At 36.1% G+C, this 72089-nt stretch overlaps 1 pseudogene; it reads right to left on the reverse strand.

The window, feature by feature from the left end:
- Window positions 1-30160: 30160 nt before the first annotated feature.
- On the reverse strand, window positions 30161-31728 carry LOC149226712 (aspartate aminotransferase, chloroplastic-like; annotated as a pseudogene).
- Between the last annotated feature and the right edge of the window lie 40361 nt (window positions 31729-72089).

The raw sequence follows: 72089 nt of genomic DNA on the forward strand, positions 1-72089 counted from the left end.
GCCCTCTTCAACTCCTCACCTATCTAAAATATTTCCATTTCATTTCAATTTGAAGTACCAAATCAGTTGCATACCTTGTCCCATAGAGATCTCTGCAAAACTGAGCCTCATTCCCCAGACCCAAATTTGCCTTTCCATTTGAGCCAACAAAACATCATCAAATTCAATCAAAATCTTCTGAACACATACCTATTCTAAAATTAGTCTTCACATCAGTAATCTCAAGCCTCATTGATCATATTTTGCTGAGATTGACAAGGAGAGAGCCCTCTACCGACCTGGGAGGGCTAGCTACCAGGTTAAGCATGGTTTGATGTTATCCTAGATCCTACCTTTCTTAGCCTGAGGTAGATTTAGGCTCTAACATAGTGGCGACCATACTGGGGAAAACTAAAATTGTTTGTTTGTTAGTGTTATTTATTTTATAAACTACAGACAGAGTCTGAAGATTAGCCAGGTATCCTTTGAAATGCTTTTGCTTTGCATTAGCGCAAGTAGATAAAATCTACTTTAGTCAATCTCCGGTCTAGTCTTATAAATGGAATATCTAACTTGCAAATTTCCCCAGTACATCTGATAATTCTAAGCTTTTGGATGATAAGTTTAGAATTTGATAGGTTGAACAAGTTGGTAATGTCCATTTGATTTCTTGAAACTAATAACACACTGGCTTCTAGAAGACACACCAGAGCAAATCCAGATCCTGATCCACCTCTTGTGTATGAAAATCCCAATCTTATACCGAGAATTCTTCGCCGAGAAAGTTTTGTGATTCCTGTGTTCAAATCTCGTTCATGTCCTGTTGTTTTTTAGTATCTTGAAGATCTTGAGTTTGACGAACAGTTTGAGTTGTCTTTGTTTGAGACCAAATCTGAAAGTGTTGTTGGTTCTACTACCTTAAATCCAGAGTTTGTTAAAGATCTTGAAACTGAAAAGGCCAATAGATCAATTGACGATTATATTTTGAGACTTCAAACAACCATTACGGCTACAAACATTCCCGAATTTTTAGAGTCTGCATCTACAACTCTTGGGTCATCTGCAATTGCATCCAGTTCAAAAATTCCTACCGAACCTCCCTTCATTCCCACCATTCTCGTGCAGCCTTCCATCTCTGATCAGAAATCTGTAGTGGTGTCACCTCTGTCCACTCCTTCCACCCCTCAAAGATCCAAAATTTCTTCACCACCATCCCCACCGCATACACCCGATACATCAGCTGCACCCACTCCCCCAACATCCCCAACATTGATTGCAAATCCACCTAGAGCAATGGCTACCCGATTTACACCCCTTGTGCTGCCTCAAAATTTGGATGATATGCCCGTTGATTATCAAAGAAAAATTCCATTGTTTGATGGCACTCCTCACGGTGTTACAACTTAGCAACATGTGGATAGGATAACAAATTTCTTCGATCTTCATGAGATTGATGCAGAAAATGTGACAATGAGACTGTTTGCACAAACCTTTGGTGGTGAAGTGAGGAAGTGGTTCAGAGCTTTTCCAGCTACAAGTATCACTACATTGACTAATTTTTAGAGACAATTCTTGGATCGCTGGGAAGTGAAGAAAAATCCTCTTCAAATCCTTTCCGAATATGAGAACATTAAGCGGAATGTTGGTGAGTTTGTTCAAGATTATTGTATTAGATTCAATTCTATTTACAATGCAATTCCTGATCATATAAAGCCACCTATGGGACTTGCTTTGATTAAATTTCCAGATGGTTTTGATCTTGATATGGCCTATCAATTAAGAGAAAGAGATCCGGCCACTTTGGAAGACATGCAGAAAATTGCAGTTAGCGTTGAAGCTAACATGATTGCCAAGAGAGCTAGAACAAAGGCTGAAAAGAAAGTAACAATAAAGGAAGAGGTTTCCACTTCAAATCAAGTGCTCTGAAAGATGGAGAAGATGTTTTACAGATTGAAAGTTGATAAGTCTGAACCACAAGTCAGAAATCCCAATTTCGGTGGTCAGCAGCAACCACAATTTAGAATCAAGCAAAGAGAGCAGCAAGCACAAGACCAAGCAGCACAGTAGTAGGTAAAGACACCCTTACAGCAGAATTTTGTGCATGGTCCGGAATTAGATGATGAGGAGAACGTAATTGGAGAAGAGAATCATTTCTTTACACCTGATGATATGCGAATTTTTATCACTGAAGATGAGGAGTATTTCGAGAATTCAGCTGTACAACGGGACGAAAATTTAATCTTGGCAAATGAAACAGTTCTTGAGGAGGAGTCTGATGAATATCAAAGAGGGTACATGAATGCTTTGTCAGCCCAGCAGCGACAATATTCACTCAGAAGTAGAGATGTGCCCATAAATCCAATTCAGAAAAGGAAGGAGACAACAACGCCAAAGAATGATCCTCCCATTGTGCAGAAAAAGGGAAAAGAGACAGCTGATCCTACCACCAACAAAACGCCATCAGCAAATGAAAGATCCAATCAACCAAGTGTATCAAAGGAGAAAACTGAAAAGAAGGATGTTTCAGCGAAAGAGGTAGAGAAAATTTCAGTTTTTAACTTAGAAAATGAAATTGCTAAGTTAAAAGTATCTATTCCTTTGACTGAGTTGATGAAGAACAACAGCTACAAAGGTCAGGTGTCTAAGATTTTGAATTTAGATCCATCATCTGATATGGTGAACATGGAGGATGATAGACCTGAGTTGATTTTTGGTCCAGCATTGGAAGGTCAGTCTCAAGATAGTGATGTAGCTCCTTTTTACATTAGTCTCAGGGTGCATGACTATGTATTACATAATTCTATGTTTGATTCTGGAGCCTCACATAATCTCATGTCTAAGGCCATCATGGAGAAATTGGGATTGGATATCACGAGAAAGTATCATGACCTCTACTCTTTTGATTCTGATAGAGTGAGATGCATTGGTCTAATCAAAGATTTGGTAGTCAGTTTGGATCAAATTCCAGCTAAAAATGTTTTGATGGATGTGGTTGTGGCAGATATACCTCCTGGATTTGGCATGCTTCTTTCCAAATCTTGGGGAGCAAAGATTAAAGGGACAATGCAGCATGATTTCTCCTATGCTACTATTCTCGTGTTCGGTCAAATGAGGAAATTGTACCAGGAGAAAAATATGAAGTACATGATTACTAGTGAGGAGAAACCAGTAAATCATCCAATCAAATATGTACATAATGATTTAGAATCATTTGTTTTGTATTCAGATAGCTTTAATGATGTAAATAGCCAAGTAGTTGAAGTAGAAGACATTTCAGAGATCACTGAAAATTTCAGAGAGGTATTGAAGCAAGAAAGACAAAGACTTGATAGTACTGCTGAGCAATTAGCCTTTTGACAACAGCAACATATTGATGGACATCAAGGAAGAGTAACAGAGCAAATAGAATTTTAGCATTTGGAAGAGGACGAAGTAGGCCTGTGGAGCATGGATTTTGATGGCGCGGTAGGAAGGGAAGGTGCTGGAATTGGCATTTGGATATGCAGCCCTGTTTTTGCCCCAAACTAAGTGCCAAGTAACATAAGGGTCTGTTCTTATAAACTAGCTTTCGACTGTTCAAATAATGAGGTTGAATATGAGGCTTTAATTGCTGGTTTGAAAATTCTTAGAAAGTTAAATGCTAAAAGGATTTCAGTGTATGGCGACTCCGTGTTAGTTATCAAGCAAGTGAAAGGAGAATACCAAGCTAAGCATCCTCAAATGCGGGCCTATCGCAATGCTGTATTAGATATCTTGAGAGTATTTTCATATTACACTTTGACATGTGTCCCTCATGTTCAGAATGTCATTGTAGATTCACTTGCAACAACAACAAGTAATTTGAAAATTCTAATGAATTCAAACAATAAGTTTGAGATTCATGTGAAACATCGCCCAACTGTCCTTGACAATCAAAGGTATTGGCAAGTGTTTCAAGATGACGAAGAGATTGATGAATTTCTGCAAAATGAAGGTAAATTCAAAGACACTTCTATTGATGTGGAGTATGATGATGGTGAGGCGGATATAGAAATCAATCCAATGGAAGTGTTTTAGCTAAAGGACAACATAATTCCTAAAGGTTTAATACCTTTGGAGGAGCTGTTCGATCAGGATGATGTGGCCCGAAAACCGAGCTTTCTTCCAACTGAGAAAGGAGTTGAGGATGTGAACATTGGATCAGCTGAAAATCCTAAAATGGTGAAGTTATCAAAGGCATTGTCTCCACAGGTAAAAGCAAAGTATATCAGTTTATTATCTTCTTTTACTGATGTATTTGCTTGGGATTATTTAGATTTGAAGGCATATGACAAGAATAATTCAGCATATCATCCCGATCAAGCCAAATCAAAAGCCTTTTCGTCAGAAGCTAAGAAGAATAAATCCAAAGCTGATGCCCTTAATTGAGAAGGAAGTGAATCGGTTGTACAAAGCCGGTATCATCGTTCCAATAAGATTTTCAGATTGGATTTCAAATTTGGTGCCCATGCGTAAGAAAACAGGTGAGATTCGGTTATGTATTGATTTTAGAAATCTGAATAAAGTATCTTTGAAGGACAACTATCCATTGCCTAAGATGGATCACACACTTCAAAGAGTAGTTGGAGCATCCCGCATGTTGCTATTTGATGGGTATTTGGGTTATAACCAAATTCTGATCCATGAGGATGATAGAGACAAAACAACGTTCACCACTTCGTGGGGAACATTTCACTATGAAAAAATGCCTTTCGGATTGAAAAATGTTGGGGCAACCTTTCAGCGGGTGATGGATATCACATTTGCTAATGAAAAATATTTTTTTTCTAGTTGTTTATCTTGATGATTCGACAGTTTTTTCTCATTCAGATGAAGAGCACCTTTATCATTTGAAGATTGTATTTTAGCGGTGTAGGAAGTATGGTATATCTCTCAATCCAAAGGAAAGTCTGTTTGCCATGGATGAAGGCAAGCTTCTCGGTCATATTATATCAAAGGAGGGCATCTGCATCGATCCAGCTCGAGTGGAAGCCATTCAAAAAATCGATTTTCCACGAAGTAAGAAGGAAATCCAATCATTCAATGGTAAGATGAATTTCTTATGTCGCTTTGTGCCCAATCTTGCAGAACATTTAAGGGAAATCACAAACATGCTAAAAAAAGATAGTGTAGTGAAGTGGACCGAAGAAGCAATTAATGTTGGCATTATGATACATATGTTGTACTTGATGGAAACCTACTCATCTCAGATAATAAATTATAATGTAGAGAAAAGTTCACGCACTTATATGCAGAGAAAAGTTTATTTCATGTAGAGAAAAGTTCACGCACTTTTATGCAGAGAAAAGTTTATTTCATGTAGAGAAAAGTTCACGCACTTTTATGCAGAGAAAAGTTTATTTCATGTAGAGAAAAAGTTCATGCACTTTCATGCAAGGAAAAGCACGTATATGTTGGAGAACTTACCTTTGGTCCATGGTAGTTAGTCCTTGGTATTTGAACCTATGGTTTTGGACCATGGTGTTGGAAATAATACTGAGAGGGGGGGGTGAATCAGTATTATCAGATCAATAAAACTTTTCAAATACTATATACGCGACTTCAGTTAAGTGAACCAGCGTGTACATGCTACTGTGTCTAAAGAAACTAGCGTATAACCAGAAAACTTATGATTCAGTTAGTTTATCTTCAGTAAATGCATCAGGACATTATTAACCATATTAAAAGTAAACAGATGCAGTATAACAGATCATCACACAAAAAGCCACACACATGAACACCATGATATAAGGTGGAAACCCATTGTGGGTGAAAACCACCTGCTGCAAGTCGTCTCTATCTTTCTTTAATAAGAACTTCAGTTTACAATCTTTTGTACTGGTGCAGCCTTATACCAGTACGCAGGCTACAACCTGTAGAGGGCTACAACCCTCTCTCGTTCTCCAAACTTCCTTGGAAGGGAGCTCCAACCCCCTTTGCTCTTGTACTAGCTAAGATACTAGTACGTAGGTGCAGGCCTACAATCTTCTTTTCTTCAGGTACCACTTTTCATACATTTTCAGACTGGATATTCCTGAATCACAACATTACAATCTGAAGACCACAATTCATTCAACTTTCATAGCAGATTACAAAACAACCAATACTTGCATCAACAATCTCTGAATCACTGAACCACTGATACCCTGTCAAACCCAGTCACCAGAACACAGAGCAGACTACAAAACTCTGCAATAACAGTTAGACCCAACTGCAAACCCAAAAATCAAGCTTCAAAAGATATACGCTACTTCAATGAGAGAAACCGGCGTATACACGCACTTTTAACGAAGACAACCTGCGTACAGATCTAAAAATAAATTCTCTCAACTTGCAGCTGTACCAGACATCAGTTAGATCCAGAACATAACATTGCGTCAGTATGCAGATCTAGAAATATGCATAATCAACCATATCATAATAGAGCATTTCAAACCATTAGATCCCGATCTGTCCTTAGATCTAGTCTTCCATCAACCGATGTGATCTCTCCTTAGCTTAGATCAAGCAACCCAGAACCTGCATACGAGATCTCTTTCTTTATCAGATATTCAAGACGTTTTCAGTGTATATGCCTAATGATCTTCTTCTCCTTATATAGCCTTAGGCCTTGCTCAATACCAAGGGCCAAAACCATAGAAATCCAATACCATCAGCTTCAAAACTAGAGATCAACACGTCTGTCGAGATACTTTGGTCCAAAGACATAGGCTCAAGTACCGAGGACTAACTACCACGGACCAAAGGGAAGCTTCCCGACATATACGCCCTTTTAAGTTCATGCATCTGCGTGTATACGCGACTTCGTATGTAGCTCACCTGCGTATACGCGACTTAGACTGTAGATCACCAGCGTGTATACGCAACTTGGACATAATTAACCTGCGTATATGAGATTTCTCTTCATACTTGTAGTCTGGACTGAGATCTGTCATCAAAGAGAGTTGCCATCAAGGACAACACCTGTATCGTAGCGCCACACCTGTGCCAAAATGCCAACAATCTCCCCCTTTGGACTTGATGGCAACCCTACGATCCTTAGAATCATTCTCCCCCTTTGTCATCAAGGGCAAAGGGCTGTGCTCCCCCTGAGTACATGCTGATATCTCTGCTTGGCTGTGCTGAAATATGCTCCCCCTGACTGTAGGCAAGATCTGCAAAAGATGTGCTTCAAAAAGAACCAAGACTTATACATCATAAGAGACCTTCCTATCACCAAAAGACTCAAGACATACATCCATACTCCCTACCAAGAGGGGATACATCAGAACCAACCAATTATATTACATCATTCATCCCAGGCATAGTGGGGAAACCAACAAAGGCCGTTACATGACCTTGACACCATAAAAGAGATATCACAGAAGAGATACATGACATAGAGACAACAAATCTAGACCAAGACTTATGAAAGTCACAAGCAGCATCTGATACACATCATTTAGATCAGCAACCAAGATTTCCTTCTGAGCTCCTTCTCCTGAAACCAACAACTAGAACCAAAAGCATCTAAATGCCAACAATGCTTTATGAGACTTTAAGCTGCTCCCCCTGAACCTGTGCCTGCTGCACCCCCTGAAACTATGCCTGAAGAATTCTGGCATACCCATTTCAGACCTTCTCCAACCGGAGTCTGCCCTTGCTGTTCAGAACTCCATATACGCGACTTCTCCTGCATAAAACAGCGTATGTCCGCGGATATAATTTCTGCAACACGCGTACACCATACACGCGACTTTCCCTGCACAAATCGGCGTATATACGCGGATATCCCTTACGTAACTCGCGTATACCAACTTTTCTGTAGAACAGACAAGCTTCAACAGCAGGATGAAGCATCAATTACTCCCAGCTTTTGTCTGAGATACTCAAAAGTTTCCCTGGGCAGTGGTTTTGTGAGAATATCAGCAACTTGTTCCTTAGAAGGAACATACTCCAACTTGACCTTTTGCTCAAGCACTTGTTCCCGAAGAAAATGGTACTTGATTGGTATGTGCTTGGTCTTTGAGTGCATGACTGGATTCTTTGAAATGCTGATTGCACTTGTATTATCACATAAGATAGAGACTGGTGGAGTGCAAGTGATTTGAAAATCCTGCAAGGTCTGCATCATCCAAAGAAGTTGTGTGCAACAAGATGCCGCAGCCACATATTCTGCTTCAGCTGTAGATAAGGCAATCGAACTCTGTTTCTTGCTGAACCAAGATACTAATCTGGAACCCATGAAGAAAGCACCACCACTTGTGCTTTTCCTATCATCCACACTTCCGGCCCAATCTGCATCTGTGTAAGCATGAAGTGTGAGATCTGTATCTCTAGGATACCATAAGCCATAGTTTTGGGTCCCTTGAAGATACTTGAAGATTCTTTTGACTGCCTGAAGATGAGTTTCCTTTGGGTTGGCTTGAAATCTTCCAACAATTCCTACTGCATGCATAATATCTGGTCGGGTACCTGTCAAATAAAGCAAACTCCCAATCATGGATCTATAAGTTGGTTGGTGAACTGCTGCTGATTCATCATTTGCACTGAGGCTGCATCCTGTAACCATGGGGGTACAAACTGGCTTTGAATCTTCCATGCCATACTTCTTCAAGATCTGCTTGAGGTACTTGGTTTGAGACAAGAAAATACCTCCTTCATTTTGTTGGATTTGCAATCCAAGAAAGTATGTCAATTCTCCAAGTAATGACATTTCAAATTCTTTCTGCATAACCGAGGCAAAGTTTTGACTCATAGCCTCTTCATTGCTGCCAAAGATAATATCATCTACATACACAACAAGTATTAGCAATTTGTTATTTTCAACTTTCATATAGAGATTGCTATCTGCTGATCCTTTTGAAAAACCTTGTTGGTGAAGATATTTGTCCAAACGATAGTACCAAGCCCTTGGAGCTTGTTTGAGACCATAGAGAGCCTTTTTCAATCTGCATACAAGGTTTGGATCATTCCCAAGAATGAAACCATCTGGCTGCTCAATATATACTTCTTCTTCTAAGTCTCCATTTAGAAAGGCAGATTTCACGTCCATTTGAAATACCTTGAAGTTTTGAAAGCTTGAGAGAGCAAGGAACATTCGGATGGCCTCAAGTCTTGCAACAGGAGCAAAGGTCTCTTCAAAATCTATTCCTTCTTGCTGCGCATACCCTTTACAAACAAGTCTGGCCTTGTTTCTAATTACTTCTCCATTTTCATTCAATTTATTTTTGAAGACCCATTTAGTCCCTATGACATTTTTATCTTTTGGTCTAGGAACCAATTCCCAAGTATTGTTCTTTTCGATCTGCTCAAGTTCTTCATCCATTGCTTTGACCCAACATTCATCTTTGCATGCCTCTTTCACATTTTGTGGTTCAGTGGAAGAGAGTAATGCCAAATAGCTTGAAGCTTCTGCAATTCTTCTTCTTGTTTGTATTCCTGCTTCTTTCTGCCCCACAATCTGAGATTCTGGATGATTCTTTTGAACATATCTGGATGGAGTCTTCTCTTCTATTCTTGTCTGCTCCTCTGGTTCTTCTTGAGGTTCTTCTTCTTCATCATTCTGCCTTTGAGGGTAGCCTTCATCTTCTTCAATGTCTTCATGATGAACTTGCCTAGGAATATATCCCTTCTCATCGACCACTACATCAATGCTATCAACAATTCTGCCAAGTCTTTTGTTGTAGCACTTGTATGCTTTACTATGTGGAGAATAACCAAGAAGAATGCCTTCATCTGCTCTTGGTTCAAGTTTTCCAAGTTTCTCATCAGTATTCTTAATATAACATTTGCTCCCAAAGATTTTGAAATGCTTCACCGAAGGAGTCTCACCACTCCAGAGCTCATGAGGTGTTTGAGTGCTGTTTACTCGGACATTTGTTTTGTTAAGAATAATAACCGCAGCATGTGCAGCCTCACCCCAGAAAGTTGCAGGAGTACCTGATTCATCAAGCATAGCACGAGCCATTTGTTGGATTGTTCTGTTCATTCTTTCCACAACCCCATTTTGCTGAGGAGTTCTAGCTGTAGAGAATTCTCTTCTTATCCCATGTTCTTCACAGAAATCGAAGAATTCGTTTGAGGTAAACTCCCCACCTCTGTCAGATCTGAGGCACTTAATTTTGTGTCCTGATTCATTTTCAACCAAAGCTTTGAAGGATTTGAATTTTTCGAATGCTTCATCTTTGTGCTTCATAAGCCCTAACCAGACAAACCTGGAGAAATCGTCAATGAATAATATCAAGTATTCTTCTCCTCGAGGTGTCCTTTTCCTGAATGGACCACATGTATCTGTATGTACTAGCTCAAGAGGCATGCTAGCTGATCCTTCCTTCTCTGGAAAGTTAGTTCTGGTTTGCTTTCCAAACTGACATGATTTGCATATGGTGTTGTCTGGAATTTTGATATCTGGAAGATCGCGAACTGCTTGATATTTGCATGCTTTCCTTATTTGTGAAAAGCTTAGATGCCCCAACCTCCGATGCCATAACCAGTGTTCATCATCCTTGCTCAAATAGCATTGTTGTGGTCCTTCTTCAAATATGTACAGATTATTTGGAGTCCTTCTTCCTTTGATCACTGTTTTACCTGTATCAAGGTCACGAACACAACATCCATTTGATCTAAATATTACCTCTGTTCCTTGATCGCACATCTGACTGACACTCAGAAGATTATGCTTCAAGCCATCAACATACAAAACATTTCCAGCTTTGACCTTCTCTTTCAATGGAGCAACACCTTTTCCTTTTATGGCTGCAGAGATGTCGTTTCCAAAAGAGACTTTCTTCCCCTTTTCTAATGCGGTATATGACTCAAGTTTTTCTTTGTCCCCTGTCATATGCTTCGAACATACGCTGTCAATGTACCATAGACTTTCTTGACCTTCTGCATAAAAGGCTATCCCACATCTTTCTGGTTGCGGTTCCTTTATTCTCCATGTTCTGACATTTGAGGTTTGTTCCTTCTGAGTTGTCTTCCGGAAACTGCTCCTGCATTCAGAGTCTTCATGCCCAAAGTTATTACAAATAGAGCATTCAACTTCATTTTGAAGAACTGAAAAGTTGTTATAAGTCCTTTTCATGGTTCCAGTCATTCTCCCTTGCTTTTGAGCTTCTCTAGTCATGATTGTCTTGTAGGCAACACATTGAGCTGCTTTGTGACCGAAGTTATGGCAAGAAAAGCATTGGCCATTAAAGAAACTTCTGCGATAATCAGATCTATCATCCAACCGATTGTAGCTTCTATTCACATTCATTCTTGGAGAAAATTGGGAAGATTTTACCTGAGGCTGATTGTAGCTTTTGTTTGTCCTTAAGGCAGTTGGTCCCCTAGTTTCTTGATGGTCTTTATTTGTTCTTGAGGTAAACTGTCCCTGATTCACCTGATGACTTTTATTTGGCCTTTGCTCGCTTCTCCTTGCTGCATCAAGATAGCTTTTAGAGGTGGATACTTGAGATGTTTCTCCATTATATCCAAGACCTGTCTTGATCAGAGGAGATCGCTGCACATTGATAATCTCATCCAAGGTTTCAGATCCTTTAACAAATTTAAGATTAATCGCTTTTGTTTTCTCAATCTCCTTTCTAAGACAAACAATCTCACATTCCAATTTTTCAAGATGTTTTTCCTTTTCATCAATTTGAAATTGTAGAGTATCAATGATCATATTCTTTTCTTCTATACATCTCTTGAGTCCAGTAATTTCATCATAAAGGTTATCCATATCTACAGCATCCATATAATCATCATCTTCAAATGCCATTAACAACTTATATTCATTACCTCGTTCATCTTCATCACTATTTGATAGACCATCACTATCTTCATGAGTGTAGTAGCTTTTCTTATTTGCACTCTGTTTCTTGTTCCATCTAGCAGGTTCCTTTCCCTTGTCATTCTTATCTTTGTGAGGACATTTGGCAGCATAATGACCTACTCTTCCACAAGCAAAACATTTAAAAGGTAACTTACCTCTGAACCTTCCAGAACCTCTTTGAATATTTCTGACGAAATTTGATTCTTCTTCTTCATCTTCTGGCATGTGACTTGTCTCATAATAATCTTCTTTGCCTGAAGCCTTGAAAGCAGCCTCTCTTCAGTCTAATGGACCTCCTTTTCTCATTTCATAAGCAGTTAGAATTCCGTGAAGCTGAGACATAGTAAGAATTCGTAGATTTTCCTTTTCTTCTATTGCAGACACTTTAGATTCAAATTTGGGGGACAATGATCTTAGAACCTTTTCAACCACAATAGCCTCTCTTATTTCTTCACCCAATTTTTTCATGCAATTAACAATCTCATCTACCCTAAGGAAATAGTTAGCCACACTTTCATCATTATACATTCTGAGAGTCTCATACTTAATCCTGAGAGTTTGAAGTTTAGCACGCTTTACCTGTTCGTCTCCTTCATAGCTCATGACAATTTTGTCCCATATTTCTTTTGCGGATTTATAGTGCATTACCTTCATGAATTCTGATTGGGATATACATCCTAATAGAGTACTGACTGCTTTCGCATTTGTTTCATACCTCTTTTTCTCGGCTGGATCTGTAGGAGTAGCTGAAGGAAAAGTGTAGCCTGACTCTACGATGTCCCAAACTTCTGTACCAAGAGATTGAAGATAGGCAGTAACTCTTACCTTCCAATAATTGAAGTTTGTCCCATCAAAAACCGGTGGCCTGATTGATGCTTCTTTCTCGTAGTTGCTCATGATGAATGATCTACCTTCAAGCGATCAAGCTTCTCTGAAGGACCTGCTCTGATACCAATTGTTGGAAATAATACTGAGAGGGGGGGGGGGGTGAATCAGTATTATCAGATCAATAAAACTTTTCAAATACTATATACGCGACTTCAGTTAAGTGAACCAGCGTGTACATGCTACTGTGTCTAAAGAAACCAGCGTATAACCAGAAAACTTATGATTCAGTTAGTTTATCTTCAGTAAATGCATCAGGACATTATTAACCATATTAAAAGTAAACAGATGCAGTATAACAGATCATCACACAAAAAGCCACACACATGAACACCATGATATAAGGTGGAAACCCAATGTGGGTGAAAACCACCTGCTGCAAGTCGTCTCTATCTTTCTTTAATAAGAACTTCAGTTTACAATCTTTTGTACTAGTGCAGCCTTATACCAGTACGTAGGCTACAACCTGCAGAGGGCTACAACCCTCTCTCGTTCTCCAAACTTCCTTGGAAGGGAGCTCCAACCCCCTTTGCTCTTGTACTAGCTAAGATACTAGTACGTAGGTGCAGGCCTACAATCTTCTTTCCTTCAGGTACCACTTTTCATACATTTTCAGACTGGATATTCCTGAATCACAACATTACAATCTGAAGACCACAATTCATTCAACTTTCATAGCAGATTACAAAACAACCAATACTTGCATCAACAATCTCTGAATCACTGAACCACTGATACCCTGTCAAACCCAGTCACCAGAACACAGAGCAGACTACAAAACTCTGCAATAACAGTCAGACCCAACTGTAAACCCAAAAATCAAGCTTGAAAAGATATACGCTACTTCAATGAGAGAAACCCGCATATACACGCACTTTTAACGAAGACAACCTACGTACAGATCTAAAAATAAATTCTCTCAACTTGCAGCTGTACCAGCCATCAGTTAGATCCAGAACATAACATTGCGTCAGTATGCAGATCTAGAAATACGCATAATCAACCATATCATAATAGAGCATTTCAAACCATTAGATCCCGATCTATCCTTAGATCTAGTCTTCCATCAACCGATGTGATCTCTCCTTAGCTTAGATCAAGCAACCCAGAACCTGCATACGAGATCTCTTTCTTTATCAGATATTCAAGACGTTTTCAGTGTATATGCCTAATGATCTTCTTCTCCTTATATAGCCTTAGGCCTTGCTCAATACCAAGGGCCAAAACCATAGAAATCCAATACCATCAACTTCAAAACTAGAGATCAACACGTCTGTCGAGATACTTTGGTCCAAAGACATAGGCTCAAGTACCGAGGACTAACTACCACGGACCAAAGGGAAGCTTCCCGACATATACGCCCTTTTAAGTCATGCATCTGCGTGTATACGCGACTTCGTATGTAGCTCACCTGCGTATACGCGACTTAGACTGTAGATCACCAGCGTGTATACGCAACTTGGACATAATTAACCTGCTTATATGAGATTTCTCTTCATACTTGTAGTCTTTACTGAGATCTGTCATCAAAGAGAGTTGCCATCAAGGACAACACCTGTATCGTAGCACCACACCTGTGCCAAAATGCCAACACATGGTACCTCGTCAGAAGTGTTGATCCCAAGTATTGGGTTCGTGGTATTGGTTTATTATGGTTTTGGTCCGTGGTATTGCATGTAGAGAAAAAGTTCACGCACTTTCATGCAAGGAAAAGCGCGTATATGTTGGAGAACTTACCTTTGGTCCATGGTAGTTAGTCCTTGGTATTTGAACCTATGGTTTTGGACCATGGTACCTCATCAGAAGTGTTGATCCCAAGTATTGGGTTCGTGGTATTGGTTTATTATGGTTTTGGTCCATGGTATTGCATCCAAAAGTGTTGATCTCACGCACTTTCATGGTTGGTTCATGGTATTAGTCCAACAGTTTTTTGATCCTATGGTTTTGGACCATGGTATTGTGGAAGGCCTAAGACTATAAAAGAGGAAGGAGATCATTTGGCAAAGTATCATCGAATGAATTGAATATCTAATAAGTGCTAGATCTGAAATATTTGTGATTGGGTTATGGTGCAGATCTGGATCTGAATGGAGGAACCTTAGAGCATAAAGAAGGATAAGTTCTATTGATGGGTCATAATCTTTATGCTTGAATAATAGTATCTTTGTATGATTTTGATCTGTTATATGAGGCACATGCTTGATATATAAATCTGACAATCTGGGTAAATTAGTGTCTGAATATTTGAAAGAAGGAATTATCCTTTATAGATCTGCACGCAGGTTTCAGGTTGTTGAAGTAGCGTATATCTTTAAATTATGATCTAGCTGCCTCTGTCTATTGCTGCAGTATTTTGGGTTCAGAATTTGGTGTGTGGTTACTGTTACTGTGTTCTGGGTACAACTGTCAGAGAAGTGTTTACTTGATTCAGTGCTAATTGGGAAAAGGAGATTGTTTGATGCAGATATACTTGATGATTGATTGATGTTCATGGATCCATTTTGAAAATTTATGAAAAGTGGTCCTTGAAAGAAAAGAAGAAGGGGGTTGTAACTCCCTTCCAGGAGAGAGAGTTGTAGCTCTCTGCAGGTTGCAGCCTACGTACTGGTAAAGGACTGCACCAGTACAAAATCATTGTAAAAGGAATTTCTAATTGAAAGAAGATAGAGACATATTGCAGCAGGTGGTTTTCACCCACATTGGGTTTCCACCTTATATCTAGTGTTCTTTGGTGTGACTATCTGTTTTTCTTGTTCATGCTCATTATTTTATGGTACTGACATACAATAATTCAAAGTATATATATATTGAAAAAGAATTAGATAATACTGATTCACCCCCCCTCTCAGTATTATTTCCAACAATTGGTATCAGAGCAGGTCCTTCTGAAGAAGCTTGATCGCTTGAAGGAAGATCTAACATCATGAGCAACTACGAGAGGGAAGCATCAATCAGGCCACCGATTTTTGATGGAACAAACTTCGTATATTGGAAGGTAAGAGTTACTGCCTATCTTCAATCTTTGGGTATAGAAGTATGGGACATTATAGAAACAGGGTATACTTTTCCATCAGCTACTCCTACAGATTCAGCTGAGAAGAAGAAATATGAAACAAATGCAAAGGCGGTTAATACTCTTCTGGGATGTCTATCTCAATCTGAATTCGTGAAGGTTATGCAATATAAATCCGCAAAAGAAATATGGGACAAGATTGTTTTGAGCTATGAAGGAGATGAACAGGTAAAACGTGCAAAACTTCAAACCCTCAGGATTCAGTATGAGAATCTCAGAATGTATAATGATGAAAGTGTGGCTAACTATTTCCTTCGGGTAGATGAGATTGTTAATTATATGAAAAAATTGGGTGAAGAAATAAAAGAGGCTGTTGTGGTTGAAAAAGTCCTAAGATCATTGTCCCCCAAGTTTGAATCTAAAGTGTCTGCAATAGAAGAAAAGGAAAATCTACAAACTCTTACTATGTCTCAGCTACACGGAATTCTAACTGATTATGAAATGAGAAAAGGAGGTCCATCAGACAGGAGAGAAGCTGTTTTTAAGGCTTCAGGCAAAGGAGACTACTATGAATCAAGTCACGTGCCAGAAGAAGAAGAAGAATCAAATTTTGTCAGAAATCTTCAACGGGGTACTGGAAGGTTCAGAGGTAAGCTACCTTTTAAATGCTTTGCTTGTGGAAGAGTAGGTCATTATGTTGCCAAATGTCCTCATAAGGATAAGATTGACAAAGGAAAGGAACCTGCCAGATGGAACAATAAACAGAATGCAAATAAGAAAAGCTACTACACTCATGAAGACAGTGATGGTCTATCAAATAGTGATGAAGATGAACGAGGTAATGACTATAAACTTTTAATGGCATTTGAAGATGATGATTACATGGATGCTATAGATGTGGATAGTTTTTATGAAGAGATTTCTAGACTTAAGACATGTATAGAAGAAAAGAATATGATCATTGATACTCTACAATTTCAAATTGATGAAAAAGAAAAATATCTTGAAAAGTTAGAAGGTGAAATTGTTGGCCTTAGAAAAGAAATTGAGAAAACAAAGGCTATTAATCTTAAGTTTGTCAAAGGATCTGAAACTCTGGATGAGATCATCAGTGTACAACATTCTCCGTTAAACAAGACAGGTCTGGGGTATAATGGAGAAACATCTCAAGCATCCACCTCAAAGAGTTATCTTGATGCAACAAGAAGGAATGAGCAAAAGCACAATGGAGATCACCAGGTAAAGCAGGGACGAATTACATCAAGAACTAACAAATACTACCAGGTAAACCAGGGGCAATCTGTCTTAAGGGTGAACAAAAGATACAACCAGCCACAGGTAAAATCTTCTCAATTTGCTTCAAGAATGGATGACAATAAGAATTACAATCATTTGGGTGGTAGATTTGATAACCGCAGAAGTTTCTTCAATGGCCAATGTTTCTCTTGCCATAACTTTGGTCACAAAGCAGTTCAATGTGTTGCATATAAAACAATCATGACTAGAGAAGCTCAAAAACAAAGAAGTATGACTGGGATTACAAAAAGGACCTATAACAACTTTTCGGCTCTTGAAAATGAAATTGAATGTTCTATTTGTAATAACTTCGGTCATGAAGATTCTGAATGCAGGAGCAGATTTCAGCAGACAAAGGAACAAGCCTCAAGCACCAGAACATGGAGAATAAAGGAACCACAATCAGAAAGATGTGGGATAGCATTTTATGCAGAGGGACAGGAAAATCTATGGTACATCGAGAGTGGATGTTCGAAGCATATGACAGGTGATAAAGAAAAACTTGAATCATATTCTGCTTTAGAAAAGGGAAAGAAAGTTTCTTTTGGAAATGATACTCCAGTAGCTATAAAAGGAAAAGGCACAACTCAGTTAAAAGAAAAGGTCAAAGCTGGAAATGTTTTGTATGTTGATGGCTTGAAGCATAACCTTCTGAGTGTCAATCAGATGTGCGATCAAGGAACCGAGTTAATATTTCGATCAAATGGATGTAGCATTCGTGATCTTGATACAGGGAAAACAGTGATCAAAGGTAGAAGAACTCCAAATAATCTATACATATTTGAAGAAGGACAACAACAATGCTATTTGAGCAAGGATGATGAACATTGGTTATGGCACGAGAGGTTGGGGCATCTAAGCTTTTCACAAATAAGGAAGGCATGCAAATATCAGGCAGTTCGTGGTCTTCCAGATATCAAAGTTCCAGACAACACTATATGCAAATCATGTCAATTTGGTAAGCAAACTAGAACCAGCTTCCCGGAGAAGGAAGGATCAACCAGCAGGCCTCTTGAACTAGTCCATACAGATGTATGTGGTCCTTTCAGGACGAGGTCACCTCGAGGAGAAGAATACTTGATATTATTCATTGACGATTTCTCCAGGTTTGTTTGGTTAGGACTTTTGAAGCACAAAGACGAAGCATTAGAAAAATTCAAATCCTTCAAAGCCTTGGTTGAAAATGAATCAGGTTACAAAATTAAGTGCCTCAGGTCCGACAGAGGTGGGGAGTTTACCTCAAATGAATTTTTCGATTTCTGTGAAGAACATGGGATAAGAAGGGAATTCTCTACAGCTAGAACTCCTCAGCAAAATGGAGTGGTGGAAAGGATGAACAGAACAGTCCAACAAATGGCCCGTGCTATGCTTGATGAGTCCGGAACTCCCGCAACTTTCTGGGGTGAAGCTGCATATGCTGCGGTTGTTATTCTCAATAAAACAAATGTACGAGTGAACAGCACTCAAACTCCTCATGAACTCTGGTATGGTGAGACTCCTTTGGTAAAACACTTCAAAATCTTTGGGATCAAATGCTATATTAAGAATACTGATGAGCAACTTGGAAAACTTGAACCTAGAGCAGATGAAGGCATTCTTCTTGGTTATTCTCCACACAACAAAGCATATAAGTGCTACAATAAAAGACTTGGAAGAATTGTTGACAGCATTGATGTAGTGGTTGATGAAAAAGGATACATTCCTAGGCAAGTAAATCATGAAAATATCGAAGAAGATGAAGACTACCCTCAAAGAAAGAATGATGAAGAAGAAGAACCTCAAGAAGCACCAGAGGAACAGATAAGGGTAGAAGAGAAGACTCCATCCAGGTACGTTCAGAAGAATCATCCAGAATCTCAGATTTTCGGGCAAAAAGAAGCAGGTGTACAAACAAGAAGAACAATTGCAGAAGCTTCAAGTTATTTGGCATTACTCTCATCCATTGAACCACAAAATGTAAAAGAGGCATGCAAAGATGAATGTTGGGTCAAAGCAATGGATGAAGAACTTGAGCAGATCGAAAAGAACAACACTTGGGAGTTGGTTCCTAGACCAAAGGATAAGAATGTTATAGGGACAAAATGGGTCTTCAAAAATAAGTTGAATGAAAATGGGGAAGTAATTAGAAACAAGGCCAGACTTGTTTGTAAAGGGTATGCGCAGCAAGAAGGAATAGATTTTGAAGAAACTTTTGCTCCTGTTGCAAGACTTGAGGCCATCCAAATGTTCCTTGCTCTCTCAAGCTTTCAAAAGTTCAAAGTATTTCAAATGAACGTGAAATCAACCTTTCTGAATGGAGACTTAGAAGAAGAAGTATACATTGAGCAGCCAGATGGTTTCATTCTTGGAAATGATCCAAATCTTGTATGCAGATTGAAAAAGGCTCTCTATGGTCTTAAACAAGCTCCAAGGGCTTGGTACTATCGTTTGGACAAATATCTTCATCAACAAGGTTTTTCAAAAGGATTAGCAGATGTCAATCTTTATATAAAAATTGAAAATGACAAATTGCTAATACTTGTTGTGTATGTAGATGACATTATCTTTGGCAGCAATGAAGAATCTATGAGTCAAAGCTTTGCCTTGGTGATGCAAAAAGAATTCGAAATGTCCTTGCTTGGAGAATTGACATATTTTCTTGGTTTGCAAATCCAACAAAATGAAGGAGGGATCTTCTTGTCTCAAACCAAGTATCTCAAGCATATTTTGAAGAAATATGGTATGGAAGAAGCAAAACCAGTATGTACACCCATGGTCACAGGATGTAACCTCAGTGCAAATGATGAATCAACAGCAGTGCATCAACCAACTTATAGATCTATGATTGGAAGTCTACTTTATTTGACAGGTACCCGACCAGACATCATGCATGCAGTGGGAATAGTTGGAAGATTTCAGGCAAATCCAAAGGAAACTCATCTTCAGGCAGTGAAGAGAATCTTCAAATATATTCAAGGGACTCAAAACTATGGCTTATGGTATCCTAGAGATACATATCTCACACTTCATGCTTATACAGATGCAGATTGGGCTGGAAGCGTGGATGACAGGAAGAGCACAAGTGGTGGTGAATTCTTTATGGGTTCCAGATTAGTATCTTGGTTCAGCAAGAAACAGAGTTCGATTGCCTTGTCTACAGCTGAAGCAGAATATGTTGCTGCTGCATCTTGCTGCACTCAACTCCTTTGGATGATGCAGACCTTGCAGGATTTTCAAATCACTTGCACACCACCCATCTCCATCTTATGTGATAATACAAGTGCCATCAATATTTCAAAGAACCCAGTCATGCATTCAAAAACCAAGCACATACCAATCAAGTATCACTTTCTCCGGGAACAAGTGCTTGAACAAAAGGTCAAGTTGGAGTATGTTCCTTCTAAGGAACAGGTTGCTGATATACTCACCAAACCATTGCCTAGGGAGACCTTTGAATACCTCAGGCAAAAGCTGGGGGTTGTTGATGCATCATCTTGTTGTTGAATCTCTTCTGATTGTTGGTTGTACGCAAGGTTCATCTGAAGTATATGCGTACATGTGCTTGGTTGCAGATTGGTCAAAGATCGAATGGCACAGGTTCAGGGGGAGCATATCATGCATTGTTGGCATTATGGAGGAAGTACAGAAGGAGATCATGGATGCTGGTTTGAATATTGCTGCAATACGTCTCTATTTCTTTCATGGTCATGGATTATGGTTCTTCTTTGCAGATCTGGTTTATAGTCAGGGGGAGCATGTTCTTAGGGGGAGCATAACCCTTTGCCTTTGATGTTAAAGGGGGAGAGTGATTGGTTGTTGTTGCCATCAAGTCCAAAGGGGGAGATCGTTGGCATTATGATACATATGTTGTACTTGATGGCAACCTACTCATCTCAGATAATAAATTATAATGTAGAGAAAAGTTCACGCACTTATATGCAGAGAAAAGTTTATTTCATGTAGAGAAAAGTTCACGCACTTTTATGCAGAGAAAAGTTTATTTCATGTAGAGAAAAGTTCATGCACTTTTATGCAGAGAAAAGTTTATTTCATGTAGAGAAAAAGTTCACGCACTTTCATGCAAGGAAAAGCGCGTATATGTTGGAGAACTTACCTTTGGTCCATGGTAGTTAGTCCTTGGTATTTGAACCTATGGTTTTGGACCATGGTACCTCATCAGAAGTGTTGATCCCAAGTATTGGGTTCGTGGTATTGGTTTATTATGGTTTTGGTCCGTGGTATTGCATGTAGAGAAAAAGTTCACGCACTTTCATGCAAGGAAAAGCACGTATATGTTGGAGAACTTACCTTTGGTCCATGGTAGTTAGTCTTTGGTATTTGAACCTATGGTTTTGGACCATGGTACCTCGTCAGAAGTGTTGATCCCAAGTATTGGGTTCGTGGTATTGGTTTATTATGGTTATGGTCCGTGGTATTGCATCCAAAAGTGTTGATCTCACGCACTTTCATGGTTGGTTCATGGTATTAGTCCAATAGTTTTTTGATCCTATGGTTTTGGACCGTGGTATTGTGGAAGGCCTAAGACTATAAAAGAGGAAGGAGATCATTTGGCAAAGTATCATCGAATGAATTGAATATCTAATAAGTGCTAGATTTGAAATATTTGTGATTGGGTTATGGTGCAGATCTGGATCTGAATGAAGGAGGAACCTTAACGCATAAAGAAGGATAAGTTCTATTGATGGGTCATAATCTTTATGCTTGAATAATAGTATCTTTGTATGATTTTGATCTGTTATATGAGGCGCATGCTTGATATATAAATCTGACAATCTGGGTAAATTAGTGTCTGAATATTTGAAAGAAGGAATTATCCTTTATAGATCTGCACGCAGGTTTCAGGTTGTTGAAGTAGCGTATATCTTTAAATTATGATCTAGCTGCCTCTGTCTATTGTTGCAGTATTCTGGGTTCAGAATTTGGTGTGTGGTTACTGTTACTGTGTTCTGGGTACAGCTGTCAGAGAAGTGTTTACTTGATTAAGTGCTAATTGGGAAAAGGAGATTGTTTGATGCAGATATACTTGATGATTGATTGATGTTCATGGATCCAGTTTGAAAATTTATGAAAAGTGGTCCTTGAAAGAAAAGAAGTAGGGGGTTGTAACTCCCTTCTAGGAGAGAGAGTTGTAGCTCTCTGCAGGTTGCAGCCTACGTACTGGTAAAGGACTGCACCAGTACAAAATCGTTGTAAAAGGAATTTCTAATTGAAAGAAGATAGAGACATATTGCAGCAGGTGGTTTTCACCCACATTGGGTTTCCACCTTATATCTGGTGTTCTTTGGTGTGACTATCTATTTTTCTTGTTCATGCTCATTATTTTATGGTACTGACATACAATAATTCAAAGTATAAATATATTGAAAAAGAATTATATAATACTGATTCACCCCCCTCTCAGTATTATTTCCAACAATTAAGTCTTTCAATTTGGTGAAATTGGCCCTTTCTTCAGCTCTGGTGTTGATCAACCCAGACTATACTCAAGGTTTCATTTTGTTTTCATTCGCCTCGGATCATACTATGGCAACGGTCTTGATGCAGAAAAGAGACCAGCTTGAGAAACCAATTGCATTTTTCAGTAGAACCATAAGGGATGCATCATTAAAGTACAATATTATTGGAAAGAAAGCTCTCGCCTTAGTAAAGGCATTGAAAGATTTTCAGGTTTATATTCTGCATTCTCACATCCTTGCTTATGTCCCTAACGCTACTGTTAAAGATGTCTTAGTGCAAACAGATCCAGAGGGGAGAAGAGGCAAATGGATTGCTGCCTTGTTGGAATATGACGTGGAGATCAAACCGACAAAGCTCATCAAAGGACAGGGGCTGGCCAAACTAATGGCTGAGTCAAATTTGCACGCCTTGGACATTAATCTCATTACTGCTATGTCCGAGGAAGATGAAGAGATTTTGCCCGCTCAGGTATCAAATTTTTTTCTTCTTTATCCTTGGTATACGGACATTGTTTATGTACTCCAAAATCTATCATCACCACTTGGAATGGCTAAGAACAAAAGTAGGACACTAAAATTGAAGGCTGCCAAGTTTTGTATCATGAATAACGCACTCTATTGGAAAGATCCTGGTGGTGTCTTGCTCAATTGTTTGGTTGAAGAAGAGGCAAAACAGGTTATGGAAGACTTTCACAAGGTAGATTGTGGAGGCCATCTTTTCTGGAAGACAACAACCAATAAAATTTTGAGAGCAGGATATTATTGGCCAAATATTTTTGTTGATGTGTACAAAATAGTAGCAAGCTACCACGAATGCCAATTTTTCAAGGTAGGAGGAAGTTGCAGCCTTTACCACTCAAGCCCATTGAAGTAAGTGCTCCATTTCAGCAGTGGGGTTTGGATTTCATTGGCGAGATCCATCCTTCTTCTTCAGTGCAGCACAAATGGATCCTCACAACGACGGATTATTTCACCAAATGGATTGAGGCAATTCCCATGAGGCAGGCCATTGATTTGGTAATTATTTCATTTCTTCAAAACAACATTTTGTCTCGTTTTGGCTATCCAAATAAGCCGACCACTGACAATGCAGCAGCCTTTAAATCTAAAAGAATGATTGAATTTTGTCATACATATCAAATCACTTTGGGGCACTCTATTTCATATTACCCCCAAGGTAATGGACTGGTGGAATCCGCAAATAAACCTTTGGTCAACATTATCAAAAAGCTGCTGGAAACGAACAAGAAAAGTTGGCACAAAAAGTTGGTCAATGCACTTTGGGCAGATAGAGTAAGTCAAAAGAAATCTATAGGCATGTCTCCTTTCGAGCTCATGTATGGTGTGGACACAGTCTTCCCGACCTCTCTTGCAGTCCCGGTGGTTAAACTCCTACAAGAAGTGGGCAACAAAGATGATCATTTGCAACAGAGAATCAATCAAATGATTCATTTGCAGCAAACTAGAGAGGAGGTATTTCAAAACACTTTCAAGCTGCAAGAGAGAATCAAGAAGATATATGATCGAAAGGCAAAGGTGGACAAGTTTCAAATAGAAGACATAGTACTGAAGTGGGATGCAAGAAATGAAGAGAAAGGTAAGCATGGCAAGTTTGAAAATCTTTGGAAAGGACCTTTCAAGATTGCTGCATATCGGGGCCAAAATGCTTTCCTTTTGCAAGAAATGAATGGTGAAGACTATCCTGGTGGGCCGGTCAACAGTCGGCTACTCAAACGGTACTATTTGTGAAGTTTTTTCTGCTGTCATATGTATCATTGTACATACCGATTTGTTTAAATTCCATTGCAAGTGTGTACTGTTTTCATTCTTTCAGTTTGGGGCCCGAGGTGAAGGCTATAAAACTGAGGTTTGATTTCAGTTTTGGTTTGGTTTGTTTGAGTCAGGTCTTTCAAGTCGATTTCAGTCTTGAAATTGAGTCAGTTTTGAGTCAGATTTCAGTCCTGAAATTGAGTCAAGAGTCTGGTTTTGGTTTGTCAAAGTTATTGACTCCATAGCCCAATGGACGAAGGCATTTCCTATTTTTCCAGAGATTTGTAGTTCTTGGCACCTCCAAGGAGCTATCATCCCCATTGGAGCCAATGTTAGTATCAGTATCTTCATCCCTCTGTTAGAGATCAAATTCTCTTGTTGCATTGCATATTAGGTGTCTCGCTCAGTCAGCTACATTCCATTAGGAGCATGGATCATCTGACGGTAGTGGCTTGTTGCACATTTTCCCTCATGTCCTTTACCTCCTGGCCCATTTCCATTCACCAAGTTCACCAAGATCATCTGCAAACACTTTTTGTCTTTAAATTTGCAAGAGTCATTTCTAGGGTTTCAGTTTCATTAGGTGTAGGGTTTCATCAAAAAGCTCTTAAAAATTTCCAATAATGATTAGAAGGTGCATGAGGAGGTTGAATAAAGTTCTAGTACCAATAAATTTCGTAATTACTTACTCAAAAATGTATTTTTCCTCAAAACCCTCTTTTGAGGAAAAACATAGTATTTTAGTTTTTTTTTGTGTAAATTGGTGTAATTTCAGTTTTCTCATATGTAAAAACTTCAGTGGCAACCCTGGTCACCTTGCCAAAGCTTTAGCTGCTCCATCCCCTGCAAAGGAAAACAAAAGATCTAGTCATTCAGTTCATCTAAGGCACAAATAAAGTAAACTGCCCAAAAAAACAGAGTTGAAAAAGTTAGTCACAATGCAAACATTACAAAAGTGGGTTTTATGAATGAAAAATCAAAATCTCTTGTATATAAATCATTTTTCATGATTCAAAAAGCTCATTTGCATTCAAAGAAGAAAGATTGAGCAAGAGAAGGCCGTGTTGAACAAAGGGAGCAAAATTGCAGCAAAACTGTGCAAGTTCGTGGGCGCGGCGCATTGGGTGAGAGGCGCAGTGCACAGAGAAGGCGTGGCGCATTGGGCCGCCCTCCACAGTGTAAAAAATACACTGGCGCGGTGCATATAAAGGGCGCGATGCATTGGGTGAGTGGCGCGACGCATAGAGTTGCAAGCTCAATTTTGCCATAAACTTCCTCAAATTTCCAAAATTGCTCAATCCTATGGTGTGCAAGTAAGTCTAGAGTTCTTCCCTTGCTAGTGAAAGAGTTTTTATTAGAATTTATCGTGGTTTAGTGTGTAAAATCTAAAACCCTACCTCTTTGCAATTTTGCTCAAAAACAAATTGCCTAGGGTTTGTATTTATGTTTTTGCTACCAAGTCTATTTCATCATTCCCTTACTCTTTGACTCTTTCATTTATTTTTCAATTTCATCCACTCATTCCCTAATTCTTATATTCCTAAAATCATTCACCCCTATCCCCAATTTCCATTTTCCCAAATCCTAACTACAACATCCCCAAACCCTAATTGTTGTACCTAAGCTTACATACTATTCCCCAAACCCCTCATACCCTCTCCCTCCACAGTCCCTCATACATTCTTACCCTTGGTGGCAGAAAACTAAAAACACCATAAATCTCTTCATACTCATCAAGAAAACTCACACATTAGCAAACATGGAATCTGATCCTTCATATGACCGAGATGAAGGGACACACAGTGACTCTCCTACAGAAATGCATGCACCAAGGAGATGTCACAAGGGTGGCAAACATATACAAGAGGAGCCTACTTCACTTGCCGAGTTGCAGGCCTGCCATCTTGCTATCACATGCTTCCAACACCAATCCTGTTATCAGTTCTGTGAGATGGTTGCTAGAGTCCAGTACCATCATGAGTTGGCCAGATTGTTTGTTCTTCATCTACATAATGGCCAAGCCACTCTAGCTGGTGTGACATTCACCTTGACACCGGAGTCTATTTCTCTAGCAACCGACATTCCTAATGTTGGAGAGCAGTGGAACAAAAGGTAGCAAATTGACAGGGAACATTATGAACCATACATCAAGCCCAGTTATTTGAGACAACTTAGCAAAGTTTTTCCCTTTCGGTACGTGAAAGACTCATATGCTCCCTTGATGAAACTCATAATTAAGTATTTCAACTGTGAGGGCCAGTTTTCTCGCCTATATGCCTATCATATCAGATTGTTGATGAACTTTACCAGGGTGAGAATGATGAATCTCCCCTACTTCATGTGCTGATATATTGAGAAGATGACCACCCTAGTGCAAACGAAAACTCCTCAGCAGTAGTATAACAGTATATATCATTTTGCACTCATCAAAATTGTGGTCATGCATCAGCTTGGTTTGCAGGAAATTTCATGGGAGGATTTCATATCTCATGAGTTCATCATGGCTCCTCAGGTACCTCCAATAGCGTTTCATGAGATAGGTGGATCTTCACATCAGCAGGAGAGTCATGAGATACAAACTGCTAGTGTGCCAGTGTTTGTTACCTATCAAAAGGGCACTAGAGGGTTGTTTGCAGCAGCAAAGTGAGTATTATCTCCACCCGGGGTGGAAGGGACTCACTTCCTTCATCATCACAATAGGTTTAGGACAAGGGAAAGAGGCCATTATAGGATGAGGGGCCTTCAGGAGAGCAGGAGACCGATTTTATTCTTATTCAAGATGATGACACCGATTTGGGCTCACGAAGCTCAAAGCTTAGAGAGATCATCCAAGAGCAACAGGTGGACATCAATGCTTTGTCCCTCAACTTAGAAAGAGCCAAGTGGATCATCAAATATCTGGAGCAAAGAAAAAAAGAACTAGAGGATGAGCAAACCATAATTGAGCTAAGAAACATATGAGAAAACCTGCAAGCTGCCAAAAGGAGGAAAGTCAAGTTCACAACACTTAAGCAAGAAATCAATGCTGATCGTGAGTCTTGGTTGGAGAGGACTAATATCCACTTGGAGAGGATGCTGGAGAAGTCCATCAATGAGAAAAATATGTTGAGAAACATGGCATATCACTATTTGTCAAGGAATATGGTGTGCCAAGCTAGAATCAGGAACTTGAAGGCCAAGTTGAAGAAGAGATCGAGGAGGCAAAAAGCGCGAGATAAAATTCAAATCTTGACCAAGGCTTCCTTGGCCCAACATAGCACATTATGGAGGACACTCAGCCCAAATTTCAAAAAATTTGGGACATTTTTTGCATTTTTGGAATTTTTGGGCCAAAACACAGGTTTTTCTGCCCAATGTTCCGCGCCACCTGGCGCTCGCTTTGGATGGGGGACTCCTTTTGATGAAAAATTAGCATTTTTGGATTTTTCATGAAAACATATGCATGCTCATCAATGGATGAGAAATTTTGACAGGTTTTGAGCCCCCAAAAAGGCCAAAAACACCCTAAAAATGACCTTTCTGCCCCTTTTTTGACACACAGGAAGCAGTATTGGGAGAACTTAGTTTTGGAGGCGAAAATGGAGGAAAAATTCAAAACTTCCACTTGGGCTAGAAAGTAAATAGGTAGACCTTTCCAACAAGCCCACTTGGAGCAAATTTGGACATCGGGAAGGCCTCCAAAAGTAGCTGCAAAAAGGCACTACGCATAGGGAAATCAGCGCGACGCATTGGAGAAATTTTGCTCAGTTTGACCAAAATACTCTGTTTTTCGCCTAGTTTCTTGACAGTTTGACTTTTCTCCTTCTTAATGTCAAACTCATGATGTAATTTAATGTAATTTGATGGATATTGATGTAATTATGTTGAATTTTTACTCATAGAGGTAGATTCATCCATGAAAAGGTAGTTTGCAACTGAATGAATCAGTTCCCTAGTTTTTAGAGGCATGCTGTTCCACTGCCTACTTTTTAGTTCTCAGTTTAGAATTTGTTGGAACAGCTCCTAAACTCATGAGCTCGACCCCTAGAGGCTAGGATGAGTTTTTTTTTGCCTATATCTTATGTTTTTTTAGTCATTAGCATGGTTGGACTTTTGAGAAAGCTTGGAGATTCATTGTATACTCATCTCAACAGTTTTGGCTAAGGAATAGACTAGGGTTTGCAACACTTTATAGGATTCATGTGGCATCTTTCTTTGGTATTGTGTTTCCTCCTGTAAATTGTAAGTTTATATGTGTTTATGTATGCCATTATCTCTCTTTCTTCATCTTAACTAAATCAGACAAGGATAAAGGTAGAATCCATTGAAATTGCAGTACTCTACATGGATAGTAGGGTCCTATTTGAATCACACACCCATCTACAACCTAGTTCCCTTGTTAGTCTACTTGTCGACAACCTTGTTTTGCTTTCATGGGACATCAAAAAACTCAAATCTTTTGAAAGTATTTAATCTCTACTAGAATTATTTGTGCTAGCCTATATATACTGAAATTCATCAAAATCATTTTGATACATTGATGTTTGAATTATTGAGGGGTCCCCACCATTGTAGCTATATGGATCCCTTTATATTTAAGATTAGGAAACGTTTGTATAATTCCAAGGCTTCCACCTCATTATTAGTTGATATCCTTTAAGGTTGAAGATACCCTCCCCACACCTACCTCCCTAACAATAATAAAATTATAACATGTAACAATAGACCTCATCTATGGAGAACAACATGATTTTTTTTTTTTTAATTTTTCAGCATGTAAGCCAACATATCACCCCTTTGTTGTTTCTCTGCAATTGGTTTTTTCCTTTTCTTATCTCTTTTTGGTGGTTGAAGTTGCTTGGCTAATGCTGGTCATGGGTTTGAGATTATCCTCTAATGAGATTTTGACTCACCCTCCCACATTCATGGACAGGCACATCCCAATCCTTATCTAGAAGAGGCCAGAGCTAAAGTGATGAAGAAGTGGGGTCTACCCACATTTTCCATGGCAAGAGATTTGCAAGTTACGGGACTATACGTTACCCTAGAGAAATAAGGGTTCCCTTGGGCTCAAACAATGAAGAAGATATTAATGAAGACATTGAGAAGTGAGTCTTTGGGAAAGGAAATCTTCCTTATTTCAAAGTGGGCAAAAGACACCCACATTCATCCTTCAACTACAATCACTCAAGAATCCTACACGAGGTTGCTAAGCTGGATGATGAGGCACGACAAAAGGACAAAGGAAAGGGTCTGGAAGGCATCTCTCCCTCAAATGTTTTGTTGAATGATCCTAGGAACATGAGACACTTACCTAATGGCATAACACTTTGGACATGACACATTAGATCTTTTGTGGCCTCCTGTCTTGATCCAAGAAGTTCAGATATCTGCTTAAAGATCTATTGTCATATATGGAGCTGACATTTACAACTCTTTCCAAGGGGATCTCCAAGAAAACCTGCAACCTGCATACTCTCTCAAGTGAAAGTGCTCCTTCCTTAGTTTCATGAAAAGGGTAAGGTTGGAGCATAGGTGGACTGGTAGTAATCTAGCCCATATGAACCCCTTATTTCCACTGGCTAGTGTCATAGTATGTTATGACAACCTAGATTACTATCAAATTCATGTCAATAACAATACAATTTATAGTGTTTCCTATGTTACTGGTTCCAATGTCACCCTATAATTTGGTATGGTACATAGTCTTGATAGACTCTTGCATCTTGGTAATCATATAAAGTCCTGGTAGACTCTTGCATCATGGAATCATACAGGTTGATGATATTCTGATTATTCTCATATTGATAATCAAATTATGAGGGAACTTGCAATGAAATCATAAAGATTTGAAAATGAAGAACCAATAAAAACTAAAAAATTATTTTCAAGAAACAAAATAAGACTTGCCAATATAGGAAAATGTAAAAAAATGAAAGAACAAAGTAATATGCAATGAGTGATTCACAATATAAAGGCTATAAACATAACCCCCATATCATTAATAACCTGATAAGTAACATCATAGAAAGCAATATGATTATTTTCCTGAATGAAATCAACAATCTTCTCCCACTGCTCAGGAGTTAGATCAATTACAGTTGGATTTTGAGCACAACCATGAAGTAGCACAAAACAACCACTTGGTGTAGGCTGAAGGAAGTTGAGAAACTATCAGTCTCCTTTACTAACAAAAAATCAACAGTGACTTTACCAATCATCTCTCTGTGAAAATATCTAAGAATACAAATGTTTATTACCTTGATGTTTGCAATCATCGTGTCAAATCTAGTCCTACAGTTTTAGGATCATAGTATCGGTATTCCAACCATGGAACCCCAACATCATTGAAACTGATCTTGTGATTCCTTCGTCAAAATCAAACTAGAATCAAATAGCTTCAAATAGATCAAATATTTGTTTACATCAAAATGATTAATAATGTTCAATTATAAGATGTGCATGAAAACTCTAAATACATAACTTAGAGTTCAGTATCACAACTCTAAATACATTACTTAGAGCTCAGAAGAAAAAATCTAATAATTGCCCCAAGTTGGAGAAGAAATCAAGACTTGTGCTTCAGGGAAATATCTTTGAATAAAGGTAGCAACGAGGAGAAGAGAACCAGTTCCTGAAAGGCCTTGGACAATAGCCACCTAGATAAGTGTCAACATGGTATTATGTAAATTTAATTCCACATACACAAGCACAAAATATCATCATCCTAACACGCACATGACATAAGCATTGTAATGCTAGTCTGAAAAAGGGGATCTATGATACACCTTCGCTACCTTTTCTTAGGTGATCTATAAAGATACAAATATGTTTTTCCTAGCATAGTCTGCATAAGGGAAAATATTGTGCAGCCTAAAAGTTAAAAAGAACTTGCCCTATTCTGCCACCCATATCACCTTGTTACCCCCAACCTACTCTACCCAGAAGTAATTCATAGAGTAATTCAGAGACAACATACAATCCTTGCTTGGTTGCATTATTGTTAGCTCCCACCAACAATTCCATAGTAGCCTTATTAAAAGAAGTCAAACCTTCAGTAGGGAGGTGTTGTAGACAAAGCATAACAAGATAATGTCAAATATGTAAAAACTTAAAATGATTCCCATGAAAAGGGTGCAATAGTTTCTTCACTAAAACCACATGCATACCTCTTCATTGTCTCCCTTCTCCAACATCAGATTCTCTACCTGCAAAATAGAAGCAGTGATAAGAAGGATTCCATTTAATAATATAAATCTAAAAGAGCCCTCAAAATGCTATAAACTAAGATAAAGACCTCAAAACCTTTATACTATCCAATTCAGATTAGCTAAAAGAAAAAAGAATTCAATGACACCTTTTTCACTAGATTGAGCACACAAGGTTGAAGATCTTCTGTTCTGTAAGCTCCAACACTAAGATTAAGCTTCAACTCACTTATTTGCTTTAAATGATTCTAAAACACCCAGAATTGGATCGAGAGGTGCCATTGTCATTGCTTCAAAGCAAGAGACATCTGTTGCAATAACCATATTAATTCTGCTCTAGTCTGTACAGAAAATCATTCTGTTAGGAAAAAACCTCCACCCATGGGAATAAATTTCAATTAAAATTGTTTTATATCAATATACTACAGAAAATACAGTTGGTGGAAGCAATGCATTCAAATCAATAGATATGGAAATACAGTTACACGTTTGAGAAAGTTATTCAAGAACCTCAAATACATTGCATGTCTTATATTTCTTTTTTAATTAAGAATACTTTTTAAAATACTACAAAATTTGAAATAATATAACTTAGAAACCAACAATGATAAATTTCTAATATCACTTCCAAGCAAAAGTATTTCCTATCACTCATCAGTTTGATTTTGATCACCTCAACAAATTTATTCACTGACAACTGATTTTATCATGATAGAATAATATTTTTAATCGCAAGTATCTTAAATTCACTTTTTTCATTCATGACAAAGATTTGCATTCTTTAAGAAATCATCTTGCTCAAGGTACCTTACATAAATTTCATGATATTCTTTTGCCGTGAGAAAATACATTTACTTAATTATGGCATTATTTTATCATAAGAACATAAGCATTAATTCATTCAAACTTTTAAACGCAATCATAATTGCAATTGTGGTTGTTTTCCAATGGTTTAAACATCTCAAAAGAAAGCTTTGGCACACATGATGAAACATCAGTCAAATGTTAGATAAAATTGACTCGGTGGTGGAGTTGAGTTTGTGTCAACATTTGTGGTTAACAATTATGGTTTTGGGCACCAATTGTGGTTAACAGTTATGGTTGTGTCAACAATTGTGGTTAACTTTTCTAAGTGCTAAGGCTATCACAATTGGGTTGAACATGTAGGAGAATCTCCAGGAGGATTCTTGCTCATAGTACATAAGATTACCTCAAATAAGTCAAGAATATTCCTAAGGTTTTGGGCTCGTAAATGTATTTGCATGGACAAGCTCACATGAATTAGGGAGTTGGAAAACCAACATAAACTTTTACCATGTTGTATGAGATTAAATAACACACCATTCATTTTCCTACAAATAAAAGAGTATTTCCACTCCCCAAAGATGCCATGAAGCCTACAATTCTACTGCCCATGGCAGTTCATCACATAACAAGGCTATCTTCCATGAGATGGACGTTGGTAAAGCTAGCCAGAAAAGAACTAAACCCATTCTTGGACAGACTTGGGAGGAGGGAAAAACCAAAAAAATGTGCTTGAGGCTTTGAGCATCTTAGACTGACCATCCAGAGGGAAATTAGGTTGTGGTATCCCCAAGCTATGTAAGTTTCATGCCTAGAGGTAGGTCACCCAGTATTAATGATCAAATAAAAAATTCCTTTTTAGTTTCATGAGATGGCTTCCACACACTACGAATTATGAAAAGCCAAGTCTTTTGTTTCAATTAGACAACCTATTGTAATTGATATCATAGCAATCCCAAACAATTATGAACCTGGGAAATGAATCCATATTTCCAGTAAAATGTAGTACCTCTCCTTGTTAAGTTTACACTTCCAACAGACCCCTTCCTATCGAATCTCTATTTTTCTCTGTATCTCTTTTCCTTTGGTACTAAGGAGCTATCATGGCACTGCCACATTACTATTAGTGTTTTGACTCCATATACTTTGCAGTCCCATTGACACCATTTGGTAACTTGTCAGCATTAGTAAAATTATTGTATCTTATGATTTAATAATATATTTTTCCTACATATGAATCATCTTTTGATAGAGGATATAGTATGGCTATGAACTACTCTGGTGAACTTGAAAGAGTGTTCAAGCTATGGATACTTTACCAATGTTTTACTTTTGACTGAGTGATTATGCATGCAAGTAATGTAGTCCTGAGTCTACTCTAGAAGAGCCAATCAATTTGTAACTAGACAAGACCTATGCTATCACCATGGATGGATAGTCACCATCCCAACCACACCATAGGGAGTAAAGGCTATTTTTAAAAATGGAAGATGGCATTCACAATTCCATATGATATATTTTACTAGTAATAGAGTCTTTGAGGGGAGTTTTACACACTTTAGTTGATTAATCCCTACTAACTCAAACTCTAATTTTCTTCTGGTTAAACATGAAAGAGAAAGACACATATAAAGAAATAATCACTTTATAGATATAAATATTTAATGCATATGGTTAAAATTGTTGTTGTCCATCAACTCCTATTATGTTAGAGGCCTTATCAAATCTCTAGATACATGATAATAACATAAACAAACTTAGTGTGTAAGAACCCAAAAATAGCTATACATGCAATATCTCAATGATTATCATCATATCAGTCGTAAACATAAATAACTACTGATATCATTATTGAAGGATCTGCAACTAAAAGACAAGAATGGAAAAATCATTGGAGATCTTTCCCTTTTTGGTTTGTTTAAACTGTGGCAGAGAAATATCTCTTTCTCTTATGCCTTCAACATGCAAACTATAGCCCCAACAGAGCCCTCCCATGCATCAAAACCTTGAGGAGATTATTCTTCACTAGCTAGAGCTTGGTCCATCTCAAAGGTTGAGATTTTAACCATAGTTTACTACTGGAAATAGCTTCAATCACTGGGTACGTACAAAGTATTCTCCAACTGAAAATCAATGGAAATCAGGAAAGGAAAAAAATTCATGGAAACAAACAACAATCAAAGAGGAATAATGGAAATAGGGTCATGATTCTAGAGTTGTCCTCTCATTATGCACAACATGAGTTTGTACTCTCAAGTAGGGTCATAAGTGATGGCTAGTTTGATATCTTCGAGATTAATTCTTTCCCATCCCCAACCATATCAAAATAAATCAATTTTCCCTTATGGGTAAATTATGAATTAAGCACGTGTGAGCTATTACATGTACAAAAAGGGCAATGTGAGGAGAAAAACCACAAGACAAAAATGTTGCAACGTCTCGAAGGTGACAAAATATCACAATCAAAAGGGACTTGCATGAACCGGGTGTTTTCTACAATTAGATCAACCTTAGCATGGCGAAAAGGTGGTGGATGGATAGAGACACCAAAAATTGAGAAAACTACACGTGGTTGAGAATCAGAGTTTGATCTATGGTAAATATAATGATGACTTATGAATAGATTCTTTTTTGATTGTATTGTCTTATGTAGAAATTTTGTCAAATAAAGATATCAACTCTGAAGGACATGGTTATTAGAGTGTATGTGACTAAAATTTTACTTGAATTTTGTTTTCATTGTCGCTGAAATAGATATGACATCTTTAGAATTTCCATTTCCTTCGATGCATCTCCTAAGTCTCTTGATATTTTCTTGTCACTAGAATAAAATAAAATCAAGGAAGACATCTCCACCATATCATGTATTATTGCACAATGACAATTATAACAAACGGGAGTATGATGTGCAAGTTTTGTTGGAGGTTATGCCAGGAAAGACCCTTGATAATGTTGTTAATATCCTAAAAAAATTCCACTACAATGGCCTCACATTCATAATTATTTATGCTTAAGTTGATGCTGAAGAACAGTGTACACAACTTAAAGGAAATAACTTAGTTCCATTGAGCCTGTCAGTGATGGTTGCTGAAGATTTTAGTCATATTGACTTGTTAAGATCACTGCATACTATGATTAGGGTAGAGTTGTAGGTATTCACACCAATGTTAGTCATATAAGTACAATATATAAAATTAACTATAAGAATCTTAAAATGCAATCCCTTGAAAATGAAATGTTAATACCTCTATAATTCTGAATGCACATCTATAGCTCTCTGTAAATGAAAGGAACCAAAGAAAAGAGATCATGCTACTTGTGGTAGTTCAGGAACTTGTATTATGGAGGAAATGATAGAGAGCATTTTTTGTCTTGATGATTGCAAGAGGTAGGTGCTACCAATTCTGTGCCATTCAAGGAATTTATTTCTCGTACAAGCTGAAACAATGTTAGTATCTTGGTGAAATGACATTTTGGAAGTTTCAAATATCCACTATTAACATATTAGATGCCCTTTTCATGATCTTGGCTAGTGAAATTTGTGTGCTTATGATAGACTTAGATTGGAGTAATGTATTCAACATGAAGGAAATTGGTTCTAAATTCTTGAAGACAAGGACAAAAATATCTACCAAAAGCAATAGCCTTGGTATGTAGGTGTTACTTGGGAAATATGGTATTCATGACAAATTATTTCAAGAAGCTTCAAGCTCTGCAAAAACAACGAATAAAATCCCTATTGTTATATTCACTCTTTTCTGTGTGTATTGTTCGTTTTTCCCTTTCCCGAGTTAATGAAGAAAACAAATATGTGTTTCTGACTATTTTTTGAGTACTTCGAATTCTTATTATTTTGTTGTTAGTACTTTCTAGTTAGCTTATGAATTTTTAGATCTAGAATAAAGAAGCAGTTTAGTGTGTAGGAATTTATAGGGTAAGTTCCTCAGACAAAACACCAAAGGACACTGTGTTAGTGTCAGTCTTTCCAACATTCCTCCAGTGATCAAATATGCTCTTACAAAGTGGTATTAGAGTGTCAAGGTCAAATTTTGTCATTTCAAAGAGTCTTCAAGCAAAATTTGGTCACTAGGCATTAGGTCTAGGGTTTGCTTTCACTCCTTCTAAATTTGTCCAAATGTCGGTCCATGTCATCATTCAGCTGAGTCTATCATCATTCATAGGGTTGTCCTCATCATGTTAGGTTCCATTGGGTCATTTTACACCTTGTTCATGCTTCAGTTGCGCTTAGTCAAGGTTCATTTCCCTCTCCTAGGGTTTTGGAGGTAAATTCTCTTGGAGGGTCAAATCATCGGAAAAATTTGTATCCTGATGTTCATACACCTTCCCCTATCATTAATGTACCTTATTAAACACTTCCCATAACTGAGATTCCCCAAATTCCTCATTTTTCCACAAACCCTAGTTTCTTGCCACAACTTGGCAATTTTCTAGGCTAGGCCTGTGTTTTTCCCTTTTGGACCCCTTCCCCTCACTCCATCTCTAAGAGTCCACTTTCCCCTGCTTCCTAACATCCCTCACTACTTCCCAAAATTTTCCCAAGAATTTACAAGCCCCTCATCCCCTTCATTTCGCTTCATTTCCACAAAATTCCTTGTTTCACACATCGGGATAAGTGTCACTCAAAAGATGTTTCAGAGCAATAAAAGATGAATTTTAGAAAACTGAGAGAGGTTTTTTTCCACAACATGCAAAATAAGAAAAATCTCCTTCACTTTTTACATGGGTGTCATGGTTTTAAAGAAATGTCAAAAATATCGTTGCCTCAGGAGAATCGAATGCACCTCTGATGTGACCTTGGGAAAATCAAGTTTTCTCCTAGCTTGGTTGGCCAAATGACTTTCTTGATGAGTCAAATGATAACTAGACAAAACTATCTTTCCAATGAGCTATCATGAGCTCAATTTGGAGTTGAGGAAGGCATTCAAAAGTTGACTGCAACAGCACTCTGCCTTGAGGCAGCCTCATTTGGCACATTTTGACCAGTCTTGGGAGATTTGATTTTTGATAGGGAAAATGAACTCCAAATTGAAAAATTCTAGTTGTGTTGGAAAGTAGACTCAAATAAATTTCCAACGAGCTATCCTACACCCAATTTGGACATCGGGAAGGCCTCCAAAAGTCCCCTGCAAAAAACGCTATGTACAGGCTATGCGCGTGGCGCATCAGGGGCGCGCGGCGCATCAGGCACAAAATCACAGTGTTAAAATACAAGCGCGCGGCGCATCAGAGGCGCGCGACGCATTGGGTGAGGCGCGCGGCGCACTGGGGTTTAAGCCCAAAATTTGCTTGGAAACGCATGAACTCGCCTCCTCTCCGCACAAATTTGCAGGTAGGCTCTCATCCACTGCAAATGCTTTGTGTTTGATGGTGAAATGTGAATGGTTCATGGCTCATGCCCGTCGCAACAAAACTTTGAAAATTTTCCTTGGCCAATAAAACTTGCTTAGGGTTTTGAGAACAGTTTGTCACCAAGGTTTCCTTTTTCCTCATTTCCCTATGTCCCTCATTCCCAAAGTTGCTCATCACACTCCCTCATTAATCCTACACTACAATCCCTAAAACCCTAAATCCCTTATCCCTATCAAACTCCTTAAATGCCATGCAATATCCCCAAGCCCAAAAAACCCCATTTCCATATATATTTCCTTCCCCTTCCCTTGACAAGACCCCACTATCCACATTGCCCTATTTCCCACAGTCCCTCCCACATTTGGCAATTACGCCAAACTCTAATTTTTCATCTCATTGAAAGCCAAACAGACTTTGAAACACCATGAAGGCGAACAGACAGTAACTTTACAACTGAAACTGCATGCATCAGGAGGACACTGGAATGGCGTAAAAGGCAAGATCGGCTCCGAATCTTGGCTGAAGCTTCTTTGGCTGAGCATGGCACTTGATGAGGCACCTTCAGCCCAAATTTCAAGGAATTTGGAAGAAATTTTGTCAATTTTGAATTTTTGGCTCTAAAAACAGGTTTTTTGGCTCAACGCGTAGCGCACAGCGCGCGACCCATAAGATTGGGAGGTCCAAATCACAAATGGTTTGCATTTTTGGATTTTTCATGATGAAATATACCTGCTTAGCTATTGCCAAGGCATTTCATCAAGGTTTGGGTCCCCAAAAGGTCAAAAAACATGCAAAAAATGACCTCACTGCCCCTTTTTGGACACACAGGAAGCAACCTTGGGAGAATGCACTTTTGGAGGGGCAAATGGACATCAAATTGGAAAATTCCACTTGGGTTGGAAAGTAGACATCCAGGGCTTTCCAACAAGCCAACCTAAGCTCAATTTGGATGCTGGGAAGTGCCCCAAAAGCAGGTGGAAAGGCGCGCGGCGCATCAGGGTTTTTGGCATAATTTTCATCTTCAGCTCAGGAAACGAAGCCAGTTTGACCAGTTTTGACTTGTGATGGGATTTTTCACCCTTCTTGATGTAATTAATGGAACTTTATGTTGACTTGACACTTATTTACCTATTCTAGATGATTCATTCATAAAATAGCAAAAATTTAATGAATGAATTGGTTTCCTAGCTTATAGAGGCAAGTTGTTTTGACTGCCTAGATTGTAGTGCTTTGTTTAGAATTAGTTGAAACAGCTCCTAGGATGATGAGCTCGACCCCTAGAGGCAAGGGAATGTGTTAGCTTGCCTATATTATGTATTTTCTTAGTCATTTTCAGGGTTGGACTCTTGGGGAAGAGGCTTTGAGACTTTATTGTACATTTTACTTCAGCATTTTGGCAAAGGAAAGACCAGGGTTTTGCAGCACTGTTTGGAATTCTTGTGGCTTTATGTCTTGATGGTGTGATTATTTCAGTACTTGTAAGTTTGTTATGTGTATCATTTTCCCTCTCTCATCTTCTACAATTGAACAAATGAAGTGTTAAGGTAGAATTCATAATCTGTAATGCTCTGCCTTTAAGTTTGTTTGATCTCCTATGTTTTCATCTGTTTAAGGAGAACTCTTGAGGTTTTCTTGCTCTCATTAGCTCCTCACCTATCTGATCTATTCACCTCATTGCTTTTAAGGCATCAAAATAATTGCCTACCTTGCTCCAATCAGACCTCTGCAGAAACTGCGTCTCATCCCCGCACCCAAAATTGCTTTTCCCTTTGATTCAACAAAAACCCCAAAAAATCACCTTTAAACCTCTGCACTTAATACCTAGCCTAAGATTAGTTACAATTTCAGTCATCTCGAGCCTCATTGATTATATTTTTCTGAGATTGACCCGGAGAGAGCCCTCTCCTGTCCTCGTAGGGCTAGCTACGAGGCTGAGCGTGGTTTGATGTTGCCTTGAGTTTTGCCTTCCTCAGCCTGAGGCAAATTCGAGTGTTAACATAGTGGCGACCATACTGGGGAAGAAAATGGTTTGCTTGTTGATGTCATTTGTTTTATAAGCTACAGACAGAGCTTGAAGTTATGCCAGGTAGCCTTCGAAACGCTTTTGCTTTGCATTAGCGGAAGTAGATAAACACTGCTTCAGTCAATCTCCGGTCTAGCTTGTAAACGTGAATTCTAACTTGTTAATTACCCCAGTACATGTATCAAGTTCAGATCTGATTGTTGATGGTGGACAACGATCAGACACTGGCAAGGCTGAAATCATTCACCTGGTGGCTCTAAATTAGTTTTGAGATCATATCCAAAGACTCCACTGGAGGATGATCCTGACCACTAGAAACATGAAGGGACAATATGGACAGATCAGGTATTCAAGTGGGAATTGCATCCAAGACATTTTGTACTTTGTTCTAAATTATTTCTTTTTTCCTAAGAATGTAAAGAAGGCTTTGCAAAGTATAGTATGCTTGAGAAAAGATCCCAGGCCTACAGTTGATTCTTTCCCTTTGAAGATTGTGAATACCAAAGATTTGCATGTCTTTGAGCTTGATCAAGACCTTTCTTCTAAATCTTGTGATGACCATATTCAAATTGATGAGCCTCAAGAGACCAAGACTGATTCTATACCTGCTGTACATACCCCTACACCTTGTAAAATTCCAGATCGGTATAAACCTCTTGTTTTACCTTCTGTCCTCCATGCTTTCCCCAAAAACTATGATCTATACTTGCCGAGGTTTGCTGGTGAAAGTAAGAATGTCAAAGCTGAGCAACATGTGCAGAATTTTGAGTCCTTTCTTGATCTTTTTGAAGTTGATGAAGAAGATGTTAGTATAAGGCTTTTTTCTCTTTCTTTGCAAGCTAAAGTGAAGAGTTGGTTCAAAGCCCTGCCTGATGCGAGCATCTCAGATTTCCAGCAGTTCGTCAAAGTTTTTCTCGACAGGTGGATGATCAGGCAGAACCTTTTCTTGATTGTAGAAGAGTATAACCAGCTGAAAAGACTACCAGGGGAGACAGTACAACAGTTTTCAGCCAGATTTAATCAAGTTTATTATTCAATGCCAGTTGAGATAAGGCCTACTCCTAGATCTGCTCTCTTGCACTATCCGGGTGCCTTTGATCCGGAAATGGAGTTTTAGCTGAGAGAAAGGAATATTGCAACACTTCACGAGATGCAGAACAGTGCAGTAAATGTAGAGGCACATCTGCTGATCCGAAGGGCAAGAATGAAGGAAGAAGAGATGAAAAACATAGATCCGGAAAAATCAACATCTCTAGAGGTGAAGCTTGACATTTTGGTAAGTGTAGTAGAAGAGATGATGGACAAGATCAACGCAAGAAATGATTATGATGTTCAAGCTCATGGCGCGCTGATTGAAGAAGAACAAGTTGTTGATCCAAAAATTTTTGTTTCTTATCCTAGTTGTCATAGATCTGATAATGATTGTTTTGTAGATCACCTTGGCGAAGGAAGCACTGTTGATATGACCTACATGCTTGATGATATGTTTTATACCGATGATTTTCCTCAGTTTGATCAGTATGATGATGATTATGTTCTCCAAACAGAAGCTAATCTTACAGACAAATCAGCAGCTAGTTTGTGGGCGGAGGAAGTTCACTTACAGCAGCTCAAATACAGTGATCAACCGATGCATATCAGCTATGACAATGACGAGGAAAGTGCAGCAAATTTTGAAGTAAGTGAAGGATCTTTGCCTTTTTGTTTTGATTCATGTCAGTTCATCAGAGACAACTTCCATGCAATCAGAAATCAGCTATCGACTAGTCTTGATTTGGATCCTCTTGAGCGCGATGAAAACTTTGTTCCAGACTTTTCATATTCAGATTTCCAGCCCCCAAATGCCATTGATTGTCAAGTTGCACATGAAGATATGGAAGCTAACACATATGATCAAATGATACAAGAAGATTCCCTACCTTTCTGTTTTGAATCATGTCAGTTTTTGAAGGGTAAATTGTATAGTAAATCTTCAAATGAGCAACCTGTAGGAAATCAACAATCACTCAGTTTTAATGTTGAGGATGAAGGTCAGATTATAGATGAAGGTGTGGCAGCCGAAATACATGATTTAATGATGCAAGAGGATTCTGTACCCTTTTGTTTCGAAGCATTTCAGTTTATAAGGCAGAATTTTCGTACTATCTCTAAAGAAAAAGATGAGCAGCCAGTAGGATGTCATACAGTTTCAATGGACACAATGCAGTAGTCTTTTCAGGTTTTTCATGATCCAATAGCTGATGTTTTGGATGAGGTTTGTAGTCAAAGTCTTTCTCCATTAACTACATGTGAGCTTGAAACATGTGCTGACATGAACTTGATCCGGCAGCCGGTTTCTTTGTCATTTTTAGCAGAGGTCTCATCACAAGGCTCAGATCAAAGTTTGCATTCATGGTATGAGGAGAAGAGAAGTAATCCATTGGATGAGCTAAGTCCCAGTGTGCATGAACTTCAAGATCCTTATGCAGTGTTTTTGGAGGCGGATAGAGAATTCATATCATTCAACGGATCTGTTTCTAAGTTATCATGGGAGTTGCCGTTCATTAGTTCTCTCTTGTTGTTCATAAGTGAGCACTTGCAGAAAATTCGAACAACAGATGGAATACTTACTTGGTTGCATTGGTTGTTTCATTTCACTTGATCAGGTGATGAATGAAACTGTTAGAGTAGGTTTTGATGAATAAGCTCCACTTTGAGCATCATTTTTAGTTGGTCGATTGTGTTTAAGTATCGAGTCAGTTTTTAGTTGAGTCATGAGTCCTTTGTGAGTCAATTTTCAGTCTTGTTGTTAAGTTAGTTTGTGTCGGTTCTCAGTCATGCATTTTAGTTTGAGTTTTTGACTCCATTGCCCAATGGATAAGGTGCTGGTCTGCTATCCCAAAGATCTGCCGTTCTTGGCACCTCCAAGGAGCCATCATCCCCATTGGAGCCAATGTTAGTGTCAGTCTTTCCAGCCTTCCTCCAGTGATCAAATATTCTCTTACAAAGTTGTCTTAGAGTGTCAAGGTCAAATTTTGTCATTTCAAAGAGTCTTCAAGAAAAATTTGGTCACTAGGCATTAGGTCTAGGGTTTGCTTTCAATCCTTCTAAAGTTGTCCAAATGTTAGTCCATGTCATCATTCAGCTGAGTCTATCATCATTCATAGGGTTTTCCTCATCATGTCAGGTTCCATTGGGTCATTTTACACCTTGTTCATGCTTCAGTTGCGCCTAGGCAAGGTTCATTTCCCTCTCCTAGGGTTTTGGAGGTAAATTCTCTTGGAGGGTCAAATCATCGGATAAATTTGTATCCTAATGTTCATATACCTTCCCCTACCATTAATGTACCTTATTAAACACTTCCCATCACTGAGATTCCCCAAATTCCTCATTTTTCCACAAACCCTAGTTTCTTGCCACAACTTGGCAATTTTCTAGGCTAGGCCTGTGTTTTGCCCTTTTGGACCCCTTCCCCTCACTCCATCTCTAAGATTCCACTTTCCCCTGCTTCCTAACATCCCTCCCTACTTCCCAAAATTTCCCCAAGAATTTACAAGCCCCTCATCCCCTTCATTTCGCTTCATTTCCACAAAATTCCTTGTTTCACACATTGGGATAAGTTTCACTCAAAAGATGTTTCAGAGCAATCAAAGATGAATTTTGGAAAACTGAGAGAGGTTTTTGTCCAAAACATGCCAAATAAGAAAAACCTCCTTCACTTGTTACACAGGTGTCATGGTTTTAAAGAAATGTCAAAAATATCGTTGCCTCAGGAGAATCGAATGCACCTCTGAAGTGACCTTAGGAACATCAAGTTTTCTCCTAGCTTGGTTGGCCAAATGACTTTCTTGATGAGTCAAATGATAACTAGACACAAATATATTTCAAGTGAGCTATCATGAGCTCAATTTGGAGTTGAGGAAGGCATTCAAAAGTTGACTGCAACAACACTCTGCCTTGAGGCAGCCTCATTTGGCACATTTTGACCAGTCTTGGGAGATTTGATTTTTGATAGGGCAAATGAACTCCAAATTGAAAAATTCTAGTTGCATTGGAAAGAAGACTCAAAAAAATTTCCAACGAGCTATCTTTCACCCAATTTGGACATCAGGAAGGTCTCCAAAAGTCCCCTGCAAAAAACGCTAAGTATAGGCTATGCGCGCAGCGCATTGAACTAGGCGCGCGGCGCATCAGGGGCGCGCGGCGCATCAGGCACAAAATCATAGTGTTAAAATACAAGCACGTGGTGCATCAGAGGCACATGGCGCGTTGGGTGAGGCACGCGGCGCACTGGGGTTTAAGCCCAAAATTTGCTTGGAAATGCATGAACTCGCCTCCTCTCCGCACAAATTTGCAGGTAGGCTCTCATCCACTGCAAATGCTTTGTGTTTGATGGTGAAATGTGAATGGTTCATGGCTCATGCCCGTCACAACAAAACTTTGAAAATTTTCCTTGGCCAATAAAACTTGCTTAGGGTTTTGAGAATAGTTTGTCACCAAGGTTTCCTTTTTCCTCATTTCCCTATGTCCCTCATTCCCAAAGTTGCTCATCACACTCCCTCATTCATTCCCTCATTAATCCTACACTACAATCCCTAAAACCCTAAATCCCTTATCCCTATCAAACTCCTTAAATGCCATGCAATATCCCCAAACCCAAAAAACCCCATTTCCATATATATTTCCTTCCCCTTCCCTTGACAAGACCCCACTATCCACATTGCCCTATTTCCCACAGTCCCTCCCACATTTGGCAATTACGCCAAACTCTCATTTTTCATCTCATTGAAAGCCAAACAGACTTTGAAACACCATGAAGGCGAACAGACAGTAACTTTACAACTGAAACTGCATGCATCAGGAGGACACTGGAACGGCGTAAAAGGCAAGATCGGCTCCGAATCTTGGCCGAAGCTTCTTTGGTTGAGCATGGCCCTTGATGAGGCACCTTCAGCCCAAATTTCAAGGAATTTGGAAGAAATTTTGTCAATTTTGAATTTTTGGCTCTAAAAACAGGTTCTTTGGCTCAACGCGTAGCGCGCGACCCATAAGATTGGGAGGTCCAAATCACAAATGGTTTGCATTTTTGGATTTTTCATGATGAAATATACCTTCTCAGCTATTGCCAAGGCATTTCATCAAGGTTTGGGTCCCCAAAAGGTCAAAAAACATGCAAAAATGACCTCACTGCCCCTTTTTGGACACACAGGAAGCAAGCTTGGGAGAATGCACTTTTGGAGGGGCAAATGGACATCAAATTGGAAAACTCCACTTGGGTTGGAAAGTATACATCCAAGGCTTTCCAGCAAGCCAACCTAAGCTCAATTTGGATGCCGGGAAGTGCCCCAAAAGTAGGTGGAAAGGCGCGCGGTGCATAGGGCTCAGGCACGCGACGCATCAGGGTTTTTGGCGTAATTTTCATCTTCAGCTCAGGAAACGAAGCCAGTTTGACCAGTTTTGAATTGTGATGGGATTTTTCACCCTTCTTGATGTAATTAATGGAACTTTATGTTGACTTGACACTTATTTACCTATTCTAGATGATTCATTCATAAATTAGCAAAAATTTAATGAATGAATTGGTTTCCTACCTTATAGAGGCAAGTTGTTTTGACTGCCTAGATTGTAGTGCTTTGTTTAGAATTAGTTGAAACAGCTCCTAGGATGATGAGCTCGACCCCTAGAGGCAAGGGAATGTGTTAGATTGCCTATATTATGTATTTTCTTAGTCATTTTCAGGGTTGGACTCTTGGGGAAGAGGCTTTGAGACTTTATTGTACATTTTACTTCAGCATTTTGGCAAAGGAAAGACCAGGGTTTTGCAGCATTGTTTGGAATTCTTGTGGCTTTATGTCTTGATTGTGTGCTTCTTTTAGTACTTGTAAGTTTGTTATGTGTATCATTTTCCCTCTCTCATCTTCTGCAATTGAACAAATGAAGTGTTAAGGTAGAATTCATAATCTGTAATGCTCTGCTTTTAAGTTTGTTTGATCTCCTATGTTTTCATCTGTTTAAGGAGAACTCTTGAGGTTTTCTTGCTCTCCTTAGCTCCTCACCTGTCTGATCTATTCACCTCATTGCTTTTAAGGCATCAAAACAATTGCCTACCTTGCTCCAATCAGACCTCTGCAGAAACTGCATCTCATCCCCGCACCCAAAATTGCTTTTCCCTTTGATTCAACAAAAACCCCAAAAAATCACCTTTAAACCTCTGCACTTAATACCTAGCCTAAGATTAGTTACAATTTCAGTCATCTCGAGCCTCATTTATTATATTTTTCCAAGATTGACCTGGAGAGAGCTCTCTCCTGTCCTCGTAGGGCTAGCTATGAGGCTGAGCGTGGTTTGATGTTGCCTTGAGTTTTGCCTTCCTCAGCCTGAGGCAAATTCGAGTGTTAACACACTGCTCACAAATAGATAAAAAATCAATAAACCAGTATTCTTGATGTGGTTAAAGCCCTCAAAGAGGGAAACAATCCACGACTTGAGCCAACGCGGCCACTTCAGGGAATTTATTAATAAAAGAATGAAATTTTACATAAGCTTTTCTCATTAACATGACCCTCCATGCTCTTTAAATGGAGATCATGGACCAACTGGGTGTTAAGCCATGGATCAAGTGTCGGTAATACCGAGGGGAGAATGAACCGTTGAGTCACTTCATGTTTAGAACATATCATGACCGTCGGATTGTAAGTTACAAAAGTACATAGTAAAGAAACACACTTTACCTAACTCTACACTAGACCAAGTTATACTTAACTATTTCCTATGTGTTGGAATATCCTAACATCCCCCTTAAGAACAACTTGGGATAGGATTGAAGGATGTAAAAATATGACACAATAGGAGAAGGAAGGAGGCATTAGAGTCTATCCCCCCTTAGTGACAACTTCTTGAACTCCAACCATAAATCAAAGTTTAGTAAACTTCGCCTCTGTGAGAGCCTTTGTAAAGATGTCTGCAACTTGAGCATTTGTTCAACAATATTGCACTTCAAGAACATGGTCATGAATGAGCTTTCTGATGAAGTGCATGTGCAATTCAATGTGTTTGCTACGCTGATGTTGGACTGGATCCTTGCATAGTTGAATGGCACTTTGATTATCAGACCAAAGTGTAGTCGGATACCGCTGCTGAAAGCCAAACTTTGATAGGATCTGACAAAGCCACAGGGCTTCCTTACTAGCTTCTACGGCACCACGATACTCGACTTCTGCTAAAGAAAGAGAAATGGCACTTTGTTTCTTGCAAGCCCATGTAATAGGTTAGAACCAAGAGTGAACACATAACCTGCAGTACACTTCCGACCATCAGGGTCAATAGCCCAATCAGAATCAGCGAAACCAACCAATAGAGGAGATGCTTTTGCACTGTAATGAATCCTAAAGTAAACTGTACCTAGAACATAACAAAGTATTATTTTAGCTACTTTCCAATGACTTTCATGTGGGTTTTGCATTAAGGCCAACAACAAAGGAAAGGTCAGGACGAGTATGGGTCAGATACAAAAGTTTTCCTACAAGTTGACGGTATAAGGTAGCATCAACTTTAGGTTAAGTTCAAGTGACTGAAAATTTGGCTCCAGATTGAAAGGGACAAGGGGTTGGCTTATAGTATTCCATGTGAAAATGGTGTAGAGGATCACAGGCATACTTGGACTGGGAAAGGGAAATACCTTCCTTGGATTGCAAGACTTGAAGACCAAGAAAATAATGCAAGTGTCCTAAGTCCATCATTTCAAACTTATTTTTAAGGCTAGACTTCACATGGTTTATAAGGTTGGGATCACTACTAGTAAGGATAAGATCATCAACATAAAGAACAAGAATTATAAGAGACTTGCTCACTTTCTTGGTGTAGACAATATTGTTAGAATGACACCTAGAAATGCCAGTTTCTAAAAGAAAGCTATCCATTTTGGCATACCAAGTTTGAGGGGCTTGCTTGAGACCATAAAGGGATTTCTTAAGCCAACATACAAGGCTGGAGTCTATTTGTATAAAGCCAATAGGTTGTTCCATATAGATTTATTCATGCAAGTCCCCATGCAAGAAGGTAGATTTAACATCCATCTGATGGACTTCCCATTTGAAAGAGGCAACAAGGGAAAGAACAAGGCGGTTAGAGTTCATTTTGGCAACAGGGGAGAAGGTTTCAGTATAGTCAATGCCTTCAACTTGTGAAAAACCCTTAGCAACAAGGCGATCTTTATGTTTATAAACTTTTCCATCTGGTCCATACTTGGTTTTGTAAACCCATTTGCATCTAACAAGTTTTCATCCCTTTGGAAGAGGAACAAGATCCCATGTATCATTTCCCAATAATGAACGATATTCTTCATTCATAGTTGCATCCCAATTTGGATGTCTTGAAGCTTTTGCAAAGGTGCCAGGATCATAATTCGCTGAAGCTTGAGCTAGTAAAGAAGAGGCCCGAACTGAGAACGCGTACGTCGCTAATCTGTAGGATCACCGGCAAGAGCACCTGCTACATCTCGAGTAGCACAGACCCATTTTGGAAGCTGAGGAGCTGAAGGAGGATCCTGAGAAGGTGGGGGAGGATTGTCATCCTCGTTGTCATCATCTGAAGAAGAAATATTTTTAGAAGTAGAAGGGATAGAGAGTGGTGGCACATCCGTCGAACTAGGCTCATAGGGCGATATATTTTTAGCAAACTTTACATCTCTTTTAATGATAACATTTTTGGACTTAAGTGGAATAAGTCTATATACTTTTACATCTTCAGAATATCCAACAAAAATACATTTTTTCACTCTTAGGTTCTAAAGCTTTATGTTTCTCATCTGGAATATGGGCCCATGATTCACTTCCAAAAACACAGAAGTGACTTACATATGGTTTAATTGAGCTCCATGCTTCTTCTAGAGTGATATTCTTTAAAACCTTAGTAGGAGTGTGATTTACTATGTAATTTGCATAGTTAATTGTTTCTGCCCAAAAATTAAGACTAAGTCCTTTAGATTGAAGCATACAATTAGCCATTTCCTTTAAGGTGTGATTCTTCCTTTCAGCTACACATTTTTTTGTGGAGTATATGGAATAGTATGTTGCATTTGAATTCCATTCTGAATGCAAAAGTTGATGAATTTGTTGTTAACATATTCTCCGCCATTATCAAATCTTAGCTTAAGAATTTGATGTCCAGATTATTTTTCAACAAAGGCTTTAAAGGCCAAGAACATGTTAAATACTTCACTCTTGAGTTTTAAGAAGTATAACTAAGTGCGTTTGGAGAAATCATCAATGAAAGTTAATAAATACTTGTAGCCAGAGAATTAAACAACTGGAAGTGGACCACATAAATCACTATGCACAAGCTATAAAGGGGCTGAGGCATGCCAAGAGGCACGTTTTTCAAAACTATCCCGATGATGTTTTCTGAGTACACATCTGGAATAAACACCATCTCTACAAGATACCATTGGAAGACATGTCACCATATTTTCTTTACATAGATTCTGAAGCGGGTGATAGTTTAAGTGACCAAATCGCTCATGCCAAAGTTAGCTCACTACATCATTATGAGCAACAAATACCGAGGGAAGATTTGATGACCCAAAGTTGTTAAACTTATACAACTTTGTAGAATCATCAGCAATTCCAGTAGCTAAAAATCTGTCTAGGATCTCTTAGATCCTTAATTACAACATCATGAGGTGAAAATTCAACGATTTTACCTTCACTTGAATGAGTTATCTGATATACAGATAGAAGGTTGCAGGATAAGGTTGGAACACATAATACATCATTAAATTTACCATTGTCTAAATGAACGGTTCCAGTCCCTACAACACTAAGAGATCTATCATCACCAACATATATATTTTTGGTGTTACAATCATTTAAAGAAGAAAATATGGATTTGTTTTTGGCCATGTGATAAGAAGCTCCAGAATCAATGAGCCACTCATGAGAATGAGAAGAAGAAGATACATTTACTGCATAACCAGACTGAGATGGTTAACAACCACATGCAGAAAGAGCTATTCTTGAAGATGAAGTTGAAGTTGAAGAGTGCTCCAAATGGATGTTATGCTTCTTCATTTCTGCTTCCAAGGCTTCCATCTTCTTAAAGCATTTGGATTCTAAGTGGCCATATCGATTATAAAAGTGGAAATGCCTATCAGTCTTCTTCCCTTTGTTTTTTTTTGCCTTATCATTTTGTTGAAATGATTTTTCATTTTGACACTAAAATTGCTTAGGACCCTTGTTTGGTTTAGGACCATTCTTTTTAGGATACTGCTTCTTAGGATTCTTTGAATTTGGTTGCTGCTAGGTGGCTAAGGCTTTCTTAGAAGAGTTTCCAAGATTAATAAGACCAAGATATAAGAGATTTTCTTGTTATCTTATTAAAGAATCACAAAATGCATCAAAAGATGGGGGACTTGTAGTCTTGTCCTTGAGAAATAAAGGCTTCTCTAATAGAATGGAAGGTAGAAACAAACACAGAGTAGGTTGGTCCCAACTTAGTAAGAATGGAATAGATAAGGCTACCATCTTCTTTCTTAACTTAACACCTTCCAAGAGAAGTATAAGGGTCTTGAACTTGGACAAAAAATCTTCAATGGAAGAAAAATTATTGGGGTCCAATGTAAGCAATTCATTTTCGAGTTGATGCGCTTTGATTTCATTTTTAATTCCAAAAACTTTAGTGAGCTGTTTCATTGCTTCATTAGGGGTATCAAGTTCTGCGATATGGAATCTAAGGTCTGGAGAAATAGACATCCCTATCAACCCACGTGATTGATCTTGCCTATTTTCCCATTTGGCTGCCTTATCTTCATCTTGAGGTTTGGTTTCTTGGCCTGAGGCTATTCTATAAAGACCTTTACTTCTAAGTAAATCCACAATGTAGGATCACCATTGGAAGTAGTTGGTGCTGTTAAGAATAACTTGGCATGGACTTTCCATTTTAACAAAAACTGAAGCTATAGATGTTGAAACTAAGTGTTCCAATGGAAATATCTCAAAAAATTAAGATGATTAAAAAAACAGCTATGAAAATGGCTTCCGGATGAAGAAGTTATGGCTTTTTGAAGAAAAATTGTTGAAGACGCCAACGAAGTGTGTGAATGTGCGCAAATGAATGATAATGTTATATTTAAAAAATCCCCCCCCTCCCCCCCTTTCCAAACTTAATCTAATTAGTTCACTTTACAAAAAAGCTTTTATGTAACTCACTTTTATAAATAAGTGAAAGTCACTTTTACAATGGTAATTTATGAGCTACCCACTAAATTGTAACTTAAATAAAAGATAAAGAGACTTTATAATTATAAGTGACTCACTTTTTATAATGGGTGAGAACATTTTTATATAAATTAACTTTAAAACATAAGTTACATGTGCTTTTTGAAAAAATAACTCTACAAAAAGAAAGACTTGAACTCAAGACCTCTATTCTCATAAAGTAACTTTGGACCAAGTGAGCTAGTTTAAAAGGTTAGTAATTTTTGGAAAAGAGGAAGGATTTTTTTTTTTTTTTAGTCACTGAAGCTTTGGGGTGCGTGCTTACTTGAAAAAGTTCTTTTCGCATACAAAACAAAAACCACAAAACCCAACACGGACATACAAATAAAACAAACCTTACGGCTTGAAGTTAGCTTTAACCAGAAACTAAATATTTTCCTCAATGTTTCTGATTTTCCGAGATCACATTAAGGCGCGACGGAAAAGAGCATACGCATGAGAAAAATCCTTCCTTTCTATTACTGATTTGCCCAGATCGCACAGAGACGCGGCGCAAAGAGCATACACAGAAATGAAAGGTATAGATTGAGCAATAAAAAACATAGAGCTAATAAACTGAAATAAACAAAGAGATGAATAGCTAAAACTGCAAATAAAGACTGTCTACCTCAAGATATTTAAAATGACATAGCTAGGTCTACCGAAAACCTTTTTGCGTGAAACGAAAGGGGTTCCTCACTGGAACAGATGCTCCTAACACAATAGAGTAGTCCTCTCAGCCTGAAAGTAGTCAGAAACAATAGATCTAGGAAACGATAGTCGGATGCAGTTGTACCGGCTTCAGATTTGGATCACCAATGGATGCGGCACTCAAATAGCTCTGATACCATGTAGGAATTTACAGGGTAAGTTCCTCAGATAGAACACCAAAGGACACCACTCACAAATATATCAAAGATCAATACACCAGTATTCTTGACGTCGTTAAAACCCTCAAAGAGGGAAACAATCCACGGCCTGAGCCAACGCGACCACTTCAAGTAATTTACTAATAAAAGAATGAAAATTTACATAAGCTTCTCTCATGAAAGGTTACCCTACAAATGACCCTCCATGCTCTTTAAATAGAGATCATGGACCGATTGGGTGTTAAGCCATGAATCAAGTGTCGGTAATACCGAGGAGAGAATGAACTGTCGGATCACTTCATGTTGAGAACATATCATGACCATCAGATTGTAAGTTACAAAAGTACATAGTAAAGAAAAACACTTTACCTAACTCTACACTAGACCAAGTTATACTTAACTATTTCCTATGTGTCGGAATATCCTAACATAGTGAGTTCCTTTAAGTTTCAAATTTCTAAGGTTCATAGTTACAGATCTGTTTACCATATAGTGAAAATGTTAGAAATGGCATCCTTCATTTCATGATTTTCCCAGATAAGAAGTTATGTTTATATTGTACAAATCCATTTCTCAATCTGTCAACATTTCTAAAAGACAATAAAATCTGTGTGGTATCACATTTCAATTTATCACAGTGATTTCAGTTCACCATTAATTTTAACCTTGAGGATGAACTGTAGCTACAATAAGCCATTATTTTTCCTCATAGAGATGTTTTCCAAGTTGATAAATGATACAACGAATATTTCACCTTTTTACTAGTTTTCTCAAAATAAAGTGGCACCAACATGTTTACATTTAGATTCTGGATGCCAAATCTTATATGTCCATGATTAGTAATAGAGATTACAAAATCTCAAATGGGAAGTAATTACGAGAAGCAATAAAAGTAAAATTACATTGCAACTTCTGTTGTTCTAGCCCCATTATCACAGATTTAAGGCTTAGTTATTTTTTAAAGGAATGGAGAATAAGATCATTCACTTAGAAAAAATCAGAGAAAAATATCCAGTTCTTACGTAATAATTTAAGTATCGAATAAGTATGCTTCACCTTAACTACAAAACTGGATGTCGGGATAGAGCAATGCTTAAAACCTGAGCCACGACCAAGGATGTTTTCCCCCATCAAGGTTTGAGTGAATCTCGTGCTAGTCTTGTCAACATTGATAAAGTTATTTTCTTGAACTAGTGGCAATGCCAAGAAGGGTAAACAATAATAACTACTTTAGAAGCTTACAAATGCACATTGACAACTCTGCCTTCTACCTTGCACTAAATCTCATCAGCCTTAATATAGTGCCTCCCAAGAGACATAGATCTAAAACATTTTTCAAATCAGAAAGGCATTAAAGATCCATGATCTTGATCATCCATGTGTCTATATCAATTGACATTACCATCAACCAGATTTTTACCTAACTTGAGAATAGATAAGTACTAAATTTTATCCTTAGATATTTTAATAAAATAAAGCATGGTACAACTAGAAGGAATAAAAAATCATCCTAAACAAAGAAACAAAAACAGGTTAGGAAGAATGCTAAAAACAATTTAACTATATAGAGAAACTTCACTGCTACATCTAACAAAAGAAATCAAATATATATGAACCATTTTGTTTAAAGCATTTTTTTGTTTGGAAGTGCTTTGAAAAACATGCCCTGCTGAGATGCACCATAAAGAGAAAATTTCCTTTGCCGTAACTGCCAGGCTTGGGGCTTAGGTATTCACCCCGCTCCCAATATTTTAACCCAGTCTCATCCCTTTGATTTTCACACAATTTAGGTGAGGCAGAGCACAGTGAGAATGGAACCCTGATGGAAGCCTCTATTGTCATCAGAGTTTAAGATGACAAAATTTTAATATGCCTATATAAGATTTCAAATTATAGTACTTGAACTGCCATATCAGAAAGTATGTCTTAAATGTTAAAAATAAAAAGAAGTCAAAAATCAATCTAGTTGTTACAGTAAATGACACCATCCCTATTACAATGAGGTTCATAAATGAGAGTACCTATTATTGCAGCCTTCTAGAAGAAACCTCAAAACCTTTTTCTGTGCATGAGTTCATGTGCATGCATATAGTAGCTCATAATATTAGAGGAATAGGTGATGTCTTAAGGGATAAACCTTGATGGGTGCAACTATCACCATTGCTCGATAGTCACCATCCCAACCACACCACAGGGAGTAAAGGCTATTTTTAAAACTAGAAGATGGAATTCACCCATATATTCTGCAATTCCATATGATATATTTTACTAGTAACAGAGTCTTTGAGGGGAGGTTTACACACTTTAGTTGATTAAGCCCTACTAACTCAAACTCTAATTTTATTCTGGTTAAATATGAAAGAGAAAGACACATATAAATAGATAAGCACTTTATAGATATAAATGTTTAATGCATATGGTTAAAATTATGGTTGTCCATCAACTCCTATTATGTTAGAGGCCTTATCAAATCTCTAGTCACATGATAATAACATAAACAAACTTAGTGTGTAAGAAACCAAAAAAAGATATACATGCAAGATCTCATTGATTATCATCATATTAGTCAAAAACATAAATAACCGCTGATATCATTATCGAAGGATCTGAAATTAAAAGACAAGAATGGAAAAATCATTGGAGATATTTCCCTTGTTGGTTTGTTTAAAATGTGGCAGAGAAATATGTCTTTCTCTTATGCCTTCAACATGCAAACTATAGACCCAACAAAGCCCTCCCATGCATAAAAACCTTGAGGAGATTATTCTTCACTAGTTAGAGCTTGGTCCATCTCAAAGGTTTAAATTTCAACCACAGTTTACTACTAGCTGGACCTTCAATCATTGGGTATGCACAAAGTATTCTCCAACTAAAAATCAATGGAAATTTGGAAAAGAAAAAAAAGGTCATGGAAACATACAAAATGAAAGAGGAATAATGGAAAGAGGCCCACCATTCTAAATTTGTCCTCTCGTTATGTACAACATGAGCTTGTACTCTCAAGTAGGGTCAAACATGATGACCAGTTTGATATCTTCAAGATTACTTATTCCCCATCCCCAGTCATATCAACATAAATCAGATTTCCCTTATGGGTAAATTAGTAATCATGCACGTGTGAGCTACTACATGTACAAAGAGGGAAATGTGAGGAGAACAACCACAAGATAACAACGTTGCAAAGTATCCAAGGTGAAAAAATATCATAGTCAAAAGGTACATGCATGACCTGGGTGTTTTCTGCAATTAGTTCAACCTCACCATGGGGAAAAGGTAGTGGATTGATAGAGGAACCAATAATTGAGAAAACTACACCTGGTCGAGAATCAGAGTTTGATCTACGATAAATAGAATGATGACTTATGAATAGATTCTTGTTTCATTGTATTCTTATGTAGAACTTTTTTCAAATAAAGATATCTACTCTGAAGGACATGGTTATTAGAGTGTATGTGATTAGAATTTTACTTGAATTTTATTTTCATTGTCAATGAAATATATATGATGTCTTTAGAATTCCCAATTCCTTCGATGCATCTTCCAAGTCTCTTTCTATTTGCTTGTCACTACAATAAAATAAAATCAGGGAAGACATATCCACCATATTGTGTATTATTGCACAATGACAATTATAACAAATGAGAGTATGATGTGAAATTTTTGATGGAGGTTATGCCAGGAAAGACCCTTGATACTGTTGTTAATATCCTGAAAAAATCCCACTATAATGGCCTCACATTCGTAATTATTTATGCTCAGGTTGATGCTGAAGAACACTGTACACAAATTCAATTAAATAGCTTAGTTCCATTGAGCTTGCCAATGATGGTTGCTGAATATTTCAATCATATTGACTTGTCAAGATCACTGCATACTATGATTAGGGTAGAGTTGTAGGTATGCACATCAATGTTAGTCATATAAGTACAATATGTAAAATTAACTATAGGAATCTTAGAATGCAGTCCCTTGAAAATGGAATGCTAATACCTCTATAATTCTAAATGCACATTTGTAGCTCTCTGTAAATGAAATGAACTAAAGCAAAGAGATCATGCTACTTGTGGTAGTTTAGGAAATTTTATTATAAATGAAATGATAGAGAGTATTTTTTGTCTTCTTTTAGTTTGCATGGCTAAATTTTTTGTAGTACATATCCTTTTCTACAATTCATGGAAACTTGTCTTTAGTTGTATTTTCTAAATTGCAAGATAATTCTTTGCCCTTGTAGATCATTTTGGTGACTTGGTCAAGTGCCTGTGAAGAAATCTTACTTCTATGATTCTATCTAGTCAATCATTCCACATTTTTATGTTGCTTTGCACCTTTAACGAGGTTGAAGGGGAAAACAAAATTTGAAAAGTATTGCAGGTAAGAGAGACATATATATTTTGTATGTATTTTTCTTGTTTGGATGATTTGATATGTAGGATTTTTGTTGTTGTAGATTCTTTTATCTGTAGCTCGAAGAGTACTTAGGTTAACTGAGAGGTAGCATCACATGATTTTGAGGGGTTAAATGTCTTAACACATTTCACAGATTTGTCAAAGTGGATATGCCACTGTGGTAATAGTTGCAATTATCTTGGACATCACAAAGATGACAACTGTGAGCCAAAGAGGGCCACAAGGCACAATACAAGGTATGGCACTAAATTTGAGAAGGATTTTAATTCCAAACTGAGGAAATATATGAGCACATGCACATGGGGTTATGCACCCTGAAGCCAACTTATAAATTAGCAATGCTCTAGCAAAATATATTCATTTCTGGTTATAAGACCCCCTTGCTGATATCTAAGTATATCAGAACCTATTGCTTGCAATGCTCAAAACTTAAACACAAAAAATATTCATGAGTACTACGTGAGTTAGACATTGAGGATAAATGAATATATTTTGCAATCATTTAAGGCATATGTCATAAAATGTTTCTAACAAGAAACTATTGATAAGCGTCCACAAGCAACTGAATTTTTTCTTGAAACTAGTATAATTGCATAGAATCCTCACCCATCTGTCAATATCCAATCAAAAAGTAATAATATATTTTATGCCAACCGGTCCCAATAATGAGTTGCATGCCACACTATTCGACCCGGGTGGGATAGTTCAGTTTGGACCAATTGGTTAAAATAAGTAATTCGCACAAATTCGAGAATTCATTTTGGTAACAGTTCGAAAGTGAGTTTACTTGGAATCAGTAGATTCCACAACAACTTAAGCAGTAGGTCTAGTTCCACGTGTAATTGATTTGGAGCCAGTGAATGATCCAGTGACTTACTTAGAAACAAAGGTAGTAGATCCAAATCCAAGTAGCCCTTAGCAATATATAAGTGAAACAATTGAGTTTAGGGTTTGTATAGATCATATAGTTCCCCAGTCCCATGGAAGTAAAAATATTGCCAACTATGACTTGGTTGTAATTCCAGTTTGATAGCCATAGAAAGGAGTTTCAGTTGACCAAGTGAAAACAGGGGCACCACCACCCATAGCACCTGATAGCATAGGCCACCATTATAAGCACCCTCAGTTTGAGCTTCCATTTAGCTAGCTATAGCCTCCTGCCTAGTCCCACGCCCAAAAATATGAGCCTAAGGATATTTCCTGAAGGCGTGAAAGGTGAGGATAAATTCCAGGTTTAAGAAGGTGTGGGATGATGAGCTCACCGAGATGTGTTGAACAAGAGAACATTGAAATGCAATAATAAGACAGAGACCTCATAATTCAATGCAAGGCATAACAAACCACTAAAACAAAAAGAAAGATACAGAAATGAAATAAGAGAGAATAGGAGGGAAAAGAATGTGACCACGGAGAATGTGAAGGGGAATTAAATTCCATAAAATTTAGTGTGAGTCTTTTATCTTGTTTAATGGGAGGTATTTTCGATTATAAATAATCATTAGGGGTGGAATAATAACATAGGTTATTGAGCTAAGTTTGTTTCAACTTAGTTATATCTTGAACCACAAATTGGTGTTGACCTCATGGATATGATAAAAATTTGGTGGCTTGTAGGGTAGTCTTGTCATGCAATAAGAAGGGTAGACATCAAAATATGCTCTGTGTGGTAAAAAGGTACAGTGAAGTAGTAATGTCATAGGATTAATGATCATTTCCAATGAAATGTTTGTTTTAGTAAGGATAACTAATCTATGGAGAGTTTCTATGATGTTCAATAGTGGGAGCCAACATGGGAAAGGTGACAGTTTGTATCCCACATGGTTTAGAAATTGATCTCTTTGTCATAAACATTAGAGGTGGAAACAGATCCTAGGCTCTAGAGCTAACTTTGTTCCAAATTACTTATATATTGAACCATAAATTGTTGTTGACCTCATCATAGAAATTTGGTGGCTTGTAGGGTAGTCTCGTCATGAAATAATTTTGTCACTTATTATCTAGTCATATTTTTTAATCCTAGACTAAATTAGTCATTTAAGTTAGTTTCTTTTAGTTTAGTCACTTATTATCTAGTCATATATTTTATCCCTAGACTAAATTAGTCGTTTAATTTAGTCAATTTTAGTTTGGTAGCTTAAAATTGCTCAAATTTAGTAGTAATTCACTTGAATAATTGTGGTGACTAACTTTTATAGTCACCTAGTCATTAATTTCATCATTTTCTACTAGTGTTATTATAGAATTGTCCTCAATTCTGTATCTGTCTGTATGCACAAAAGTTTCAACTTACATCTTATCTTTCATTTTTATATATTTGGATATATTTATTTGTTCAGGGTATTTTAATTTCAATAACTATTACCTATCTGCATATATACATAATTAATAGTACTATCATAATTTATTTTAGGAATTTTTTATACAGGGTTTGGTTGTTCATTTTATATGTACCGTTACAGGTTCATGATTGTTTCTAAGCTGTTGGAATTGCTGACTTGGCCCATAAACTAACCTGGAATTTGTATTAAGTTAATACCATGCCTCTTCTAACATTAAATTTTTTCCTTTCTTTCTTACAATTAAATAACACTTCACAGTAGGGATAAACAACTCTATTTTTGGTATAAAATATTGTTCAACATAAACACAAATTCTTAATACTTATTTGTTCCTCTTTTATGCTTATTTGATCCAGCCACAAAATCACGGGGAAAAGAATGCTCCACCCAACCATGAGAACAAGTACCACCACTAGAACTCCCCCCGAGCCAGCTTCACATCCAAAACAATTACTTGCATAGGTCCAACCTAAAATATTTTGGATCCTAATCAGATTTAATCTAGGGTCTTTAAAACTGAGCACATATGCTTTAGTTGGAATTCCACTGAACAACCATCTGGATAATTCCTTATGTTGGTAACATCGTGCCTTCCTCCACAACGTCTTGTTAGACATTTAACTTTTTATTATGTATCCTCTATTACCCTCTTGGCTCCCTTTTCCTAATTGAGATAGTTTATCTCCAAGGGAAGGAGTTTGGGTAGACAACTACCTTGCCCGTAACTGTCTAAAATGTGAACTTTTCTCAAAATTGCTTTTCACTGTGATTTATATTACTAACCTGCACACACACACACACACATTAATGAAATATAAACAAAACATTTCATTCATAAGTCATTTAGACCTCTACCTCGCCCACAGTATCAAGTAACTTAACTAGAATAATTAAATAATTACATATTTACTAGGGGTTATTACATTACGCCCCCCCACACACCCCACCCCCCCTTGAGAAAAACACCATCCCTAGTGTTTTTTTAGTCCTCATAACTGGCTAGGATATGCTTTTCACATAAACTTTTCGTCCTCTTAGGTTGCCTCTTTTAGGCTAAAGTGTTTCTGTTGCACTTTAACCTGGGTGATAACTCACTTCTGTAGCATTATTTCTCTCTGATTGAGAATACAGAGGTTTAACCAATAATACTCTATTCGGTTTGACCTACATTCATAGTCATTGAGGCTGTTGTTAGTTTCCATTAATTAATAGTTTAAGAAATAAACTACTAAAATTAATCTATTCATTGCTTACTTGTATATCCTGCCAGTTAATAATGTGTCTCAAATCATAAATATACTTCTTCAACAAAGAAACATGAAATACATTATGAACATGTATATGACGAGGTAAAGCCAATTGATAGGCTACAGGTCCAATTCGGGCAAGAATTTGGAAATGGCGGTGAAATCAGGGGGCCAGTTTTGCACAACCTCCCCACCTTAGTGTACTCTTCTTTGGTTTAACCCCTACGTATACATGATATCCCATCTGTAACTCTTTATAATTTCATCTTTTGTCCACACAAGGCTTCTGTTGATCTTGAGCAACTTTCAAATTCATTCACACCTTTTTCACAGTATGCTTCATTTCTTTTTAAACGTATCCAGTCCCACCATTTATTTTAACGTATCCGGTCCCAACATTAGTTTATCTTCAGGATTGCTCCAGTTAATAGGTTCCCTACACCTTTGCCCATAAAATACCTTGAATGGGCTCATTCTTAAGGAGGCATGATAACTGTTTTTGTAAGAAAATTCTACTAGATGGAGATATTCTTCCCATTTAGTTGGCTGTTGCATAACATACATCCTCAACATATCTTCTAGTACTTGTTTTACTCGTTTATCTTGTCCATATGTTTGCAGGTGATAAGCAATGCTGAACTATATTTGACTGTCCAATATTATAAAGAGAGCCATCCAAAAGGCATAAGTAAACTTTACATCTCTGTTAGAGATTACTACCTTAAGTACACCATGTAATTAAAATTTTTCTCTCATAAAAATATCAACAATCTGAATAGTTTTATAAGTGGATTCTGCAAAGGTAGAATGTATTGATTTACTTACCTTGTCCACTAAAACCATTATAGAATCATTTTTCCTCTTGGACTTAGGTAAACGAATAATAAAATCCAATGTAATGACCTCACATTTCCATTCAGGAATAGGTAATGGGTGAAGCAAACCTGCTGGATGCTGATGTTCAACTATTACTTTTTGACATTCCAGACATCTCGCTAGATATTCTGCCACCTCTCTTTTCATACCAGGCCAAAATAATATTTTCGTAAAACAGTAATTAATTTCTAATAACCATGGTGGGCATCATAGGGACTTTGTGATATTCATCTAAAACCAACTGCTTAATGGCTTGCTGGTTAGGGACATAAATTATGTTTGTGTAAGTCAACATATTATCTTCATTAACATCATACCCTAATTGTTTCTCACTATTGTCTTTCTATATCTTACTTTATATCTTACTTTTACTTTTATTTATATTTATGAGATTCTATATCAATATATATTTTCTTTATATTTAACATCCTTCTTTAATTTATTTATCCTTATTATGGTTCAACGCCATAACTGATTATGCTCATAGTAGGTGGTCTCCTGCTAGTCTTTGCGTTGTGTAACTTTATATTAATAATCTTTGCATGGTTTGACGTTGTAATGCTTGAGACATCATAACATGGTTATATGTGGTTTGCAACATGTCACACTGTTGTTGAGATATTAGTAAGGTGATATGTTTATCCTATGGTTATTGGATGTTAAAGAAAGATAACCACCTTGCTAGTAACTGTCTTCTAATTATCTAAAATGTAAAATTTTTTTAACAGTACTTTTTACCGTGATTTTTATGACTAACCCACATAGTATAGTATATATATATATATATATATATCTATATCTATATATATATATATAATCTAAACAAAACATTTCATTCATCTGTCATTCAAGTCTCTACCCAACCCACAATGTCAAATAACTTAACCATAATAATTAAATAATTACAAATTTACTAGGAAATATTACAACTCTAAATAATATTAATAATACAGAGATTGTTTTCAACTTACATCAAATGTATTAAAAATATTTTAATATTTTTTTTATTAATATAAAATAAATAAAATAATATTATAATTTTTATTAACAATTACTAAAATATATATTTTTTATTATAAATTAAGTATATTAAACGGAAAAAATAAAAAAACACTTTTCTATAAAATTTGATTGAGCTTTTGTCACGAGTCCCAAAAAAAAGCATTATAAGAGCATGAGAAGTGCATTTTTCAATATTAATAAAATGTAATGATAAAATTTTATACTATTTACAAATAAATTTATAACTTTTTAAAATAAATCAAAAGATCATATATATGGTTTGATAAATTAATTATATATTTAATGGATTATTATTATATAATATAATTTATTTATTTATTTAAATTTGAGAGGAAGTAAATTTTTGTGTTTATTATTGAGTTTTGGGGTTCAAAGTTTATTTTCCTCTCTTTAAATGAGGTTATAATGAGGGGATTTGAGTTTTGGATATTTTAATTTTTCACATATTTCACATTATTTCTATTATCAATTGAGCCACCCCTTATACATTATTATAAAATATAATTTTATAGAAAAAATATTTCAAATAAATTAAAAAAAATATTTTTATATCAATTTAATTAATAAAGTTTATTTTCTATCATTATAGAATAAAGATATTTGATAAAAAATTTAATTACAATAAATTAAAATGAATTATTATCATTATATAATAGGGATTTTTTGATTAAAAAAATTAATTACAATAAATTAAAAATAAACATTTTATTAATGTAATGAAAACATAATTTAATTATTTTTTTAATAATAAAATAAAATATATTTATTAAAACTTTTTTTGATATATATTATAAATATTTAACCAATTTTTTAAAATAAATATAAATTTGAAAAATAATTTATTAAATCATTGACTGGAGAATCCACAGTTTTAACATTTTTGTACCAATGTTTCAAATCCCAAATGGGATCCATCATCAGGATATGAGAATGATGATAACAGAAGAGCAACAAAGAAGTAATAAATAGTGAAATTTTTAGAACAACATACTGTCGGCTGAAATAATCATTAATTAATTTAATTAATTTTATATAATTTAATATTAATTTGTTTTAATAAATTACTATTATTTTATTATTTTAATTTTGGAAAAGTTCATAAATTAATACCAAACCTAAAGATTAAATAGGGACTAAACTAAGACTAAAGAAAGCCTAATAAATTAAAAAGAAGAAATAATTTCAATATAAAATTAAAATAATGTATTAACCTAATTTATATTAACAATTATAAATAATAAGTATTTATAATTGATTAATATAATAATTAATATATTAATTAATTGTTATATGGAAATTATTTTATTTTAAGGAAAATAATGCTAACTAATAAAATTTTAAGGGCTATAACTAAAACAAAAATAGGTTGAAGAAACTAAAAATCACTAAATACCAGGGAAATATTTCCCTAGTATTAATATTTCCCTAGTATTTAGTGATTTTTAGTTTCTTCAACCTATTTTTGTTTTAGTTATAGCCCTTAAAAATTTATTAGTTAGCATTATTTTCCTTAAAATAAAATAATTTCTATATAACAATTAATTAATATATTAATTATTATATTAATCAATTATAAATACTTATTATTTATAATTGTTAATATAAATTAGGTTAATACATTATTTTAATTTTATATTGAAATTATTTCTTCTTTTTAATTTATTAGGCTTTCTTTAGTCTTAGTTTAGTCCCTATTTAATCTTTAGGTTTGGTATTAATTTATGAACTTTTCCAAAATTAAAATAATAAAATAATAGTAATTTATTAAAACAAATTAATATTAAATTATATAAAATTAATTAAATTAATTAATGATTATTTCAGCCGACAGTATGTTGTTCTAAAAATTTCACTATTTATTACTTCTTTGTTGCTATTCTGTTATCATCATTCTCATATCCTGATGATGGATCCCATTTGGGATTTGAAACGTTGGTACAAAAATGTTAAAACTGTGGATTCTCCGATCAATGATTCAAAAGATTCAAGCCACAGATCTCTGAAATCCAAAATAATTTATTAATATAAATATGTTAATAAAAATTTAAAAATTTAAAATAAATCTAAATTCAAAACATTAAAATTATAAAAATAAAAATAAAAAAAATTCATATTTTATATATATAAAAAGATACAAATCTATATATTTTCTACGAAGAATGGAAATAATATTCAACAAATATCATACCATGATAAGTAAATGGATTATTAAACTTCATAAAAAAAGGTTAAAGAGAAAAATAAAACTACTCACCACAAATATCTTAATTGTGTTGCATAATATTCTATAAATATTTGTCTTTTATAAAAAATAATTTTAATTTATCAAATAATAATTTTTAATAAATTTTATATTAAAGAAAAATATTAATTTTTTCTGAAACTAAATTAAATATAATTCTGTTTAGCTTAAGTAATTTTGAATAAATGATGATGGATTATAATATTAAAATACTCCTTCATATTAAGGTATTAAGGTTTCAAGCATGGAGTTTATAAATAATAATGTCTAACAATTATGAAAAAACATATACTCTTTTCCAAAATTTATAACTTCAATTTTTATTATGCTTGGGATTCTATTATGATAATAAATCAAATGGTGAAACTACCTCTGCTAACAACTCTATTAGGGAAAGAATAATAGATCACGGGATACCGAATGTCAATCTAACTCCGCTAACAACTCCACTATGAAAAGAATAAGAGCAATATGGGATACCAAATGCCAATTCAACAATTGCAACCCATCCTCAATCTTATCAACGTATAAAGCTCCTAGAAGTAGTTAAAGATAAAAATAAATAAGAGTGGCACAGATGAAGCAAGTCCCTGCCAATTGCTTTTGTCGAAAATTATTTTAGGTGATTTATAACTCATAGACATTCACCTTTAACTGTGAAGTGAGGTGGAAAGCAAAAATTTCTCGCGGAGAAAATTCCGGCAATGGTTATCAACTTATCTCTCATACCTTTTTTAGGAATTAGATTTGGGAGAGAATTAAGATCTGAGATGCAAGGAGCCAGTTGTTGCAGAAACTACTAAAAACCATATGAATTTGAATTTACTTGTATTTATTTTAATCTGTTTGTTGCAGAAACTACTAAAAGCCATATGAATTTACTTGTATTTATTTTAATCTGTATGTCACTTTTCTAAGTGACATTGATTTGCTATGCGTGAAGAAACTATAAAATGAAAACATTATCAAAGGCATGCATAAGAAACAATATCATTAAGGAATACTTAAACAATTTCATTCTCATTGTAAGAAATACATTACTTCAGTTTGTTTGAACCAACCTAATACATCATGGTTTCTGAACCACTTGTTTCAAAATTTAACAAATAAATATTATAACTAGCTCCCAACGATTAGTTCCAAATGATTTCTATTCTGAATTATAAGACAAACTAAATTTTTTTTCCTGGTCACTTAGCATAGAAAACCAAAATCATTGTTTTATTCACCTGATAAATTTAGTAATGCCCAAAATCATTGTTTTATTCACTTGATAACTTTAGTAATGCCCTAGCTTCTTATTGCTGATTGTAAAGGTAACCACTGATTCCTCGAAATATACTAGCGTTTCGTGATTGTTGCCGCTCCATGACTTAAATAACCTTAATAATCACAAACATCAAGCAACTCAAGACTGTACTACAGGCGCTTCCATCCACCTTAACTATGTGTTTCTTTCTTCATTGAAACGAATAATCTATATTTACTCAAAGATGGTGGCTTTACCGATACCGCAGGAGTTACAAAGTTTGAATATACTTTGGAAGATAATATTCCTATACGATGGAAAATAATTCTAAATCCCATGCATTTCAATGTTAAAACAATTTATGAATGCTAAACTAAGTCGAAAATTTGTACGGTAACACTAATTCACATAACGCAAATCTGGAGCTTGTGCCAACGTACTACTATAATAAAAAAATTGATCTGCTGGTAGGTGGAACTGTATATAGAAGCTAAATCTAAATGTAGATTCTACTGATGCCATAATATACAAATTTTCAAGTAGATCAAGATATAACATTCTCAAGGCAGTTTGGATAAAAATGGAAGAAGAGAATTCTTGATAAATATTCCAATCCTACTCTATTTTCCATATAAATTCAACATATTGTTCAAGATGTTAGAAACTATAGATAGGAGGCTCCTACAATACCATCTGGTGCATTAGCTAAATAGCCCAGTCTAAAAGACCACACCCACTTTGATTATAGTCTGGCCCCAAAATTTTATTTGTTTAAAAAATAAAACAATTAATATATGGGAAATAAGTAATAACTAAAAAAAAGTGAATAAACATCTGAGGCAACATGCTAGGGTTGCATGCAATCCACGTGCCCCTAGCTCAAGTCTTCCGAGTACATTGGCTAACTTTAACATTAAGATAAAACACATCCTTGGCCCAAACAAGCTTGGCTTAATAACGAGAAACGAATGGAAATAGTGATCCAGAATCAACGTGCCAAGTTCCATTGTATGATACGCCACCTGGCTAACATGTCTTAAGCCAACTTAATGCCATAATATATGGCATGCTCAAATAGCCCATGATCGATTCTAGCCACTTTCAAGGGAGATTAAGATTTCTGGAACATCTCACTACAGAAACACAAAGAAAGATGGGTCAACCGGTGAACCATTGATGAGTCCACCGTATGACTCCGGACATAACAAGAAAAGGAAGGGGAATAGCCATGTAAGGGATTCTTGAGTCCATTGCGAAAGAGACATAGTAGAGGCTCGAATGGGTACAAATATGCACACTTCGTCTTTGTTGCTGGGTCATGATAAGGATGCATCAATTGCATCTCTTCCTATGGATGGATTGATTGAAATGGATGATGTCTTCACTGTGGTGTTTCTAGGTATGCGTACCTTCTCACAATCACTCTATAATATAACTCTTTCTTTTAATCTTTTTGAAGTACTCTTGCTTCTTACATGTCATGGGTTGAATTTATTTGAATTTCTTTCTTTATAAATAGAACATATAACACAAATATATTAAATTGGTATATATTATATACCAATTTAATATATAGCTAAACTATAATCCCAAAATGTTATCTCATAATAAAATTGATTTTATGGTATTTTAAATTTTAACCATGTAAAATGTAATGTGAAGTAGATATGATGCTTTTACATTATAGATGTGGAATTAGATAAATCTAGGTTGGTTAATCTATTTTTAAAAATTTTAATATTTAAATATGATTATCTTGACTCAATTTAAAGGTTTCCTTATAAAATGTTATAAATTCAAATTAAAAGAAATAGACTATCTAATCTACATAAAATCTACTAATAAAATCACAAAACAAAAATGAGTCTCTTATCACACAAGCAAAAAAATCTTGTATAGGAATTTGATACATAACTAAACTATAATCCCAAAATGATATCTCGTAATAAAATTGAATTTATGATTTTTTAAATTTTAACCATGTAAAATGTAATGTGAAGTAGATATGATCCTTTTACATTATAGATGTGGAATTAGATAAATCTAGGTTGGTTGATCTATTTTTTTAAAATTTAATATTTAAATATGATTATCTTGATTGAATTTAAAAGTTTCCTTATAAAATGTTATAAATTCAAATTAAAAGAAATAGAATATCTAATCTACATAAATTCTACTAATCAAATCACTAAACAAAAATGAGTCTCTTATCACACAAATGAAAAAATCTTATATACCAATTTAATATATAGCTAAACTATGATATTTTTAAATTTTAACCATGTAAAATGTAATGTGAAGTAGATATGATCATTTTATGTTATAGATGTGGAATTAGATAAATATAGCTTGGTTAATCTATTTTTAAAAATTTTAATATTTAAATATGATTATCTTGATTGAATTTAAAAGTTTCCTTCTAAAATGTTATAAATTCAAATTAAAAGAAATAGAATATCTCATAGATACATAAATTTTACTAATCAAATCACTAAACAAAAATGAGTCTCTTATCACAGAAATGAAAAAATTTTATAAACCAATTTAATATATAGCTAAACTATAATCCCAAAATGATATCTAATAATAAAATTGATTTTATGATTTTTTAAATTTTAACCATGTAAAATGCAATGTGAAGTAGATATGATTCTTTTACATTATAAATGTGGAATTAGATAAATCTAGCTTGGTTAATCTATTTTTAAAAATTTTAATATTTAAATATGATTATCTTGATTGAAATGAAAAGTTTCCTTATAAAATGTTATAAATTCAAATTAAAAGAATTAGAATATCTAATCTACATAAATTTTACTAATCAAATCACTAAACAAAAATGCGTCTCTTATCACACAAATGAAAAAATCTTATATACCAATTTAATATATAGCTAAACTATAATCCCAAAATGATATCTAATAATAAAATTGATTTTATGATTTTATAAATTTTAACAATGTAAAATGTAATGTGATGTAGATATGATCCTTTTACATTATAGATATTGAATTAGATAAATCTAGCTTGGTTAATCTATTTTTAAAAATTTTAATATTTAAATATAATTATCTTGATTGAATTTAAAAGTTTCCTTATAAAATGTTATAAATTAAAATTAAAAGAAATAGTATATCTAATCTACATAAATTTTACTATTCAAATGGCTAAACAAAAATGAGTCTCTTATCACATAAATGAAAAAAATCTTATATACCAATTTAATATATAGCTAAACTATTATCCCAAAATGATATAAAATAATAAAATTGATTTATGGTTTTTTAAATTTTAAACATGTAAAATGTAATGTGAAGTAGATATGATCCTTTTACATTATAGATGTGGAATTAGATAAATCTAGCTTGGTTAATCTATTTAAAAAAAAAAAAAAATTTAAATATGATTATCTTTGATTGAATTTAAAACTTTCCTTATAAAATGTTATAAATTCAAATTAAAAGAAATAGAGAGACCGGTAGAGGTGGGTATGGTGGGCGGGTCACGTAAAGTGGGCCCGACTGAACCCATAATTTAAAATTAAGGGGTTGTTTAAATTAAAAATATTCGTTGTATAAAAAATGGAGGATGTGGGGTTTGACAGCCCGACCTCCTCCTTATTGAATAGATCTCCAACCAACGTGCTCGTTGAAAAATTTGCCACCCATTTTATACTTAAATGCAATTTGTCAGTGCACTCAGGCAGAGGTAGGAAGTGCACACAGTTCGAGGCAAAATTTTGTAGGAGGGCTGAATTTTCACTTTGTCAGAATTTGACAAATTTTATATGGTTTCAACGCTTCTCGATGCCACAAACGTAATGGCGGTGTTCGTTTCTCCATCCTAGTTCTACATTTTTCGACCATTTTTTAGTATGGAGGTTTAAAACTCGTTTTTTGTAAGTGATGCTTGTACTCTTCTTTCTCATGCCACTTAATGAATGAAGGACTCCCCATTGATCGAGAAGGGCTCGGAGACATAGCCCAAGTCGGACGAACTCTGTTATCATGTCTTGTTGTCTTCTTTCATGCTTTATGTGTTTCTCCTCTTCTCTCATGTGCACCTTAAGTTTTCTATGTTAAGCTACAATTTATGCATGTAATTCTTTAACACATCTATAAGCAAAAGATTTTGAATCATTTTGTAAGTAGTTGAGATGATAGGGAGAACACTTATTGTTATGTGTTCCATCTTGGTTCGGGTGTTATTTCATGGGCATCTAAGAAGCATCCTATTTTTATAGTTTTGTCAGTAGAAGAAGAATTTGTAGCAGTGACATCAAGATCATGCCGAGAAGTATGGTTAAGGAGAGTTTTATATGGACCCAAGCAGAGACAACAAGGATCAACAATAATATATTATGAAAACACCTCAGTTATTGCACTATCCAAGAATAGTGTGTTTCATAAAAAGATAAAGCATATTGATACAATATATCAGTTTATTAGAGAACTTGTGAGCAATTGAGAAGTCTACTTGAAGCCTCATAAATTGAGTGATTAAGTGGATGATATCTTCAATAAACCATTATCAAAAGATGTATTTGAGTTTCATAGAGGAAACTTGGGTGTTGTAAGCCTAGCTGAGACTTAGATCAACATACATGTTTGAGTTGTCATGAGCCGTGTCTTAGTTTAGCAGTCGTAATTAAGGGGGAGATTCAAACGTAACTAATTACTCCTGAATGAAGAATTGGATGAATTTAGAGAGTTAGTTAATTGATTCAATTTGAGTTAAGTACTATTTTGGGTAAAGTCGAATTTAGAGTGTGTGTGCATGTCAACGTTATTTTGAGTGAGTCACTAGTCAAAAAGGTTAAATAGACCTCACTGAGCTCATTGTAATCATCAAGTTTTTGTGACCAATTGAAGAGCCACAATTCATGTTATCGTGTGTGTGAATTTTGTGTTATTTTTTGTCTTTCCTAATCTAACTTTCCAACATAAGAGTGGGTTCTTGTTGACCTTTAAGAGCTTAGAGAATATGAGTTTGATGTCCCAATGTAGAGGGATTGTCTTATCGATTCTAAAGTTTTGATAGATATCACTGAAAGTGAGAGGGTACCTAACCATAGACATACCATGGGCATAAAAGATAAATATTGTCTCATAATTGACCTGTATTGAAGGTTGAAAATGTTGTTGGGAAGGGTTATCATGGAAAGGAATGAGGCTTAAGAAGATATCCTACTGATGCTAGATAAGGTGGTGCTTTGTCAACAAGGTGTGGGTACTTATTTCTAGCTCATATAAGCTCAACTTCCTCCTGCTCTAGGTTGAGGAGGTTTAATTATAGGGCACACCAACATTATTGAGGTGGATGTATCGACATCTCCTCAATTTCCTCATGAATCTAATTATGTGGTCTACATGATTAAATGGTATTTTTAGGTTATGTTTAAATAGTTTTATTAGTATGGTTAATATGAATTATGAGCCTTTGTCAAAGCACCTCTCATGGTGCTTTATGAAACACTTTGAAATTTGTCAAAATTTGGTTTGCTAGGTTTTTTCCACTATTTATTTTTTGGCTAACTTACTATTTTTCCAATGGTTTGGTTTCCCTTGTTGTAGGCCACTAGTATGTAATTTGGATAATTTTGTAATAATTGCCATATTATCTTGGTTAATGAAATATTAGGTTAAAAAAAAATGGTTTATGACTTAAACATAATTATGTTTAAAATGTTTAAAATGATTTGTGTTGCTTGTTCAAAGGTTGATAATAAATGTCTTATCCTCCTTCCATTAGTTGTATCAAAGCGAAGTTGGAACCATAATTTTCCAATCAAGTGAAGTGATTTTGTATAAGGAGGTATTGCAAATTTAGTTTTTTATTTAACACGGTTTTTTTTTTTTTTTTTATTGGAATATTATAAGCTCCAAAATTTATTTTATAAGGGTAGTATAGTTAAGGCCACAGATGTGTGCCATTTGAGAGGTGATAAGTGTTTGTATCTATTTTAGAATCCAAGGAAAGTTAGGGTTTGTGGAGGTTTATACCCTAGTTTTTTGCTAAAATTATTGAAGTATAATAACATGGTGATTACTGGCCTTTATCTTGCAAATATCAATTATTTTTTCTTATGTGGTGTTTAGATCATGTTCAAGATATTTTATTTGGTAAAATTTGAGAGGATTTACTATCAAAATCCATTCATGTTTAAACAATTCTATAGTTTTCTAGTTATTCATATATTTAGGGTAACTTGCCATTTTTATAAGCTTCATATTTAAATTTCTACTCTTGTTCGTTTAGTCAATAAAAAAGAAATGATCTCAAGTAGCAATAATTTTTCATAGCAAAATATCCCCATTTTCACAAGAAAGAATTGCGAAGTTTGGTAAATTAGTGAGGACATTATTATGTTCTTAGAGTTATTGAGATTTTGTAATTCATGTTTATGTATAACCAATTGATTTGACATCTAAGAAATCCTTGAAGAATGCTAAAAAATATAAACTTAGAGAAAATAGGAAGAATGAGGCAAAAGCACTCTATATCATTCAAAATGACTTGGATAACGATAAAGTTTGTAGGATCTTAATAGCATAATTCTTAAACAACTTGTGACACCTTAGAGATAAACTGTCAAGGCATTACCAAGGTAAAGATAGTGAAGTTACAAATTTTAATAATGAATTTTGAAAAGTTGAAAATTGAAGGAGTGAGAGTCAATAAACTAGTTCATGACCCAAGTCATGAACATTGTAAACTAATTAAGAATGAATAGTGAATAACTTCCATATTATAAAGTGGTAAAGAAGGTTCTTAGAATTTTTTCTAAGAATCTTGATGCAATAGATGTAGCCATTGAGGACTCTAAGGACTTGACACAAATATCAAGAGATGAGTTGTTTGGGTTTCTTCTATCCCATGAATTCAAAATAAATAGGAATGATGGTTCCCTTTTGGAAAATGAGTTCAAATTTAGGTAACTATCTCATGAGTTAGAGGAATATTAATGTCAAAAAGGCATAGGCTTGAGTAGCAGAAGTAGTAACC

The sequence above is a fragment of the Pinus tabuliformis genome, chromosome J, assembly GCF_031772625.1.
Source record: "Pinus tabuliformis cultivar Carrire ecotype Pingquan chromosome J, CPIR1, whole genome shotgun sequence".
Classification (NCBI taxonomy): domain Eukaryota; kingdom Viridiplantae; phylum Streptophyta; class Pinopsida; order Pinales; family Pinaceae; genus Pinus; species Pinus tabuliformis.